Source organism: Trichoplusia ni, chromosome 14, assembly GCF_003590095.1.
Source record: "Trichoplusia ni isolate ovarian cell line Hi5 chromosome 14, tn1, whole genome shotgun sequence".
NCBI classification, from domain to species: domain Eukaryota; kingdom Metazoa; phylum Arthropoda; class Insecta; order Lepidoptera; family Noctuidae; genus Trichoplusia; species Trichoplusia ni.
Genome location: NC_039491.1, coordinates 1,620,063 through 1,673,974, shown reverse-complemented (window position 1 = coordinate 1,673,974; position 53,912 = coordinate 1,620,063). Strand labels below are relative to the sequence as shown.

Here is a 53,912-nt window from a genome sequence, read left to right as displayed (position 1 = left end):
TTTGTATTATCTCTTGAGACAGTAGCGAATACCTGGTCGGTTGTATTTGTGTAAGGTTCAGCTATCAAAGGCAATGTGTAGACCACTGATTTAGTCCATATTAATCAACACTGTAATTAATCAACATTGCGTTTCAAGTCAGTATCGTTCAAGTACCTGTCATCTCACAGAAGAAAGAAGTACAAAGAAGTGGCACTCAAATCACGTTCGTGTTACTATTCTGAGCTCACGATCAACATCACTAGTAGAAAAACATATCCAACCAATGTGTTTTGCTTAAGCCCATTTGTGACGAATTAATTTAAGGGCTACATACACATCTATGACCACTCCAACACCTAAACCTCCACCTCGTCACCCCCATCTTTATCATTTATTTTTATTATTATTTATTGGTTACAGTGGAAAAAAAGAATATGTTCTCTACAAAACAATCAGTGCATATACAGAGATATAACATCACCAACCATGCTTCAGTAATAAGTTTCTTTTTTTAACGTTGGGATCCGGCCGCGGCACCCTGAAACTAGCACCACTTCCCTTAACTTTTCTTTTCCACGATTAAACCGCAGACATTTTCCCACGACACATCTTGACATATCTGGTTCCGCGTCGCTTCTGCTAAGTACGCGCTTAGTCTATCAGCCCTGCGGTTGAGTGAATCACTTTGTAGATTACCATCTTGACGGAGTCTGCGGCCGCAGGTGACATTCCTGGCCTGTCGACCGCATATTGCGGTACGCCAATGACAGCTACAGAGGGTTTTCAATTTGGAAAACGTTTTTTTTGAGGATCACTAAGTTAATATAATACGCTAGAGTATTTAAATATGGACTTTGCAATTGAAGATGATTGAACGAATGACAATCATTTAGATTTTCGAGTGATTTTGTTTTGTTTCTATTTGTAGATGCATCCAGGAGCTCGTGGCTAAGCTATAACCGCAGAAGTGAAACGATCACAGTTTAAGCTATGCTTGACGCGGTTGGTCCGCAGATGGGTGACCGTCTTTGTCATAAGGAGTTCCTCCGTGTTTCAGAAGGCACGTTAAATTGTGGGTCCCGGCTGTTATTCTTACATCTTTGACAGTCGTTACAGGTAGTCAGAAGCTTGAAAAAGTCTGACAACCAGTCTAACCAAGGGGTACCGTGTCGCCCAGATAACTGGGTTGAGGAGGTCAGATAGGCAGTCGCTCCTTGTAAAACACTGGTACTTAGCTGAAACCGGTTAGACTGGTAGCCGACCCCAACATAGTTGGGAAAAGGCTAGGCCAATGAAATGATGGCATAATTAGTACAAGTTATTATTAGAAACGAATCTAAAGTTACATTTATTTTTAATTTGCTGCTGTTTGTATATATTTTGGATTGGCTTTATATTATTAGGACTTCAAAAATGTCAAACCGTTTTTAGGTGTAATTAATAAAGGTGATCTCCAAGGTGACCTTGTATCGTTTAATAAACTAATAAAAATGCTTAATGACATGAAATCATAAAATTAAATTAGTGTTATTGTTTAGATTCAAGCCACAACTCAAAATAATAATACCAGCTAATAAAAAAGTTTGTGGCGCCCGAACTGGGGCACAAATGTTTATCATAGCAATCTCAGAAAAATAACTATTCTAGAATAAATAATAATTAATAATTAAAGAATAATTTATTCTAGATTTCAAAATTCTCATACAATTACTATTAAACAAAGTAATATGACCAATTTTTTAATATTTCCGAGTACACTGAAATCTTTTGACTCACTTCCCAATTCACCTTAAATTTTTTCAACATTCACATTTACGAAACAATCAAAATTGAAATAACGCTGCACCTGCAATATCCCGAAGGAAAACCATTTTGGGATTCAGACATTATTGAATTGTTCATTCGCAATGCACTAATTACAGTATCACAATATGAGTGTGTGTAATCAAAGGTCGTATTTCCATTCAACGAAATTGGAATTCAACGATGGTCCTTATTCCATCAAAAGGATTTTATTTTTCAAAATTAAAGTGTTATTGGTCTTGTGAAGGGTGTTGACTGCGATCTGAGAGCTAAGACATGAAGGCATAAGAATTGGACCAGAAAACTTAAAATGTATAGTCCTGACTTTGAGGTGTAGTTTCAGTTCATTATATTGATTTAATAGCGCTCGGAGAGTGCAACTACAGGCTTTGGTATCTAATGAACGAAAGATTTTTCAAATCGTCGCGGATAGTTTAAATCCACGAATCTAACATACGTAAAGTCCGCGTATCTTCAATACATCTAGTTTTACAGGGGAAGTTTAAAACTATAAAAGCACAATAGAGAAAGTACAAAAATGCTATTTACGTGGATTTGCCCTTTTCCAGACGATATGTAGATATCTCTCGTGTATTGTGGAAACTCTTAGTATTGAAAACTTAATGAATTTTCTATTTCCTGTAATATACACTGTATAGCTGCTTTTAGCAGTACCAGACGTCATCGATAAAGTTTTGGTATTGCTAAAAAATTCATGCTCTCCAAAGTGACCAAAGATACAGTCTTCTATGTTTAGGTTGCAAATTGTGAGTACCTACCCGATAACAACAGAAAAAATAGTAAAAAAACAATCAAAAAGTATATTGTGAAAAAAATGTGTACCTACTTTGAAAAAAAAGACACTTCCCGACCCTGCAGCATCGTCAGCTCATGATAAGTTGTATTTCTTCCACATGAGATCTATTCCTTCAAGTCTACTTTTATCCTAACGAGTAATTTAAACCAAAAATACTATAAGAAATAAAGTTACAACTGACCTTTGTAACCGCCAGCCATTCAGCGCCACCAGGATGTATTGATATGAACTCAGTCAGATCGTACAAGCCGTCGTGTATTCTCCACAGGTTTTCGGCGCCGTCTTGGGATCGCTTGCCTTTAAGCCAGAGCTGTGCTGTCTTCGGCACTGTTTCTCTGTGTATCGGGTACTCCAGTCGGGGAAAGCTGATCTGGCGCTTATCAGCGTCGGGGGCCATTTTAAATCACTGAAAAGAAATTAATCTGCTTAGATTTCATTAAATAGTTACATACATACAGGTCGACCTAATAAAAGCTTGTTAAAAAAAGAAAAAATCAGAAATATGCAAATACTTTTTATTTAAAAGTTAACTTTGATTTCAAATTCAATTGTTTTTGTTTGTGGCCAGTAATGATTGTTTAAATATGTTTTTGTCCGTTTCACCTTATGCTTCAGGTAGGATTATTATAAGTGATTAGCTATCTATAATTTGTATTTGGCATGGATTTAAAAATAATTTACGTTTTGCTATCAAATAATAATGAATTAGGTATAATAAATATTATCAATATTTATCGTGATGTTTAGTCACACGTTGTACACTTACACACGCACGCACACCTCCTCATACACACAAACGCAAAAAAAACAACTGGAATAATATCTCTATCTATACTAATATATAAAGCTGAAGAGTTTGTTTGTTTGTTTGAATGCGCTTATCTCAGGAACTACTGGTTCAAAATTGAAAAATTCTTTTTGTGTTGAATAGACCATTCATTGAGGAAGGTTTTAAGCTATAAACCGACAGCTACGACTAATAGGAGCGAAGATACAATGGGAAATGTGAAAAAACAGGGCAGATATAAATCATAGCTTATATCTTCTAGCCACGCTGACGAAGTCGCGGGCAACAGCTAGTTTTAAATGTAGGGGAAGCGAAGTCTTCAACTACTGACAAGTCTTTTTCGAAACGGAGACCCCTCGATATGCAACGTAAGCCATAATGTATGAAATAAACTTATTGTTAAACAAATTACAACAAAGAATATATGTGCTATTATTTTTTCCTATTCTTTTATGTTGGTAATAGTTAACTCTTCTTATTTCCATGAGATATAATTATCCAGATTACCATTTACATCTTTTTATCTTTATTCATTATAATATTTTTTACATTATTATATTTTTACAGCATTGTATTTTCGTTGAAGAAATACACGTTATTCGTTAAGCAAAACATTGTACCTTATTTGCCTTCACGTACAGGGTGAGTGAAAAATGCGGTGTACCACTTTTGACATAATTTCCTAGTTAAACTTGGTAACAAAGGAACTTGCTGACGTTGGCAATAGTGATGGGACATGTGTTAATGTTTATCGATAAAATTATACGGTTTTTTTTTGTATTTTGATGAATAAATTACTTTTATAAGAAGAGTTTTATTAATATACTTTCTACGTTTTGGTATGGAAATTTATTTTCTGCCATTGTAATTATATATTCAACAGTAAGTGATTGCACAAGTCAAAGATCATAGGTTCAGATTCAGGCACGCAAAGTAATTATGACTTGCTATAAATTGTTGAAGGAAAATATCGTGGGGAGGCTAGCGCACCTGAATTTCCAAGGTTTGTTAAAATAACGTCAGAGTCCTTGTTCCAAGACTATGCATAAAAAAAGTATGGATAGCCAGGTAGACACCACGCTAAATCCATTAAGCGTCCAAGATGCTTATCCCTGTGTAGGACAAGCACTTTTGTACTCTACGAATGCTTGTTTTGAGACGGGATGTCTAGGTGAAAGTCACTTGAATGTTTATGATACAAGGATTCGTATTTTTAATGAAAATAGTGTGAAAATATCTACTTATTGTGTTAGTCTGTCCCCTATAAATATCCATTTTAAACTAAGTGGAATGCTAGTCATTTCTTTTGAAATACGCTTAATAAACTGAAAAATATAAAGGCTTAATTTTATTATTTGTTTTATGTACCACCACCGGTACATAAAATTACCATTTCAGTTAAATAAATAAAAAACGAATTTTGATGTGCAAACATCGTAAAGCCAAGTTCATTAAAAACTCATTGGATTTTTCCGTCACTTAAAATCTCGCTAATAAAAGAATTCTTTGCTGTTTCCTTCTTAAATAACATGACGCATTAGGTTTTTTCGGTCAACGAATCATGTTCCAGACAACTCTAGAAGTAGGTAGGTATTATAATTTAAAATTAAGTATGTAGATTTTATAATTATTTATATTTGCATATTGATAAGGTTTGTTTGTTTTAGTATTATTTTATTAATAACACAATAAATTTTCTGGTTGCAAAAAAAGAATTGTATAACAAAAAAAATATATCTAATAAGTGTTTTTTTTCTTCGATTCAAAATTTTAATCAAAAAATGAAATAAACGATTAATCAAATTTTTGAAGTTATAGACCTAATAATGCTAATCTATTGCAAAGCCTTACTATAAAAAAATCATATCAAGGTACAATGGTACAAGAAATACGATACTGTTTCTCTTGCACCATAATGTTATCTTTTTGTCAACCGATCTCCCTTTGATTCGCCTCATTGGTCTTAAGGTCGATACAGATATTTAGTCTTGAGACCTTGCAAATGATTTTTACTGAACTGACTTTGACTTCTCTACAAATTTCTTAAGTGACACGGTTCACAGATTTGGCTTTATTCATCATTGTATCTATACTTAGAGTCGTTTAATCTATACTCTATATACTAATATATAAAGCTGAAGAGTTTGTTTGTTTGTTTGTTTGAACGCGCTAATCTCAGGAACTACTGATCCAAATTGAAAAATTCTCTTTGTATTGAATAGACCATTCATCGAGGAAGGCTTTAGGCTATAAACCATCACGCTGCGACTAATAGGAGCGAAGATACAATGGAAAATGTGAAAAAGCAGGGCAGGTATAAATCATAACTTATATCTTCTACCCACGGGGACGAAGTCGCGGGCAACAGCTAGTAATTACTAAAAGGATGACTTTTTTTTAATGTCCATCTTATAGTTTGAAGAGTAATTAATATAATGAATACGGTTTTTTTTCTTATGTCCCATATACATGAATTGATCAAACTGCGCAGAGCTTACGCATGACGTCACTCCTGTGTTTAGATTTTGCAATGTCGATAATTTTGTCCAAATCCATTCATTGATTTTAGCATGAAAGCGTCACAAACATCCATTCATACATCCAAGTAAACTTTCAGGATTATAATATTAACCAGAAAAAAATCTATAAACGAATTGTCTAACTGTCAGCTAGTCATATATGCATAAGTAGGCACGTCTTATTGTATAAGAAACTAATAAATACAAAATATATGAAACAAATTTATAAATCTCTTCTAAAATAAGAATTAATTTATTGTGACTAACTTTTCAAGGGATTTTGAATATCAGCAAAAAAATATTCTTAAGCAAATTAACTTTGTAATTATTTACAGTAAAAATGAATGGAAATATCTTGACGAATCTCTGTAGAGGGCGTGAGAACGTGAGTTTTAAATGTACAGTCATCAACATAAGTCGTAACGTAATCAGATTTACTAAATGCCTGAGTTTTTCAGTAAAAGTAAAAATAAATGACTCATTAACAATCTCAGTAATTATTACACAGGAATCGCTTTTTAAGTATCTTATTACCAGTATAAGAAGGACCCAATCTTCATAGTAATAACAAATTGAACTTCGAACTCTTTTTTTTTTAAGAATGACGGTTTAAGTTTTCCGAGCAAGCTTTTTTTTCGACTGGCTGTTTATAAATAAATCAATGGACTTCGTCATACAAATGCTCGGTTTTTGTTTCATGTTAATCGCGAACTTTTTGTGGTCAATATACATTAATCTGTTATGTAGATACAACCACCTATTGTACCTCTTTGTGTTGTGTGAATAAAACCTTATTATTTTTATACGTAAGTTCTGTAATAAAATTATTAAGTTCTTCTTGAGGCGTCTTAAAGTATCTAGTATTGTTGTAATTGTTTAGGGCATGACTGTCTCTGCGATATGCTAGTGTTGTCTTGCTTCCACAAATGAGATGGAACTGGACTCCAAAAAGTTTAAATTATTCTAACTAGCCTAATAGCTTAGGTATATATTCACTTTTTTGGACACAGTTTGTCAAATATTGATCTAGTCCGGCCAATGAGGAAAAATTTAGCTTTTAAGTACTTAAATTCAAGCAAATACTTAGCCAGATTTAAGATTTTCTGTTTGCACTAAATGGCCTTGGATTGTGTGAAAATGCGCATATAATGCAGGAAAAAAAGGTGAGGTTACTGACAAATGTTAATAAGGATTTAAGGTCATCGTTTTTGTTAATGCTCAGATCCGTCAGAGATAACTGCAATAACATTACACGTTATTCTGTTGTTTAAGTTCTAAAGTGTGAGTTTTTGTGAAACCTCTTTAACTTCTGAGTGCCAAATCCTGTATTGGGTGTCGATAAAATTCTTACTGACTGTAAGTGGTTCAAATCATTTGAGATTAAAAAGGGCTGCTTAAGATTGAGTGATTGAATGATACATTAGTTACGTTATAACAAGTGTCAATTTTCTTAAATTGACTGGCATTGTCAGTACGATTATTTGTTCTGTATACATAATATGGTATATATTATGTATTTAGAATCATATAAATAATGTTTATCAGTTGTCTAGTGTCCATAATACAAGCTTTGTTTAGTTTGAGATTAGATGGTATAGTATGACTTTTTTTAATTAGCATTTCGTTATATTGTCATAAAGAATGACACTTTGCTGTGACGATCAAATGCATCTACATCTTTTTTGACTGTAACAAAAAAATGACAAATCATTACATCATCATCATCATCGGCCCATGTCAGTCTAGCTAGATATGAAAATTCACTGGATGACAAAATAGGTATTTTTTTTGTTTGGTATCGTTCTCAGATACCTTTATATTTTATTGGATATCTTACTTTTAGTAAACTGCTAACCAGTCTATCATATATTGTTGTAGTCATTATCGTGAAAATCATTCATTACAAAATGATGCTACGGTTTGTTGCGTATTTCCTTCTTCACGGTTAGACCACTTAGGAAGAGGTGAAGGGTGGGCAATACGGGGAGCTGTCTATGTAAAATTGACCTTCAATAAGCGCTAGTTTGTAGCCTTATTTGAACAAATTTATTTTGATTTAAAAATCACGCGTATTTATCGGGATTGCTCGACTAGTTTCGGACTCAACCGGAGTCCTTAATCATGAGCTGATTGAGGCGGGGTCGCGAGTCGAACTAGCGTTAACACATAGGGTAAATACGCATGACCGCTGCCTCAATTGATAGTTCTTTACATCATAAAAGTAAATCACCAATCATTAGCCTATGTAATCAAACGGTCTGGTTCCACAAACACGTTTAAATGGAATTACCGCAAACTACTTGCTTACAATAGATGGAAATTACTGTAATTACATATCTTGTTTCTTAGATCTCTACTTATGAGTGCAATCAAGGTTGCTTTGGTTTACTTTATAAGGAAAATTAACAACTAGTAATACAAGAAGAAGTATTAAAATAATGATAATATTTGACAAAACACTGTCTATGGTTGGAAGACAGGAATCGAAACTAATATAATAAAGCTGAAGACTTTGTTTGATTTAAAACATTCATCTCATAAACCGCAAGTTCAACTTGATAAAAAAAATAGTTTGAATATCTATTTATCGACTGTATTTGTAATGTAGGTTAAATTATAATATCGCGCTAAGACCAAGAGTCGCGAAAAAATCTGATTAAATTCACAGACATTGACAACTTTTCACTATAATCAAAATATAGAGCGGATATGAAAAACCACTGGTCATTACTCCAATAAAGAAAAAATAGTCCATTGAAATTCGTTAACGAATTATACCAAAAATAAGTACCATCACTATTTGCAAAAAAACGAATGAATACACAAACAATTACACAACAATAAATTACATTCTAAAATCAAACATTGTTTACATACCGAATAAGTAGAGCACAGATAAAATAATGATAAGCCAAAACAACGCAATTTCAAAAATATATAAAAATAAATATAACAAACCTTTTTTTAAATCCAAAAGTATCTTCTATGTCAACAAAAATGAACACTTAATTTAAACTATGTTTATATTAAAAAAAAATGTTTATATGTGCGACCGCCAGGCGGCTTCGTTTGGCCGTGACTGAGGGACGGCGCACACGCAGGCCTCTGATTGGTCGATACCATGATACCGTGTAATTCACTTTTACGATACTGTACTATTACTTGATATTGTTGAGCATCAGTTGTTTATTTGTAATTGGAGCACTTAGCACCGAACAGTGGAATGTCAAACATAAGTTGTTAAGTTATAACTGAACTAATTATATATCTGACGGTCCACGACAGCATATATGCTGTCGTTATTGAGCGATGTGGGAAGTAGAGACATTTAAGATTTTAAATTTAATTTATAATTGGAGTTCGGAACAAAGTGACATAATATGAATATTAGTCTATTTAGTGTATTTGAAATTTTGCTGGATTCTGGTCTTGAATTTGAATATTCGACTGTTTAACTTGAGTGTTCTGTATTCGGCGTAAGACTGCCAAAATCACTAATTAAATGATGAGCTCGATGACTAATCAATCAATACGAAATTAATTATGTTCTTATGCTTAACTTATTGATATTATGATTTTTAAAGGTTTACTTATTGGAACAGGTGTTCAACCGATGAAAAACCGGTTCACATCAGATATTACTTAAACTCTACTAACAAGATTTAAACAAAACTAACTCTAAAAATCACAATAGACAGTAACATGGCGATTTATAATGGATATCAACAATTATAATGCATGAATGAGGCCATCGTTCAATGCGTTTATAAGAGAAAGTAGTCCTCAAAAAGATTACAACCTCAAGATCATACTATCCCCAAAAACCCGGTCATACAACTGTCGAAAGTTATTCCCATGCAGACAATAGAGAAAAATGTTCAATAAGTCGGTGACAAACTACAAAATAAAGTTAAATGACTCTACATTTTTGTCTCGTAGTATACGTATGGTACGTTAATAATAAATACATCAAGGAAAGTCTTTTTTATTGTTAACTTCGGATTTATATCATTAACATAAAGAAGTCGTTTTATTAAGTACCCATTTTAATTATTAGATCGAGCGGTCATTTGCGACAATCGTCGGTGTGAGACAAAACGGTTTTGACCGTCTTCCTAAGATTTAACAATATATAATATAACAATTTTTGTTAGGTTACAGACAGATTTTTTAAAGATAGAAGAAGAAACAGAAGTTCTGTTTAAAATGTGTTAGTATGTATATATTTTGTAGAGTCAAAACTGAGATAAAGCCCTCTACCAAAATTAGCGCTCACATTTAAGTTAAATTGGAAGAAAAAACAATCAAGTAAAGTACTGACTGGACAAGTGCTGTAGACACCGTACAAATAGGCTTAACATAAACAAATCATCTGGGTGATAGTAAATTTTTAGGTCCTCCTACCGAACATTTATTTGTCACCCACTAATACGTAAAAACGTTTGACTCTTTTTTTCTAGGACTTTTTTTATAGCAGCAACAGAAATACATCATCTGTTTATATATCACGGTCCGTTAGATACAGCCTGGTGACATATACAGTGGAGCCTTAGTGATAGAGTTCCGTTTATACCTTTTCAGTACGAAACAATTTCACATTCAATTTCATCTCATTCGCCCAAAATTAATTACATTTTACAAATACTGAAACAAATTTGTTTGTAGTATAAATGTTACAGCTCTACAATTTCAAAAGAAATTCAAGAGTAAAGAGAGAACTTACAATTCCACTAATTTGTTTTATTTCCATGCTATACACTCACAGAAATGGAGGTGTACATTTGAAACGTGAAATGTTTCCATTAAAATTTATTCAAACAGTATTTAAAGTTTAAGAGAGCCTTACCATTACATCATAAAGAAATATTGTGGTGAATGTGGAAGCGTGACAGCGCATTAAAGGGTGTAGAGTGGCGTCTCTTTTACATACCTGCAATCATGTTACTGTAAAAGGTAGTGGGAGGCTCTCAGTATCCTTAATTAGTGGCAGAGAAATTAAATCGCCAGAGAACTACACATTTATACCACAAATTGACGAATGTTAAAGGAGTTACATTTTATGTAATAGAGTGTATGACGAGACGAATTCTATTTCAAGTTGCATACCCTATTTTGAACTTTACAAATACAACTCAGCATGTATATAGCCCAGTGTTGGGCAAAGACCCGAATCCGGGAAAGTGCTTACAAGATAGTGATGCCTATCAGATATTACCTAAAGCAAGTATACCTTGTGTCAAAGGATGAAACTAGCCATTTCTTTGACCACACATAAAAGGAAAAGGAATTGAACAAAATATGTATTTAATGCATAACTGTGATCGTATTTGGAAATATAAATGTTCCAGACGGGTTGGGAGCGTTTATTCATTTGTTTTTCGTTTTTACCACAGAACAGATTAAACAACGTTGGTAGATTCAATTTTGTTCGACAGAAATTTTAATTTCATGTTTCTACGAAAATTTTCAGCTCGTGAAACCAAAAATATCAAAGGGCTAAGCGCCAGTAATTTTACAAGTTTTATGAAAGTTTGTCAAAGACGTTAAATAAATTTTGGATTGTGGCCGGCGGGTCTAAACTTTAATATATTTGTTGGTTACCTAATTATTTTATCTTTAAGAAAAGGGCTATATTCCTTGTCATAATTGCTAACAAGGTCAACAATTTATGAATTATAATCTTAGACTCTTTGTTAAAGGAAAACAACAGTCAATCTTTTGAGAGTTACGTAAATGTATTAGGTAAACAATTAGCCGTTGAGACAAATAACTATTTTTAGAGTAAATGTAAGAATTATTATGACTTTAAGATAAGTCCGGTGAATCAGTCAAAACGCTCTTAGGCTAATTGCACAGACTACATCAAAAGGCGCTATAAATTGATATGGTCTATGTGTAGCACTAGAAAGTCCAAAAAGGTCTTAGTGAAATATATTTTCTATAATCTGTAAAACTTAGGATTTATTTTATTTGATACCAACTCGGTGCATTTGTTGAGAATAGAGCAGAAAATGTGGTTTGCAATTGTATTACTGTCGAGTTAGTAACTGGGCGATGTAGAGAATAATGTGATATTTGAGATTTTACCATAAATATAAGTGAAGTTATATTTGGATTTGCAGATATTCGTTTATTTACGATTTTTAATGTCCTTCAGGCACATAAATGAATGATGGTGCATATGGAAACCTTTTACTGCTTTGCTGAAGCCAGCTCGTCTATTTGTCTGTTTAGTTTTAGTTTGTGAAAATTCTGTAGAAGATTTATTACAACAAAATTAATTCGACACATCACCCCTAGTTAAGATTTTTTCCATGCAATTTCCTTCCCAACAATTGAACTTGAAACATTTTCTTTATATCTTTTGAATATTCAGATGCATATGTCTAGTACCTATTCTTTTATAATCTTACTAAATAGACGTCTATCTTCCTACTTGCTTCAGATCCTTCCTTTTAATTATTCAGTCTTAAACCGCTACCTATTATAAAGCCCTATTAACTATTCATAGTTTTCGGGTTTTTATTTCGACCCAACAAAATCCCCTTTCATAATCTTTCACGAAGTTTCTAAAGAGCCCGTCGGCCATTGAAAAATGTTTGAGCTTATAAATGTACAAGACATACGTTGCTTTTAGTGGTTAAGAAGCATGAAAATATACAAAGGAAAGAAAAAGGAAATTAAGGCTGAAGGAGCGTATAAAACAAATGAAGGGAGGAAAATTGGAATGGAAATGCAGTCGTAGTTATTTAAGTGAGAGACTAAATTTGTTTTTAGTCTCAGTAGAAGATTAGTTATATTTACACAGACAAGTCACTACTCAACTCGGATAACCGTGTTTTTGAGTTCACCACGCTTAACACACAGAGCGCGACATGTCGCGAGTACGATCCTCGCGTAGGACCAGTGTTTGTGCTATCCATAATGCTTATGCCTTGACTGTTCGCGAAAGTCCCGCGACGCAAGGGTTATATTTTTTCTTATTGCGGGAGTGGCTTTTTAAAAATAATTGTAACAGGCAATAATATTTACAAAATATGAATAATAAAAAAAATATTCATTTCACTGAACTATCGGTGTAAATACGAATACATAAATAAAAACAAGGGTTCTCGGAAATAATTCTATCAATTGGCCAGTAAACAAAAAAGGTATATTTTTTCAAAATAAACTTGCTAGAAAAAACCACACCAAAAAAAATCTCTTAAGCAACAAAATCCGGACTAAAAATCCGAAACAAGCGATCAAATTAGTTCTACAAGGATTCGACAAAAGGCTTCATTTCAGCTCTACTACAAGCAATCCGCTAGAGTTAAGTCCACACTATCTTGATAAACTCCGGATCAGAATTGAGATTTACACCGACTCACCTTATTGAATTTGTTTTCCCTTTAGTGAAAGCCGGGGCGAGGCGATTCATTCCGTTCTCTTTGAAATAGTGACGCTTATTTGATTCTGTTTGCCTTTAAATTGGATGCGTAGTGTTGGATCTTTGTGATCATTTACGTGTAGGTACTATGTTTCGTTGTTTGTAGAGTTAAGATTTGAGATTAGTGATAAGTGAGTGTGTTTGTGTAGAGTCAATGAGACCTTAGGTTGACGCCTGCTTTTCTAAGAATACACACATTCGAGTGGGTTGCTATTTGCTGCATTAAGGAGTGGGGACTTCACACTAAATATGATTTTGATAGATAAAGAAAATTGAGTAAAAAAATAATTAAATGTATTAATTAAAGATAATGTACATCTAAAAAATAATACATAGAATAGAAAGAACATTAACAATTTTACTGATAAAATATTATCTCAGGATAAATAATAAATAAGACAATACCCTATTAAGATAAGAATATTTCACATTTAAAGTTATTGTTTCTAAACTTATCGCAAGACACAAATCACATACACACGACAGTTAATTTCGATACATTGGCTCTACTTGTAATAAAAGTCGATTCTGTTCGTATTCTTCTTGGGGTACATCAAATAAGCTCCTTAGCTTATTTGATGTACCCCGAGAAGAATACGTAGACAACAAATAGAAACAAAAGAACAGCGCCAGCTCAGTGGCTTCATAACAGCTCGATGTGAGCTCTTCGAATGTTAAGGTGCCGTTCGGATATTGCGACCAAACGAAGTTGCATGTGACTAGTCTGACGAAAATTATTTGACAATGACCTCGTTCAAATTTAACGTATGTGTGGTTAGCTGAAATCTGTGAGCAAGAGTATCTTTTTATGTATTGTAGAAAAATTTCATCTTTTTCTTTTCATCCACCTGCCAGGGAAAAATGATTTTCACTATTGGTTTTAACGCAGCCTTAACCTGCATGGATTCTATTGTAAACCAGAAAAACGATGCCATACTTTCTCATATTTTACCTAAACATGCATCAAATGCAAAAGTTCTTTTTTCTATCCAAAGCGCACTTTTACGCTGACACACTCAACCTATTATTTATCACATCACCTGATAACGCACGCTAAACCCATAATACACGGAAATGTACCTTTAATGTGGATCGTACTGAAAATATAATAAAAGAAAGCAATTTTTCACTTAAGCGCCTTCCTCGTAAATCCGCTAGACTTGTTTGGAATTAAGTGCACTTTTGTTTTTCTCATCACCGCCTCAGGATATAAATGTGAAGACATTTTCGGCGGTAAATTAGTTTTAAATTCTTTTGTAAGTTGGCGATTGTGTTAATGGTTGTTTGTGCTGCTTGCGAGAGTAATCTTTGTTAATGGGATCAATGGCTTGGATTTTAGCTCTTATGGTCTATTGCTGAAATTACTCATCTGGTAAATCCGAGGTAATCGTAAGATGTACAATTAAACCTATTGTCCGAACACATGCAATTTTGTAATTCGTGTCCTGACAATTCACTTCGTAAATAGTATTTGGCAGCCAGGTACAAGGGTTTAAGTAAAAAGTTTTCTAAAACAAGATTTAATGTGTAATGTATCGCACTTCTGTGTATTTCTGAAGTTTCTTTGGCCAGCCAGCACATATTTTATTTAAAGTAATTTAAGTTTCTTGCCAGAAAATTCGTCTTCTCCTTTAATAAGCGGCATGAGATGGCAAAAATCGTGTAAAAAAGTTAGTCTCAGAAGGCTTTCATCTTAACTTCCTATGTTTCCAAGTTGCGGGAAAATGACAAAAAAAAAACTACCCGCTTTCAAAGGATTCTTAATAAATGTTTTTAAAAGTTACTAATTGATTGCCTTAAAACTTTGTATAAATCATATGCTTAAATACAGCATCCGTGGATTTAAAAGGTATTTAAAGCAAATAACTTAATTAACGAAAGCGTAAATCACTGGTAATTAAATAAAAATGTCACGCAGAAGAATTAAATTTAAGCAAAATAATGTCAATAGACCACAAAAAGCGGTCTGCGATATTTTAACATATAGCAAGCAACATATAGGCATATATATTTATTATTAATTTTGGAATTTTCTGTTCTAAATTACATCAGCTCGCAAAAATTAACTCACTTCTTTAATAACAATCCTAATTGTATTCGCCGGCGACGTTGATTTTTTTAAAAAGGGAAACAGACTGCCAGTTTGCGAGTATGCGTTCTGTGACATTGTGAAAGTAGCAAACCAAGTGGTGGGCAATATCTTAAAAAACCAACATCTTTTTACAAATTAACCATGAGACAAAAATCTGTTTAATATAAAAACAAAATCAAAATTAAATTGACCGGCCCTTAAAGCTTAGGGCTTTAAGGTAATGTTAAGTAGCGGCAATTCATTCAATTCCATTAACTGGGGCGGCTATTCTATAAACTTATTTGTAATAATCTACAATTCAAATTCAACACTTCCCGGTAGAGGGCTGGTGATAAATTTGCATTGCTCTACTTAAGGTTTTTGGCGACTCATCATTTTCATATGTAAACACTTTTGGGAGCCTCTGTACCTAGAGCCACTTAAAAGCCTTCTGAAAAAAGATTTTACCTAGATACAAAGAGAGATTAAGCATACATCGTTATGCTAAATATGAATTACTTAAATTAAAGTCGTTGCTATACTTATTTGGTCTGAAATCCGAAAGGCACTTGGTAATTTTTAAAACATTGGAGTCACTATAATTTACAGAATACAAATTGATCATTACTTTTTTGAAATTTAATTGAAATATTTGAATATTGGAATTATTTAGTGCCAGACAGAAATTTGTATCTGCAATAAAATTGCTCTTAAACTTACATAAGGCGCTTAATTTTTAGACCAGACAAATAAAATAAAACTTCGTGAATTTTACTATTTTAATAACTTTAGTCACGTAAATATGAACTAGCTGATGAGGGCACGTTTTTCATATCTCAATTATTATTTAGGTCTCTATTTTTCACTAATAAAAGCTTTCCAACTATAAACTAGTTTACATAATGAAATTGAGTAATTTAATATAACTAGTTCTTGAAAATTCGAACGCAAACAATTTAATAAATACCAATCTACATTAGAAGTTTCTCTGAGAATATAAAGCGGCTATTTAAAAACAAAAATTTGTTTGCGGTGAACACTATAAATATTATGTGTCTATTATGAAATTTAGTGTTACCTACACTTTTTGTTGACGACCTCCGTGGTCGAGTGGCGTACGCACCGGTTTCAAGGTGTCGCTAGCTCTGAGGTCCCGGGTTCGTTCCCGGTCGGGTCAATGTAAAAAATCTAATTTCTACATTGTCTCGGTGTTTGTGGTACCTTCGTTGTATCTGAATTCCATAACACAAGTGCTTTAGCAACTTACTTTGGGTTCAGAACAATGTATGTAATGATGTCCGCATTTATTTTACCAGCAAATAAGTGAAAAATGCCTAGTTCAGTGTGACCTAAAACACATTTTATTTATCTTTAAGTGTATTAGATCGAATTAACCGATTTTACGTAGTAATTACAGTAAAAGCTCACTCATTCTTACGTCCACCAGAATAATGGCAGCGGTAACATAAACCACTCATACGCCACCATTTACGATGGGCATTTCATTTTTATTTTCCATTCGCTCTACAGGATTCGTTAATTGAACTATAAGGGCACAAGAAGGGTATTTATTGACATTCAGTATCGGCTGTAAATCGTAAGGGTTGACGCCAAAGCCCTTGAGGTTAAGGGACTGTGTGATGGAGGGCTATTTGTCTTTATCTCCATGTTAGGGACACTGCACATTGTTGGTATGATAAATTGTCGTAAACCCACACATTTAGGCTTGTTATCTGTCTGTGTTTGTGTGATATCTTCATTTCTTCTGTATGCATGCTATTTATGTCTTTGAATAGTAATTTACCTCCCTTAGTTAACGATGGCTTCATAAATTATGATGTTACTCTCTTGAGTTGTTTTCCCTGAAAAAAAAAACATGATAATCAGTTTAGAAGTTTTAAAGTAGATAAGATTCTTCTCAGAGATTTCTGTCTACAAGAAATAAATAAGACTCGACGGATATTTCATCCATTTCCATTTTCCAATCGACTCTACAATAATTACACTACGATGAAAGCATCTTAACCTCGAATATCGTTGAGCTATTAAATTGACAATTTCCTTAATCTTCATAACTTCAACTTTTTCAATTTGTTCGCTAAATTAAATGCCATCGTTGTCCATATAAGAAGCCAAGAGAACGACAACACAAAGTAATATTAACGTTAAACGAATATTATACGATGGCCTGAGGACATACCACTGTTGCTTACAGTAATTATCTCGTTGGTGTGAAAAAGAGACAGCGCTCTATAACGAGTAATGGGCTGTCCCGCTTCCACAGCTGTTATAATATAACTTTGAGAGATTGTGGTAGGTGTCCTGAAACCTTATATTTATGTCATCATTAAAGTACTTTTTAAGGTGAAGTAAAAATATAATATTTAATGTTAGGACAACGTTATAAAAGTTCGTCGTCAAGAACTGATTGCTTCCTCTGTCGCGGTGCACGGCCTTTTGTATAGCAGAGCTGCTTACTACGTCCAGCAAAAAAAACGGTGAAAAATAATTTTCTTTACTTACAGCTTGTCTTGCTTTTGAAAAAGTATACTCGTAGAAGACTTTTACAAGTTGGCCTTTTAATGTAACTTTTGCAACATGGAGTTTTTATATTTTTCGCAAAGGTTTAACCAAAAAGATTCTGTTCATATAGGATATAATAATATAATTGAAAATATCTACGTGTACATGTTTAATTTGCTGTGACGCCATATTTTTCATTTCCTACGATCCGTGATCTACGTAAAAGGCTCTGTGATCGCTGAAACGTGTGCTTCGGATGAGTGGGTGACAGCTATTCACGCTAAGCTTACTTGCATCCTGCTTAAACTATTTCGCAGCTGTTTTTAGGTGTACAATTTTTATTTAGCGTTTACTAGTTCATAGTCAAACACGGGAAAAGAGAATTAACCGCATTCGTATGTTTCAGAATCGAAATCCACTTGCCATTTTGTGAACTGACTAGCCGTGTGAAGCGTATTGGTTTTTTATTATCATTGATACGAATGTTGGATTGTTTATAACTGAATCAGCTGGTTTTTTTGACATTTCTCACTCTCTATTGCATGGCATGTAACATACATGCATATAATATTAGATTACTCCATTTTTTCTGATGGAGAAACATCACATTAGTCCTCTCGCTTTGGGTTGAGTGGAACGGACGACTTTTTCCTACTGAAACTCACCCATGTTTCTTCTTTTCCTTTTGGTGTGATGAAGTCGAGAATATCCTTTCAGACAAACCTTTTGGCTCGCAGACGTTACCTTATGGTGGCCGGGAGTCATCACGTGACGCCGACACTATGAGACGAGAGGCCTCTGTGTGTTCAGCTGCCTCCTTGGCCACCATGATTTCTTCGCAGAAGTTACCGACGGCTTCCCACTCTCTCTAGCCCATGGACCGAACCACCGCATTCCGCGAATTTCTGCATATCCTATTTATTTATTCCTGTCCTTTTTGTTTATATGTCGTTCGGTAATCTCTTTGCTTACATGAAACAAAACACTTGATCATATACTGATACATTACTACGTAGATCTGATATCCCGTAATGTACTAACAATTCATCATCACGTAATCAAACTATCTAATTAATTAACGCGGTAATTGCATAGTCATTGTAATTAAGGCCCTAAATCAGAGGTCGTTTATAATAGGTGTGAAATTTAATAGTAACACATTTAATACATGTAGTACATGTTTCAATATGCCTCGTTATTTACATATGGGTATCTTGTCTGCGAATTTAAATAAACAACTTCCTTCAATATGTATAAACGAATGAAAAGAACATATTAAAGTGAAGAAGGAATTGGACATAGACCAAGAACTAAAACTGCTTTCAATTTAATCTGTTCAGGAGCTATGATGCCCCAGGTTGAAAGACAGATACGTCAAACTTAAAACACCCCTTTTTGCGTCGAGGGTTGAACACGCACAGACAAATCTTGCCATCTCAATATACCGTAATAGTACCTTTGAATATAAAATACCTATGTAGTATAAATATTTACGCCTCGGGGTATTCCTCGGTAGATTATGGATAAATAATTGCGATGAGCCAGCTAAAGCAACACGGTACGATGAACATCAAAGGTTGGAATAATCTTTACCGAAACACCTACTTTTCACCGATATTAATTCATCAAGGATAATTTAAGCTCATAAAATAGATTTTGATCACACCGTAAATATGATAAGGTTTAAATTTTGAGATATGTTAATAAATGTTCAGTTATATTTTATACCGTTATACTAAAATTAAAAACAAAAAGCAGCTTTCTTCAAGAACTCAATTCAGCCTAATCTGTATACATATATTAGTCTAAATTGACTACTCAAACTAAACTGGTTACCCAAGTACGTGACTGTAGACTCCATCAAAACTAATCGAGGGCATAAATAAACTCACAAAGTAATTATCAAAGACATTTAAATTGAATTCTAATAATACCGTAATAAGATTAGGTTAATGTCAATAGACGATTATTGGGTATCTATAACAATAAAATTATATAATTTTGTCTTTAAAGGGTTGACAGAATAGTAAGGGCTCTATTCTGTCAACCCGAAAGCGGCTTGTCTTAAGCCTCCTTCAGACGGCTTCAAACACATTTTGCGAGTAATAATACATTGCCGTCGATGACATATCAATTTTGATACTGAAACTGCGAGACTCCGCAGTATATTGTATCGCATAAAGACGTTCTTAAATTGTAGGTACGATATTCTTAATTGAGAGTGACCTATAGAGTTTTTCGCTGGGTCTTCTCTACAGGGTTGAAATTTTGGAATTGTACAATGCGAGAACGAATTATCGTTTTGTCATCGATTTGTATTTACTAACGCTTGTAAAGTGCTTGGGTTTTTTTTTGTTAGTATGGGACATGATCATGAACGCCTATAAGGTGATGAAGCGATTAGAGACTCAGACTTTTACTGCCTACACCTAACCGCCGTTTTACGTCATTCTCGTTTTAAAGGCAATGGATGACGATAAGTGGAAACTCTTCGAAAACTTGCGCGGCTTCAAATTAACATGAGACCTCCTTTTTTGTTTAAATCAAAACCACTATCGCATTAGGTATCCCTAGTGCCTTTACATTCGACATTAACCGATGGAACGTTTTGCGAAACCGATTTGTCATAATCATTTGCTTAACAGCCGGTAATTTATGTAATCACCCAAAATTCTCGAAACCGATTGTGATAATCGTACGAGTTTAGAATCGAAATTGCTAAGCCATTATGTATTCTATTGTGTAGGTTATAGGGCGTTTATAGTTAACTATCAATATTTATTTATTTCAATTGTAAGTGATGGAAATTCGCGTGATTTTAATAATAATAATATAATAATAATAATAATATTTATTTCAGACTTATTTTATAATAGTCCATAGTTATGTATAACATAAATTCTAAACAAAAAACTACTCTAGAATTAATTAAATATTATTTTATATAACTAAATGCTGGTCGATGTCTGGTCATGCAGCGCCACATTATGGGGCTATCTACATGACCAGCTACAATAGCAAACCGACTGTTAGAACTATCGCGTACTCTCCGCATCAGTGATGCTGAACGCTGTCTCACAAGTGAACCAAAGTCAGGAACACCTGCATCAGCGAACATCCCTGATGCGCTACAAAATCGCGGTAGTCCCAAAAGTACTCTGAAGGCATTATTGTATTGGATCCGCAGAGCATTGAAAGACCGTTTAGTGTAATTGACCCATAGGGCACACGTGTACAAAGATTGGCAATATGCCCTAAACAGAGTAACTTTAACATCCCTTGTACATCGTGCAAATCTACGAGCTAGCATGTTACACCTTACGGCCAACGCTCTGCGCTCTCTATCCAAATCCGTATCATCAGTAAGATCATCGGTGACCCAGTGACCCAGGTACTTAAACCGAGTGACTCTGTTGAGTGGACTACCTCCTAAAGTTACTGGTGGAATTGTCTTGTAACTTTTGTTACCGTCGGCCTTGAAAACCAACAGTTCACTCTTAGATGAGTTGTACCTGAGCCCATGGACCACCGCATAATCCTCACAGATACGGATTAGTCTCCTAAGGGCGTTAATCGAAGGGCTCAGCAATACCATATCGTCCGCGTAACTGATGTTATTAACACACTGCCCATCAACGGAGCATCCGATATTGGCATTGCTGAGTTCCTGTATTAACTCATTCATGTAGAGGTTGAAAAGGTTGGGCGAGCTAAGACCACCTTGCCTCACCCCACATTCCAATCTATACGCATCCGACAGTACACCTGCCCATTTAACATGATTGTACTGATTATTATACCAGTACTGTAATAGTTGAATGAGGTCGTTAGGAAGGTTGGTGTTTTGTCGAAGTTTCTTCCATAGACTATCATATGATACTAGATCAAATGCTTTTGAGAGATCCAGGAAACAAGCGTACACAGGTGTTTTCCTAGCCGTGTAGTATTGAACGGTATGCTTGAGACAGAGGATAGCAGTTTCTGTTGACAAGTGTCGTTTGAAGCCAAACTGAGCGTCATGCAATTTTAAATGCATACTCAACTGTCGATCAATCAAACCGTCCAATACTTTGGCTATTATAGTGGCTAAGGAAATAGGCCTATAGTTGTTCTTGTCGCTCGTATCACCAGTCTTATTCTTAATTATTGGAACAACTATCGTCTTGACCAAGTCTGCTGGGAGATAGGAATGACAGGCACATAAACTAAAAAACATGGCCAGAACTCTAGGCAAGTGCTTACCTGCATATTTTAAATGTTCCAATGAAAGACTATCATGACCGGGTGACTTTCCCTTTTTTAAAAATTTTATAACTGTAACTATTTCCTTAGCCGAAAACCTGGTAGGCTCACCTCCCGGTTCTCCCGTAACATTCGATCCAGAAAACGATGGACCGAGAGACGATTTTACTTGAAACAGTTTAGTAAATATATTTGCAATCTTACTGGGTTCATCTACTCCATCTACACTTGCGGGCAAACTTTGCTTAGGGTTCAATTGATTTGTTGATTTCCAAAAATTTCCAAAATGTTTACATTTATGATGATTAGCAATAGTATTCATATTTATTTGATCTTTATTATTCTGACACCATTTCAATTTCTTCTTAAATTTTTTTCTAGTTTCAACCATGTTGTTAAACCAAAATCCATTCCTTGGTTTATTAATCAAGGTCCACTTTTGAAAGGCAAGACGCGCTTGTTCATGTGCAGCTTTTACATATTTGTTCCAACCTGGTTTACACTGGTTGTGACCTTCTTTCTTCTTCTCATTATAAGTTGATATAGCACCTGAGCTAAGGATATCAATTATTTCCTTATATAAACTATCTAAAATTACTTGATGTTCCAAGTTATTACATGAATTATTACAACAATCAGTAAAGTCGATCGGAAAATCTATATTCTTCAACTTATTATTACAAAATAATGAGTATGATTTAATTTGCTCTAAATTTCTATACCCCCATATTACCTTATTACATTTTTTTACTTCAGGAGTGACTTTCGATCTCAATACATTGATATCGGACGTTATTAACAAAGGTAGGTGATCAGACCACGAGACGTCATACATTACACGAATTTTCTTAATTGTTTTCCAAGCTGCGTCTGTTACCACGCAATGGTCCAACCAGCTAGTAGATCCATGAGCATCACTTAGGAACGTAAACGTGTTGGAATTAATACCAAGTAGTTGGATGTCAGCGCACCGCCATTGCAATTCAGATGTAAAGTTTAGTAATTCTGTACCAAACAGACTCCTAGGTTGTGCGTTAAAGTCACCAAGGACGTAAACTGCATCAATACCACTGTTTTCTATGACAGCATTTATCTCACTTAAACATTCTACAAATTCATTGAGATTATCTATTGACTCAGTTGGCATATAAACTGAGAAAACTAAAAAGGCTCTGGTGCCTGCAATTATTTTAATGGCAATTAATCGCTCACTTTCACATTTTATGGAAGTCACATTGTCATAAGCATTTTTGCGCCATAATAATGCAACTCCACCGTATGGTCGTCCACGCAAAATATTCCGCGAAGTATCCACAGCAGATTTTCCCACAAAATCAAATCGTGCGTCTATGTTCCCAAGAAAAGGAATATCATGTGGTAGTAACCAAGTTTCTTGTAAAGCAATTATATCTGTTGTCCGACATAACATCCTTACAGAATCCACCGACCTAGCAATGGATTTGCAATTAAAACTAGCAAAGGTGCTTTCATGATTGTTAAATTTATTGTGATACATTTTGTAAATTATTATCAAACGTCCATCTTTTCTTGAAGTCAATATATCTCCGATAAATAATGCCCTCTGGCCATAAACTGTGATTCAAAAACGAATTTATCTTGTATCCCGGCACCAGAACTTTAAAGGCGTTGTAATCTTTATGCTTGCGCATAACAATTTTCTCAATGTTCATTTCTGTTGAGTGTGTTTTAGACGTTAAATACGAATTAATATCATCAACAGATACATTTTTATCGACATTTGAGATAAACAGAGGAATTTTTACGTCGGCAGCTTTAAATTTATTGTCTTTGCTAGCACTGCCATGATTTCCTTTGAATCTATCTTTTAGCTTTTTTCTTTTTTGTACTAAAGTCCAGCCCTCATCTGTCTTTTGTTTGTCATCATCAGATACTAACAATACTTCCCTCGGCGTTGATACTACAGTAGCGTAGGTTTCCCTAATGTTTGAACCAATATACGCACGTTCAACCGAATTCGCCCTGTTTGGCAATGAAAAGCAAGTTTTCTTATTTGTGACGTTAGCTCGAGCTTCAACAGAAGGCTCACGTGAGATAGCTTTATTCAGTGATGGTTGGCGCAGTGGAGATAAAAATATATCAACACTATTATCAACTGATGTTTCCGCTTGCGGTAGGTCCAATTGAAACTCATTTTCGTTCTGCTTTGAAATTATATTAGAACTACAGTTGGTACTTAAACATGAGGATTTAAGGTTTTGTAGGTCCTCCTTAACTGTGCGCAAATCTCCAATGGTAACATAATTGTCTTTAATTGTTTTAAGATCACTTTGTATTATAAGAATATCCTTTAAAAGGCGTGTGGCATCAATATGGTCGAAGGTAACAGGTGGAAGTTTCTGTAATTCACGCGCTACAAAAATTGGTACTATTTCTGGATCAGTTTCTTTAAGTAGTGTAATAATGTCATATAAATCTCTTTCCCTTTTCCCCGCTCCTCTTCTATTGATTTTACGTTTCGATGAAGGTGTCGATTCAAAAAGCAATTTCTTAGCATTTGAAACTTCTTCTACAGAAAAAGACGTATTGCAGATACGGACCAGGCTCTCCTCATCCATTACGTCTATTTTATTCTGTGTAAAAGCTAGTAATTCATTTATTATGATGTTACAAGTATTACATTTGATCATAGTTGATGTCATTTTATATTGGCAAATGAAATCACCAGCGTGAGGCTATCTGTGACTGCACTGACCGCACAGGTTTATGCAAATACACAAATTGTATATACAGGATATGTTAGAAAATGGAGTTGTTGAAAATTTAAATATAATAAAATAAATATAATTATGTGGATGAAAATTTTGACATCTGACGTGACATTTGACATCTAATGAAAACCGTTTTAATAAAATTCAGACGTGCTTTGTTTGTAAAAGAAATTTTCTGTAGCTAGTTGAAAAAAAATTATTTAAGAATCCTAGGTTTACCGTGTAAGCTAGTAACGTAGCAAATAAATGTTAAAATCTATTTACTAATTTATTCGATAATGAGTGAGAGCTTAAGCAATCAAATTATTTCGATCGAACTTTATTGATGAAATAAGAACATCCTCCCGTGGCAGTGTGTCAGTTAAAACCAATGTCTTTTCTGAAATGACAGTAACGATAAAAGCTATATGACCCGTAACGTTGATAGATCACCTGCGAATGTTTGTTTGCTTTCAAAACACGAGTGTCCAGTGTTTATGATACTTCTCTTCCATATAGTATAGATGGCCATTCGATGTAAAAAGAAATGGGTTGCATGTCGACGTGGCTAAGCTTCAACTGCACCAAGTTGATATGTCTGTTTGATACGGTAGATCTGTGGCTTGAAGATCATCATCATAACGAGATCCTCTTGTTTGGAATTCAGATTAAGTTATGGGTCCTCGATGTTATTTATACATCTTTGACAGTGTCTACTGGTAGTTAGAAGTAAAAAATCTGAAAACCCTTCGAAGCTATATAGAATTTTTTTATTTAGCCAGGATCTGGGTTGAGGAAGTCAGATAGGCAGCCGCTCCTTGTAAAAACACTGCTCCGTAGTTGATTCGTGCACTGTGAACAAAATGTACAAAGAGTCTACAAATTATTCATCGTTTACATATAGGTAGAAGAGAAAACCCAATGCTAATCCTAAAGAATGAAAAAGAAACAATTTAAATGGTGTAAAAAATTCTCATCAACCAAAAATATAAGTTTAAAAGGACAAGACTCTCTAATTTTTCAATAGAACTTTAGTAACACCATCATTCCTCATCTGTTTTCTATTTTATCTTCAGATTTAAGTTTCATCACGAAACTTGAATTACAAATTCTAAGGCTACCTTCATCAGAAAACAATTTCTTTATCATGCACAAATTTTCTTACCGAATTCCTAAAGAAGATTATTCAAATACCTTATGTAATGGAATATGATATTCATGAGTGAATACTTTTGCATTCACCCAACTTCACCGAACTCTAAGGTAATAAATTATCTTCACAGGAACTGTGTTCGGTGCAAGACATTTTCGAATGACGTTAATAAATCGAGCATTTGATTCTGGAAACGTCTGTTTACCTAACAATAGATTGGGTTCTTGCAGTCTAACTAGCGTATTTTGAAATTATAGCGTCTTATGTCCAAATTAACTTTGGGAATAAGTTATATCAGACAAATTTTACTCTTTTTAATACAGATGATTCAATTCCTGAAATACCTAGCTTATAATAATATGTTAGTAAAAAACCAACGCCCGATCGTCTAACCATAGGGCGTAGACATGTATTTCGGCAAAATGGCCGGTTCATATCAGCACATAAAACTTGTTATACACATATATGCAAAAACCGGGAATAAAGCTTTTTCGAGCCGCGGAAAAAACAAAGGATCGTGTCAAAAGCAGCATTTTAGTCAAATAAAACGCGCCACTATTCATCTCTGTGGGGTGACACTTCGCGGGCGCGACTTATTCATTGAAAATTGCGTTATAAAGGGACGTGACTAAAATTTATGTGTGTCGCATCGGTGTTGTCCAAATTTTCGATGTCATGGCTAAACTACTGGACTCCGTACTAGCTAAGTGGATTAGCCAGCCGACGTTGACGAACGGTCGATGTTACCTACCTTTGTTGAATTATTACCGTGGTATTTACCCTTAGAAACCGACTATTTCCTAAATGGGGATCACGGATCCAAATTTGCAAGTCCGCTTGAAGATTTTCTTTTGATCTTAACTTTGATTATGAATCAAGTTTTCCTTTACATAGTACGCAATATCTATATCAACAAACTAAATAAGTATCTTAGCTATCTCAATGGGAGTGTTTTTACAATTTTATTCGTTGAGAGTAGTCCGGCTTTGGATCGACGGTCCTGTAAGCCGCTTACTTGCTGCCTTCGTCGCTAAATATCCTTCAGAAATATCTCAATTTTAATACCTGATGGTTGTCGGCCTCTTACGGAATAATATGTTTTATATGGCGCATAAAAGTGCTTGTCCTATTAAATAATCTTTCAATTATAATGTAGAGTCATATCATATCATTACGATTAGTGTTAGTTTTTTTCTCTGGATTGGAAATGGCAAGAAAAAGTACTAACATTGATACTGTTGTGTTGGATTAGTTATCTTGATACGTGATGAATTGCAACGCATTGTAACTAGCCAAAACATAGGATACTGCACAGTGGTTCAGATTTAGACGGCAAGAGTCTAACACGACATGATGTCCAAGAGAAATCCCTCTGCCTTAAGAAAAAATATAGTGGTTATCTTGAGCAAGAATCTGCTATAACTTATAATGACTTGAATACGACAACTGCTTAGTGGCCAGCGCCATGTTTTTTTTTAAATATTCAATTTGTTTACAAAACAATATCTCACCATCATTTACAATTTGTAGAGTTGCATGTCAGTATAGCGATTGCTTTTACCGTCCCGGACCTTTTTATTTTCATTGACAGCGCCTCGTTTTTCTTTAGGAGCTAAAATCGGCCGAGGCATCACTTTCGCTTTAAAAACCACTCCGAGGAAACCTCGAGGGATGCCCACTTTGCACTGAGAATAAACAAACTCGAGTAAAAGAATTCGGCAGCGAGGTACATCTTGATTTAATGGAAATATTCAGTATTTTGAATGAGCAAAGTTTCTATTATATTTCATGGCATTTTATTTTTCGTATTTATTATTTGAGGAAAGGTGTCGGCTTTCAATGTTTTTACCACTCGCTTTGAATTTGCTTGCGGTACTTATTATTTGTAAATTAATATTGAAATAAGATTTCTTTTAAGGCGAAATTTCACGAATTTTTCCTTGAATATAAACTGAGGTATTTCAAAGTCTTTTGTGACCGAGAACTCGAATTTTATGTATCGAAACTTCTTCTTTTCTCTCTTAAAAATTATAACGTTACAATAGATATAGTTATGAGTATTAACTCTGAATTATGAGTCTTGCCTTGCCAAATCGATCCATTTTTTAAAAGTCCAAAACATTTCACCGCCTTCAAGGAATAGGAAATCTGTGAAAACTGAACACTAGTCTAAAGTAATCTACCTGATTAATAGAGAAAAAAATTATTACGAAAAAAACATGTACATCATGGAGTCTATAAAACCGCTTTGCAAGAAGATTATTGTTTCATCATTGTAACATTTGGGCAGGCGATAACACAGCAATGACATGTCAGTGTCAATTAGTGTATTCATGGACTAGCTAGCTTTCGACCTAGACTAATACAATTATGTAAATGCCTCAGACGTGCCGATTCACGAAGCCAGGCATTCACGGCGAAAGTGCAAAGTGTACTTCGCATATTTTACATTCCAATGCCGGCTTTTTAGTGTAAATGTAGAATTCTGTTTAAATTATTAATAGAAACTGCGCAATGTGTGTTGTATCATCTAAAAACGTTGTATGATTATTTGTTGAGGAATATTTAATATGTAGGTAATTAAGTAGGCTACCCAGTACCCAACCCAACTAAGCTATTAAACATTATTTTTGCATTAAAAATGTAGTACGTTTTATATTTATTTTTATTTAAAATGAAATTGTAACGTTTAATCCTACCTTTTTTGTCAAGAGATTATGGTTATGGCTTCGAAATGTACAGTATTGTACAGAGACAACTGTATTTCAATTAATGACAGAGAAACAAAAAATAGAAAAATGGGATACTAGAATTTGAGATATTATTTCTCTTATGAACGAGAGAGTAGATTTGATTTATTTTCCGTTGACAGTTTGGCTGCATGACCAGGGAATAAAGTTAGGTTATTTTAGTTGTGAAAGCGGGAGCACTATATATCGGTGTCTCTTTCAAACTTACACATTCTTACGTTTACAGTACTTGTCAGGCCTCTAGTTCCCAATTTCATCGATTACTCAAACAGCTACATCCTAAACCCACTTGAATACTCACTGAAAACCAATATCAGTTGATCTACAACCTCGTACACCTTGCAAGAGATGTTAAACCTTTCAACTCATGAATAAAGACGAAACTTAGATCTATTCTAGCACCAAATCATGCAACGAATAAAACGGTACTCCACTCCGCTTATTGCAAGGCAACGTAGTTCATAAGTTTCGAAATTGTCAAGCATCTAGAATGTTCTGGAAGCTTCCAGAAGCTCTTCAAGTGTTCGTGTTTGTTCACCGTCTAAGGTTATCTTGGACTGAGCTTCGTTCAAGGGTATGTTCACAATGCCCGCTACGTCCGTCTTCCGAGTGTTTGTGTATGCGGAACTCCTTGACGTAGCATCGGTCTCGGGTCGCCGATACGTTGATCAATCGGTTTGATGCTTCGATCCTTGTGTAGTGTCGTAAGCACTCGCTTTAATAGACGGTCTGTTGATACCTGTCAACTTGATTACCTAGTTTGGGTATTCTGAGACACGTTTAATGTCAGACTCTATTCAGTTATATGTCAAAATTCTTGTCTTATTCTATCTTCATGAAATTTTACACATAGGCTAGTAATTTTAAAATTGATCATTTGTTTATGGTTATCAATTGTAAACGTATTAATTGATTGCAACCGTACGTAATGATCTAAAATTGATTAAATGCGACTTATACTCACGACACTAAGGCTCTGTACAAATAGGCGGAAGAAAAACTTATTTGCAACAACTGTGGTTCACCCGTCGTTTCATTATTTGTTGTTATAGCGACAACATAATTTGTCAAAATTTCAAATATTTACTAAACAGAAGGATACACAGCAGACCCTCAGTAATAGGACCATATTTTTACCATTATTAAATGAGTTACATCATGCGGTTTACTCACGCGTATTTATCGGGGAAGCCCGACTAGTTTCGGACCCAACTGGAGTCCTTGATTCATTTAATAATGAATCATTCTCACGATAGTTACTAACAACATATTTTAACCTTTTATAATGGAACATATTGGAGCATTTCATAACTCCTTAAAAAATACAGCTGCTATTTTCATAAAATGAAATAGATATTCATATAAAAAGAAACTACAAAAGTGCGCCTTTGTAACAGATAGAGGCAACGCTGTATGCTCTACACAGTTATATTGCAAACACTGTCCGTGCATTGTTCGTTATAAATAGGTCGCGATGAAACGCCTACGTTGTTACTGACAATGCAATTAAAATGTTTTATTATTTTAATTAAGCACTCACATATCTATAAAACCTATTTTATTGCTCGGGAGTCTGTTGTACAGATTGTAGGGTAGTGATAAATAAAATTTTGTTAGAGGTATTAATGTTTTGAAAAGTTGGAGCCCGTTTTTTTTGTATACCATATTGTTAATAGTGCCAGAATTCGATTTTTAGGGTGTTTTTCTTAAAGTCCCAGACTACCCAGGCTAAGACACCCAAACGTGTTTAAGAAAGCTTAATTTACCATTACTGGAACTCAAAACTCTTGAAGGACAACATAAAACAAAATTAATATAATTCCCTTCACACGAACAACGACTTAATTCGAAACCAAGAATGATTAGAATAGAATACATTATCTACATAATTACATCCTGAAAAACTCGTATATCGCCGTTTATTACACCCAATTTTCTACCAAAAGTACGATCACATAAATTCATGGAAAATAAAAGCATTATAACACAGCAACAACAATAAGCCGACGTGGGTCGAATATTTATTAAGTGGAAGGTCTAATTGCAAGGTTATCTTGGTTCTGTACTAATATTAGGGAGTGTAAGTCATTTTTCGCGTCGAGTCGGCGTCGTTCGTAATACTAAGCAATTTGCTCCGCGCTCCCGACTGATTTTGTTGAGCAGGCGACTTAATTATCTGACTTAACTTTGTTTTTAATTTATTTTGCGGCTATTAAGCCGGTGAAGTTATTAGATGTGTTTAATTTAAGAGTTTATGAGGAATATGTCTCGGTTTTGTGGATTTATACTTCTTTTGTGACTGTCTCGTTATTTTATTCTTGAAAACCTTATCTTTTAAAAAGAAATCTTCAAAATCATATCTATTAAGAAGATTTCTTTTTTGACGTAACTAGCAGACTCAGCAAACATTCTTTTACCTATTTGATTGTGTAATATTAGATGGTAGCCTAGTCTAAGACCTACTGTGTTTTTTTTTATTGTGTTTTTTTTTGTATATAACCATTCTTATGGTTATATACAAAAAAAAAACACAAACATTGATCAAGCTGTTTTGGTGGTGTTCGAAAACTAACATTCTTATACGAGATTTTTATATTAAAAACAAAAATAATTTTGCTGCTGAGTTATGTTGAACTTTAAAACAGCGATATTATAAGTTATTTCCTGAAATTAAATGATGTAAAGGGTAACTTGATTGAAAATCAAATATTTGTAACGCTTAACGTATTTACTTTGATGGGGATTAACACCATTAATTGAACAATACACCAAATTCCAGTGAATAGGTAGATCCTATCTGACTGTTTCCAGAACTCATTAAAATATTTAGATGTGTCATAATCATCACTGCAATATTTGGTGTATAATATTAACCACGAGATACGAATGTATGAACTAATTCTGGCATCCAGCCAAACGTGGTTCAATCATAAAATAATACATCAAACTGAACGCAGCATGCACTTTAATTAGCACTATTAAAATTCGTCATTTATTAAATTTTGCGTGCGATAAATTTTGACTGGTAATAAATTAGTTGGCGGTATTAATAGCGATGTTATAATTAGTAGAAAACGCGTTAGTGAGCATCAATCTGAGGGATTGCCTGCGTCTGTCACACCGCGTGTTGACGCTCGCGTAATTATTATTTGCGTTTACCAAAATTGTCGCGTTATTGAATTAAAGGTAAATTGCGGACGATAATGCACGGAAATGTACTTTTATATAAACGTACGATAAATTAAAGTTTATGAAACAGAAATTGTGTGATATTCGAATTTGTATTTTAAGCGAATTCATGTAAAGTTAAAATTACAAAACAGCATAATGTTTTACGTTTCAAAGTCCAAATATTTATTTACCCTTACATCAAAAACAAATCTTCTCGTCCAGTAGGCCGCTTAGCATAAATTATTAAAACAATTTACTTAATGGTTTTAGGTCGTACAAAACAATATTTTCCAGTCTCTCATTAAACATTGAACTCAACGTTAAATCTTGTTTAATTTTTTAGCTGATACGTTTTCCGACCATCCGTTGACCGGAGGCGGGTTCAACAAATACGATTACGGGCCCGTAGTCCTCATTACTGCGGCGTGCAAATTAAAAATGTATATAAATTGCTATAGCGAAGCTTTTGCCTTAATGTCCTTTAAGTTAGAGAGGTTTATATAATATTTCTTAGCAATTACGTGGTTGGTTTCATTGGTTAAGGTTAGTTAAGCTTTATTTTTGCAAAAGAGTATAAATACCTTAAAATTTATTAGGTTTATGGGAAATATCATGCGATAACGACACTCATATCCATATTTACTTTCGTAAAACTGATAAAATAGAACTTCTCTGTTTAGGTAGTCGTCAGTGTTAGTTTGTATACTTCCTATTCTTGCTGGGCACATGCCTCTTCTCGCTTTCAGCTTTGATCACTACGCCAGCTCAATTTGAGTTGGCGATACCAATATTTGGAATCTAGGATTCCTTCACAGTTTATTAGTGGTGTTTTAGATTAATTAAGAAAGTACATGCAACTTTGAAAAAGTCACATTTTGCCTGCGTTGGGATCAAACCTGCACCTTGTGCATATTAACAAATCCATGCATAAAATCACGATCATAATATCTAAAATATGAATCCTTGTTTTTCCTTTTGCTTTAGTTTCACACCATAGTCCATAAATAAAAGCTTCATACCACACAATTCCCGCATTATTCTACAATAATGTCTTCGGACTCACAAATCTTGATTTCAATTGAACCGTCCCTCTGAAGGATAACAAGGTTACTCCCAGCGCCGATGTAAAAGCAAATCGAATATTAGGTTACAGCCTTTACGAGCTTCCTAATGGACACCATCGAGCATTTAACTTTCCTTACATAATTGGAATAAAAGGATTCTTCCTTCTTTATAGTATTTTTTTGTTATAGCAACCATAGTAAGTCTTATGCACTTGGTTGAATTTTACCTGTCTTTCGGTTCTTGTCATCAGACTGTTTCTCATTAATAATGATAGCTATTTTTTTTAAGGTAACACTTTCTTGTTGCCGCTATAGGTCATGCAAACCTCAGTCATGAACTGGATGGGTGGCCATAATTTTGTTTTTATAGCCTTTTTGTACGGAACCGAGAGTTGGGAGTCTGTACAGTTGTACTTGCTCGGTATTTTGATATTGCCATCGTTATCATCCTTCATGATTCAATTTTATGAACAGATTATGTGTTTTCGTAATTTGTCTTTTTGCACAAAAATATCTGTTACACGATTTTGTTATAAAAATAACAATAGCTACTTAGCTCAAAACATCAACTTAAAAAGAGATTATGAGGATAATAAAAATCATAATACTAGAAAGAAAGCTAACATTTTCCCTAATAGTGTCTGACTTTGTAAAAATGGTTGAAAGTATCAGTCAGCAACATTTTCTCATTAAGAGAGATTTTCGAATTTCAAATAATGACTTGTGCTTGTATTACGATATCTTTAAGAAATACTTTTGGTATGTGGAAGCGAGACAACGCAATATACTTAGCGTTTCGGGTCTCTTTTTCAATTGTACAGTTCGGCTTAAAGAGGTTATAGGTAGTTCCCGACCTCTTTTTCCTTGATTGCTCGTTAAAATATATTTTTCAAACATTAAGAGAATTATCCCTGATCCATTTTATTCATTACGGACGCAAACTATTAACATTTTAATCAGTTAATTTAATTGAGGAGGAAATCTAGACTGAATGATCAATTGTATTTAAATGTGTTATCAATTTCATTATTAAGTTTTTTTTACTGGAAATTAATATTTGTTTTAATTCTGTGATATTTTACTTAGTTTTTTTATGATCTGTTATTATTGGTTTTCATTCACTGGTATGCCACTTCGACTTGTTTATTCATGAAGTCGCCATCATTTTATAAACGGCTTGAATTCTGGATATTTTGAAAAAAATCAGCCACATGGCATCACTCTGTCATAATACGAGTATGTTATCTTATACAAGTAACAAAAGTCGTTCCAAAAATTATTTTTACAAAAAAAAAAAACGTTACAATTTCCCTTGTAAATGTTATTTAATACAATATAAACAAGCTATTTTATAAGTCGCACTGTTTTAATATAGACTGCATTAGTTTAAGACACCGTCGTTGACACTATAAGCTGGCATGTGCTAGACGTTAAGATTCTTCTCCCCTTTACAAATGCATCTCTGAAGTAGTATTTTATGGAGACTGACCATTATATCTTGATCCACGAGATATCTACTTATCAAATGTGTTTTTTGTTATTTTGACATGGTGAAAAGAGTCAATGAAGTTTTGCAAAACCCTGTGTTATTTTTGTAATATTGAAATTGTGTTAATACTGCCATCCAGATCGGTGGAGCGATTACCTAACAATGTTAGCTGATTAGGGCTAGATGCGAAAAACGAAGTAGTAGGTGCTGTGCAGGATTGCAACGCATTGCCGTAATCTGACACAAAAACGCGCACGTAGCACGGCGGTTCAGGTTTGGTCAGTAAGGAGTCTGACTCTGAATACCCGTCTCCAGGTGTCCATGAGGATTCCTCACTCTGCAAAGGCCTATGTCCAACAGTGAAATTATTTTTTCGAAAATCAAGAAATATATATTTAACTAAATTGTGCCTGAAAACAAATTGCTTTCGTTAAAAAGAATGCTAATCCTAAACGAAAATATGAACAGCAGATCAGATTTTTTAGGAAACACAAGTTTTTAAAAAGAAGTTTATGTTAGTAGGTATACGTTCTTGTTAAAGAAGCGGTAATCTGAAGGCTTTAATCAAACACGGTCCAAATTTCAGATTCCTGTTATAAAATTTTGGAGCCAAAATGTTTGGCGAACATGATTAAATTTTAACAAACGAAATTAAATGCTTAATTTTATTGCGGTTGCAAGTTAATTTACCAAAATATAATTAGTGCGTTAATTTTAACCGTTTTATTTACCACTCGAAATAAACATGTAATCAATGCTTTGATATTCTATCTTATAATAACTTGTTTTATTAATGTAAACCGTTTTGTGGTTCATATTTACAATGTCACCATAATTAAGCTCGTTTTTCATCACGATACTATAGAAAACATTACAATCAAATAAACAAAATCAAATACTTTAAAAGTGAATAAATATTAAATGGTATATTGAAAAACCTGATTACTTACTTATTATGATATTTTTTTACGAATAAATTGGAGAACCGCTGTTACCAAGGCGATAGTCAAAGTAACAATGTTTAATACCAACATGAAAAACCATCTAATACTCCCAAAACGAACAATTATTCAAAATCATTTCACTTTTACTAAACACCAAAAGATTCTATTCAGTTAACAAAAAGAAAACTTTCATAAAAGGTATAGAAAACAAAACTTTATATATCCCAACCACATTCAGTTGTCAGCAACAGTACCGCCTGACTTTATACCGAATAAAAATAATTCGTTTTTGCAAATTTATTTTTTTCGTTCAACTCAGTTGGCGTGAAAGGAAGTTTTATATTGTGAGGCAAACAATAAAGAGCAGTCGGGAACCACCCTTTGTCCTTTGTACAGCAGGTTTCACTTGCACCGGTTGCTTACCAAAAAACAAGGCCTCTCAATTATAACGACCTTTTTTGTGTTTTTAAGAAGACATTTTATTTAAATGGAGGCGTTGGATAATGTTTTAGAGGTCTGCCAGAACATCAGGTTCCAAATATATGGAGTAACAGTATATACCTACTATTCGCATACATGAATATACAAACTCCTATAACCAAGTCACCATCAGAAAAGCTAATTCGCCTGCTGCTTCAATCATCTCTCTTAGATGTTAGAGGCCACTGATGATGATGATAACCAGGTCATCATCATGACATGCAAAAGGCACCTAAATCGGACGCTGATGTGGAAGGTACAGGATCGGGAGAAAAGAAGCCTTAATCAGACAATATAGAGCTAAATGCAGCGATGAGTTGACTTGATTTACTATAGATACCTACTCCAGAAAAACAATAGCAGGTGTAAAGGTTAATCCATAAAATCTGGTAATCTGTTGATATGAAACGTCACGTAGTATGGACTTTGATTCCTTAAGATATCGATAAATAAGATTAGATTAAAGGTTTAGTGAATATGTACCATCATAATTACAGTGCAATATTACAACGGTCACGTTGCCAATCTATACTTACTAATATATAAAGCTGAAGAGTTTGTTTGTTTGAACGCGCTAATCTCAGAAACTACTTGTCCAAATTGAAAAATTCTTTTTGTGTTGAATAGACCATTCATCGAGGAAGGCTTTAGGCTATAAACCATCACGCTGCGACTAATAGGAGCGAAGATACAATGGAAAATTAAAAAAAAAAAACAGTGCGGGTATAAATCATAACTTATATTTTCTACCCACGGGGACGAAGTTGCGGGCTACAGCTAGTGTATAATACGGCTGAAGTAGACAATATTCTTGATTGTACACCACAGAATGACATCAGTAAATTTAACATACAGTGTAACTATAACGTTACAATGGTTCTACTATGCAACTAATATTTCTGGTAACATTAAAATTCATCGATTAGTTAAGTTTTGGACTTAACTTGGACTTAACTTTTGTCGATCAGGAATTTTAACTTTATTGTAAATATTTAAAAGTGTATCTATCATCATTGTTTTCAGGAAACTAAATCAAAACATCATTACTGTCCATGAGAAATGTCAATAAGGTATTATCCGTTTTAGAGAATTCATTTTTTTTCACAATTTCATTATAACGTCTGACTTTTGCTTGACTTAAAAAATATTTTTGATAATACACAAAATAATAAAAGAGGGTCAGAATATATATTTAATTTTTCTCATAGCGTTGCCCTCAAAAAATACCGAATAATGTTTACCCGTAAGACTGCGTACCTACAAACTGCAATAACTCACCCTCACTTCACGATAAATGGCCAATTTGCGTGGGATGAATCTTCAGATAAACAAATAATTTCAACCTGAACACATCCAAAATAAAATGGGAGTTACAGGTTTCGGAAATTGGATAATAAACTAACAAATATGTAGATTTTATGGAGGAAGTGCGATAGGCGAGAGAGAATTTATTCGTTCTTCAAATTAAGTCCGGTATCCTGACATTGATTGCATAATTTATAGAAAGGTAATGGTATTTTTTTGTGGAAAAAGCAAAAAAATCTTTATGCAGTAGGTACTATTATAAACGTCACAATGCTGGTATAGTTATACTAGGCCCATAAGTTCCATTGAATGTTATCGAAGTTAATCTTAATTTCATACGGAACAAAGTTCATTATTCCACAAACATTTATCAGAATATTATGTTCCATGCACATACGTACTTGGATCAAGCAGAAATGTAAGAATCTTTCCATTTGCAACTTTATACCTTCACTAATGCGGTAGCTATCGACATCTCATCCGATTTCCTTTTAAATTAGGGGTTCAACCCCGAATCTCTCGCATTGGGGTTTTTACAGTCCTGTCGTGGTTAATTCAAATTAAAGTGCAGTACCATCCGAAAGCCTTCCAAATTGTTGCGTGAATTTAAATTAGGGGCTGGCAAATTAAGTTTGTCATTGTCGTCCTATTTTCTTCGAAGTTTCTTCTAAAACTGCTTCGTTGTTGAGTGTTCTTTGTAAGACAATTAGTTAGTAATTACGAAATAAAAAAAAACATTTAGGGTAGTTTGGACTTATAACAGATGAGGTTTCGTATAATACTGAAGTAATATAAGTGTGCAACGAGAATTAGTAACCCATCAAAATGTCCGTACATGTCGTTGCTCAACCTTGATGTTTATTTCATTTATTTTTTGTTATATGGGCAATAGAATTTGTGGAATTTCAACTTTCTAGCTTTTATTTTTCAGCCTAGTCAGGAAATTAAAACTTGTATAGTGAAACTATTTGATGATGATTATCTGAAAATATAGTTTTTTGTCACACAGAATTCTAAGACACTAAAATTGTAACCAGTTTTATATTTGGACTGTTTAAAAATAATATTCGTACATCAAATAGTTTTGATACATACTCGTAGTTCGTAGCTTTACAGTCTGTAGCATCGTTTTGATGTTCAACCACTCAAACAAATGAAAGAGAGATTTATGAGAATACCAAAGTACTAACGCTGTAAAACAAAACACAAAGCTCAAATATGAAAAACGTGTTTAATAAGAAAATAAATATTAGGTTCCACGAATGTTATCAGCGCTCTCATCTAAACGTTACATTAACTGCGAATGTTTTGATAAGCTTGTTTCACGGCTCATTAATTTTATTTAAAATTACAACCTCATTTTTCTGTTAAATTAGGTGTGGATTTATTTTATGCTTTTGAACTCAGTACGCATTGTTTCTTTTATTTGTCCGACGACCATTTTGAATTGAGTGGAAACTCTGTAATTTGCCTGGAATTTTTCGCAGTGCTGGATGAATAGTGGATGCAAATATTTGAGTAATCCATGGTCGAGAGTTGGAAACAAGTGGTGGAGTGCGTGGTCGCCGAATAACGTCATGACTGCGAAAACGTTGCTGTTTACGTCCTTGCGATCGAAGACAGCTTCTATTTGATGCATTCCCCAGTCAGGAGTCTCACTTCTGAAATAAATAAAAAGAAACTAGTTGAACATAAATAAAATTTATTAGTTTCATAATGATGTTTTGAAATGTGTTGATGAGATCAAAAGAGCATTATTGTTAGAAGTAAAGAAAAACTAAATTACTAAAGTTGTAACCGTATTTCCCCGAATATAAAAGGGGCTTGTTGTGCATGCAAAAAATAATACGCAGAAACATCTTTAAAAAGAACTTACGCAGGCTGATCCCCATCTTTAATAGCATCGGGATGATGATGAGCGGCGCTAACAGCTATCGTGAAGAAAATCAGACTGCCGGTACAGTTAATCCACAGCCACATCGAAATCGCGTCGAGCATGGGGGCGCCACTGGCCACGCACATCCAAATCGGGAGCATCAGGCCTATGGCATCGTGCCAACGATAATGTCTCCCGAAAAACCCTTGACGAAGGAATACAGAGAGGAATCTGGAAAAGCAACCGTCATTCATTTGTTTCCTTGAACAGTTCCGTTTAATAGTTTTTTATTGGCAGCTTTAGGGACAATAAGATAACAAACATTACGGAGTGTTCTCATTTTTGCTTTGTATACAAGAAAACATTTCAAATATGTGTGCAAAACTTATGTAAAATTAGGATGTATATATATTTTTACTAAAACTGCACGGATTCTGGTCGTTCATAAAAAATAGACAAAATAAAACAAACAAAAATAGAGAAATGTACTGTTGATAGTTCAGAGAACAGACTATAATATTTGCATTTTAACATTTTATAGTCAACTTCATGGCGTACATCTTACTCACCTTTTAAAGAAACTCATGAAAAAGCCAAATGGAAATAAAAAAATCTCGGTGATGCATCCCAATTTGGCGTGCAGCGGTTTCTCCCTTCTAGGTGTGAAGTACAAAAACGGTTCTAAGGAGCTGATCTCCAAATCCATAAGAGTATTTGTATAAAGATGATGTGACAAGACGTGTGATACTCGGAAATCTCTGAAACATATTTAATAGGGATGGGCCGAAATTCGTTTTACATTCGGTTTAACCGAACTTCGTCAGCTTGAACCGAACTTCGTCATTCGGCCGAATTTCGGTTAAAATGCCGAATATTCTGCACTAAATATACTTGAACTATCATAATAGAAATTAAAGAAAAAACGTATGTGTAGTAACCATAGAATAGTAGTAAGAAAAAGTAATCATACGTGATAAACAAAAAACTATAATTAATTTTTTAATTACCTTTCTCAAAAATATTTGGTTACTTAATCAAACAAAACACAAAATTAAACCGCTCTTCTTACTAATCAAACCAGCCTTAGAAATCTTTATTTCTTTTAATCAAAAACAAAATTTTAATCAACAAAGTTTAGTCAATCAAACCAACAAAAATCACGTAAAAACAATTTAATTTATGAAATGTAAATAATAGCACGTGACAAGATGGTGACGTCTTTAAAAATGACTAGCTTGCTAACGGCCCCACGGGGAAGTGCGGAGTAAGGGCGAGGTACATCTAGCAATATTTGCAGCAAGTGCGTAAACAAGACACAACACGAAAAAGCTCGGCGAAATTGAACCGAAATTCGGCCGAAGTTCGGCCGAATTTTTCATTTTTACCGAATGTTCGGCCGAAGTTCGTATTCGGTTTAAACCACATTCGGCCCATCCCTAATATTTAATATTTTTTTTAAGTGAACTTGCCTTTGTTTAAATGATGGATTGGACTTCGTGACTCAAGATTTTCTTGTAAGGAGGTAGAATATCAAGTTTATACAGTTTAAGTTTGCGTAATATGCTTTTTTACCAGTGTTCCGCGTTCTTCTGTCGAAGATGATCCAAAACTATACTAAAAAAGTATCTCTTGTATTAATTTGGGTTATAAACTATCTAACTTTCGTCGATATCTATTCAGTGGTGTTTGTGTTACAGAGTACTTTTTTTCGCGTCTATCACAATTAATAGGTTGAGTAGACATTTAAGATTTTTTTTTGGTTATACTCCATTGTTTAATTAAATATTTTCCGCAAAGCTCTCCGTTGTAAATAGACTACCACATTTTCGGTAAAATCTTGCGTATAACCGATCTTTTCGTATAATCTGTTGTGGCAGTTTTATCCATTACGTCAAGGTTTATAAACATTGGGGCTATCGCTCTTTAAAGTGACACGCAGATCACGTGTATGAAAACAAAATACGTGCACTTTGAGGCATGGACAAAATCGTGATATTAAAACAAAAGGCGATAAACGTAGCCAACGTCAGTGAATAAAAATGTATTTTTTTTTGGAAAGTATGACAAAAACTATCTTTTTCAATAAAAACTTATGTGGAAACTTAACTGGCACACAAAGTTGTTCTCATTGTCCCATTTTATATTGATTGCTTTTCTACTTAAAGTTTTTGGTCAATGAAGACATTCTAAAAGCATCGATTGACCTAGACAATAAAACATTTCGACAAACTTTGGATCGACACGACAAATAAATAAGCATGTTCAAACGATTTCAAAGTCGTATCAAATTCTCAATTTTATTAATTGTACTTAAGATTTGAATTTTAGCCAACGTGTTATGAATATTGTTGCCATGCCCTTCATAATACTCAATTTGTGCTCCAAGTCCTGCTTGTCAGCGTACATCTAAATCTTAATTAACATATTGCGGATATGTGGCGTTGCCCAAATAGTTTGGATTAGACGCGTCCTGAGTCGTGACACTCGGAGTACGTGACGTAGCTACAGTATAAACATGTAACTATATCGGGAGATTACTTTACTACGGTCGGGGTTGCACGGGGTTGACGATTTCGAGGAAATAAAGCCGTACGAAAGAATTTTGGTGGCCACTACACGCGCATTTTTACAAGCTTTTAGTTACTAAATAAATCCATTCTCTGTCAAAAAAAAAAAGATTTTGACCCACTTCCCGATTATCGATGAAGCTGAAATTTTGATGACAAAGTGGATTTGATGCTGTAACTGGAAGCTGGCTATAGCAACACCGAATTTCTTTTCGAGATCCCAAAGAGAATGAAATGATTACGATCTAATTAAAAAAATATTCTTCAAATGTCATCTTTATTGTATGCCTCGCTGTCTACGCGTAGCCCCGGCCTAAGAGTTTTACTATAGGACGGTTAAAATCTTCCTTATAACAATGCCATAAGGTCCATTTTTTTTATTGTAGTCATTATTTGCATTTCCCTAAATAATTTCGCTTGTATTTGGATTAGTTTTACAAGGTTATTTTTAGCTGTCATAATGGATCTGCGCGTTATTTTTTTTTAGATATGCGCCTAAATCCTTTGAAAACTTTTTGGGGAAAAACGGTTCAACAATAGCATTTCCCATTTTATATTTAGAAAGGCCTTGGATTCATGTAATTTTGTTTTTTAATATAAAACTCAAAATCCTGTTGCTCATGTACATTGTTCCGAAAAACATTAATTTTAGATTCCGAAAATTATTTTTCCAGTTCCAGCTAATATCAGAACTCATTGTTGGAATTTAATTTGCTTGATTGTGAGAAAATAAAACCACGGAGACAAAGTAATTTTGTTTAAATGCAATGTAGCAGTGCAAAGTCAGGCTGACAAGAGACACTTCCAGGCACTTCCATCAAGAACTTTGTAAACTTAAACTCCTTCATCTCTGAGAACTGTCTAGCCTTGGTTGAAACCTCAGCAATTTTCTCATTTGGATAATTAAACTTGTTTCATCCAACAAAGGAAATCAACTGGCATAATCTGTTTGAGAATTTTAGTAAACATTTTATGCCCATTTTTGGAATTGAAATTGAAGTTTTAATCACCTTATTAACCATTTTAAACTTTCTGGGATTTTATAAATTATCGTTGTTTTATTTGTCCAAACTTACTTTTAACTAAGATAAAGACGTAGACACGTGTGTTTACAATAAATTACCAGTGTATACTTGTGATAATTATTTCTGACAATTCTTTTAAAACAAACAACGCACTTAGGGCAAGCAAATTTAAAATGGTAATTTTCGACAGTATACAGTCACAAAATGTAGGATAACAACTCACCTGTAAGACCACATGCTTAAATTAAACAAATACATTTTCCAGTTCGTTTTCCTGTGTATGTAGTTGTGGCAAGCTACCGTCAGGAAGGCCAAGTTGAAAGATGCGAAAGTGTACCATAATTTCACCGCAAAGCTTTTCTGGACCCAACAGGCTACCGCTGAACTAATTAGCAACGATATAAACAGACCGTCCGTTATAATGTCTGCTGTTTTCGATGCATCCTTAGGTATTTTCTTTAGCTCTTCATAAGCTGCTCTCTTTAGAGTTTTATAAAAACCATTTTCTTTGAACGTAAAAGGCGAATTACGGGGAGTCTTGGCGTCTCTTATATAATATTGTGCAAGAATTTTCTCTGTGGTTGGGTTCAAGTGATGAGATTCAAAAGCTTCAGTAATGTCGGTACCCTGGACAAATTATGGATTTTTATCATAGAATTTTCAACAACATTTAACTTACTATACTACATTTCTTTACTTACTGTATTCAGTGCAGTATTTAGTACGAAAAGTACTACAGTTCTAAATGAACACTTTGTTGATAAAAATATATCCACGCGAAATATTTCTTAGTAGTCCTTTGAAATTAAATTACTTTTGAGTAGATTAATTTTCAATCGCAGGCTTTGACATATTGTAATAATTCATTTTACAACAGTAAAGATTTATGATAACAAAAAAATATTAATCAGCTGACGTAAATATTGAGATATTTGATACAATATTTGTAATTGACATTTATATGTTCTTAAAACTCAGCTACAGCGTTAGCTGACATTGTCCGGTATGATAAACTCGATATAAAATGCAACTTACTTTGGTAAGTTCGAGCCATTCTTCTCCGCCGGGGTGGCGTTTTATAAAACTCGTCAAATCGTAAAGTTTGCCGTGAATCCGCCACAATCCTTCAGCACCATCGTCCATTACCTTCCCAGCAAGCCAATGCACCGGATCCCTAAGCCCATCATCCCTTAACGATGGGTATTTCAACTGAGGGAAACTGACATGAGTTTTTTTCTCTTTCACTCGCCTTTGGGCCTCCTCTGACCACGATGCAGCCTTCTCACTCATTTTTTAACAAACTATTATAAGTATTACTGCAAATCTAATACTAAGCATAACTTCTGACGCGACTTCCCCGTTATACTTATCACTTACAACTTGATCTTGAACCAATGGATAACGCATTAAAATGCGTAATCCATTAGTTTAATTAGTGATTTGCTTTGAACAAATAAGATGATAATTAGTTTATAACAATCTTGTTATAAGTGATGGAATATGTACATAGCTGGTAAATATTAATAATAAGATAGTAAGTATGTATATATTTATATGTTTTGGACTTCAACCACGTTCTTATCGTTACTGAAAGTAAGTACAAGTATTTTTTTTACTTCATTTTTTTTATTTATGTACACACAATGTTTTAGAAGAACTGAACAATAAGTTCCTGCTAATTTTTTGAAGAAATTTCTTCGAACTGACTTGTGCAAGGAATCATTAATAAGAAATTCAGTCAACAGGATGAAATGACAAACAAGAAACTCTTCACTCTTCCTTTAAGCCAGATGTTGTATGTGATTTACGGATACTGGGGGCAGCAATGTTTCGCATTCTAATGAAAGTAATGAAAAGAGTAAGAAAAGTAGTCAGTTTAATGGAGAAGAAATTTAAAGTGAGAAACCTGTCAATTCAAAATGTCTATAGAACTTGTCAATTTCGTAATTTAATTTAATTTTAAGACTTCAAGCCGGTGTATAAAGATGGTGTTGTTTAGCGCATAATAGCTGTCATATCACGATAACCTTTTAGTTATTATCGACATTTGCAATTTAGCATGACTATGTAATTTTATTGGTAAACTGAAAAAATGAACATTTGCCTGAAGGAAAATTTACTAAATCAGTAAAAAAAGATGGCAAAGTTCCCAATCAGTCTTCTAAAACTTGTGAGTGATGAAAGACAGACAGAAATGAAAGACAATGTAGGTACAGTTGTAAGAAAGATAAAAGTTGGCCTAGAACTTAACCCCTTTGTTTTTGAAAGAGCTAAATATTCTACTTGACTTTTTGAACATGTAATATGGCCGGTTGCCAGCTGACTCGCCTTTGAGGTTATAGTTCCCCTAAAAAAGGTCCGGAATCGTAAAAGTAAAAATTCAAGGCTTCATTTTATTTGCATCTGTTGCTGTAAAAGCAAAAGCTTACACGTATGTGTACGTAAGGTTGAAATTTTAAGGAAATACGTATAGTAGTTTAGTTCCAAGGATTTCTAAAATCAACTATTACATGGGCTTGAAGAGAATTAACATTTCTTCGATGACTAACGACGCCTGAATGACTTCAATGTATTGAATTGACAAAAAAAGGAATGTCACTCCCATCAATTTGATTTCCGATCTAATATCTAGACCCTGTACAGAATAGGGCAATCCAAATATCAAAAAACCCATATGAGTTCCCCATAATTTAAGAGTCCTTTACCGAAAGCACGAGGGTTTAAGGATCGTGTACAATGGTTAAGGAAAAGCCATGGATGATAACGCAAAAGTTTTATTCGGAATACACGATGAGATTTATGATTTCACTGACTTTCGAGATAAGTATCCCGGCACCGAGTATTCGGAACTTTCTAAGGTAAGTAATCTAATTACCGTTAAAATGCCTTTTGTGTATGAAGTACGGTCAAGTGTTCTCATGATAAAGTACGAAAAAATAAATTATACGAACAAAAGTATAATCGTTTTATCTCATACCATCATTTTCGTATCTAATCTGTTTTATTTTTAAAAATGCATGGTCATTTATAAAAGTAGAATTTTGTTTGATTTTATTTACTTAGTAGGTGCTGCGACTTTGTCTGCTTCAATTTTTGTTATAATCAGGCAACGATAGTAACAAATTATTTTGATATATTTAGATATGTAAAAACAGTGATACCTCCTTAAAATAGATATTCACAGCAATTTAATTTTTTATAGGGCAGCACTCTAAAAATTAAATATTTGTTGCAATTAACGTATTAATTTTGATAAGGATGAACACCATATAAAAAATATCTTTTTTTTCTTTTTGAACGTAGTTTATTACCATAAAAAAGGTTACAGTGAGTAAGTAGCCTCAAAAGGTACCTATATATTGTCGAGGAACTCGCGAAGAAGAACAACTTTTTAAAGCAACAACTCCATCATACATGACTTTTAAGGAACTTTTACCGTTAACGGAGCGCATCCAATTGCGTGCGCTTTTGTTGCATTATTTATTTGTTGTCTTGATTCTGTGAATGTGAAATGCTATATTACTTTGAATCTTCCTAGATAAAGGAGTAAAAAAAAAACAATCCGAATCAGTAGTTCCTGAGATAAGCACTCACAAACAAAAATTCTTTTTTACAATAATTATAAGTATATTATAATAATTTAGTTATGGAAATTTATTACTAAAAAAATATTGACAAGATAAATTTAAACAGTTATAACAAAAGTTGTTTGAAAAAAGATTCTTGAGGAAATCCATCTTATTAAAATGCTTTCACTAAATCATTGGACTCAATTAGAGAAACAAAATTGAAACTACAAAAAAGTGATAACGGGAATCAAAGGTACTTAGTTAGCTATATAAATAGATAGCTGTGGTTTAGACTTGTTCGATAACTATCACTTTTATATCATAATACTTTACAGTATCAGTAAATTTTAAATACAGATATATAATCAAACGTTATTTACAAATTGCAATACATTCTATCCAGAGTTTGACCAGTGTAGATGGATATCAAGTGCTAAATATTGTGGTATAAGTTTAAAATATTTTTAAAATGGCCCCAAAAGAATTAGACTATATTGAGTGGGCCAATCAAAAGGCAGCTGAGAAAAAAACTCATATTAGTTTTCCACAGCTGAAGTATCCTTCTTTAAGGGATGGAGGGTTCAGAGATGCCATACAATGGTTGGAAGGAAAAGCCTTGGATGATGGAGCTGAAGGCTTATGGAGGGTGTACGATGGGATTTATGATTTTACCGACTTTCAAAATAAACATCCCGGTGGCGAAGAATGGTTCGAGCTTTCTAAGGTATGTCTTTGTCAGTAGTCTTATAACAATTTCTGTTTTATGTTTGTTAGTCTCCCGCGACCCAAGGCCGTTTAGAAAAAAAAATCATATGCCGAAACTGAATCAAGGCTCGTTATTTATTTTGATACGCATAATAATTTTCTTTTTCAGGGTACAGACATAACAGAGGCATTTGAAAGCCATCATTTGAATCCTGTTGTAGAAAAAATGCTGGACAAATACTTCATCAAGAAGGCAAAAACTCCACGAAATTCACCATTCACTTTTAAAGAGGATGGTTTCTATAAAACAATAAAACGCGCAGTATGGGAAGAACTTAAGAAAATTCCTAAAAGTGATGCAAAGAAAACAAATATGATTATTGATGGCCTTCTTATAACACTATTGATCGCCTCAGCTGTAGCATGTTGGAGTACTAATTACTGGGTTGTGATGGTATCTTACTTGATAGCTGGCCTGAGTTTAGGATGGATCACAATCGCCGCCCACAATTATGTGCACATGAAAACAAATTGGAGGATGTACCTTTTTAATTTGAGTTTATGGTCTTATAGGTAACGGATTTTTTGGTATAATTCTTGTAGATTTTATAATGAAAGGAGAGTGAAGAGGCCTTTGCTCAGCAGAAGGAAATTTAAGTCTAGTTATATTTGTGTTGTGTTGTTAGATTGTCTAAATGGAAAACAAGTAATTTCAGACTAACCCAAGCCTTTCAAATTAGATGTAAATATTTGATAACACTTCTCGTGTCAGTTTTAAGAGTCAATTTTTTCTGAATTTTTCATTTATAATGTGATAATTTTATTTTGCAGAGACTTCAGAGTATCTCATGCTCTTTCGCATCACCTCTTCACAAATACATTAATGGACTTAGAAATTAGTGCTGCGGAACCTTTTTTGTTGTGGAATCCACGAAAGAAACCTTTTTACACAAACCTCTCACTTATCATTGAGATTGTAGTCTTTCCTCTATATTTTATTATGAATTTCATGAAAAGGTAAATTTATGATTTATTATTTCTATGAGGTTATCTAAATATTCAAGGACTTTTTACCTTAGTTTTGCTTATACTTCTTCCGTTTTATGTTCAGATTCATCAGCAATTTCGTTCGCAAAGATTTCTTCATCCGTCATTACAAGTGGCACGATGGAATTGGTTTCCTCCTTCCTCTTTGGATGTACATCGTCAGCGGCGCAACTCTCTATCAAGTCGTTGTAATGTGGCTTTGGATCGTTTGCACTGGCAGCCTTATCTTCAGCGTTATTGGTACCAATGCTGCTCATCATCATCCTAATATCTTTAAAGATGGAGATCAACTAAGGTAAGGAATTAGAATTGTTTTAGTCAGACAAAATTGTAACAAAAAACTAAAATCTGGGCTCAAAAGAATCAGTATAAATTAATAGAATTTATTTTCGTATGTTTTCAATTTAGAATCTAGTTCTTCTTCAATAGATCAATGCGCATCTATTATCTATCTTATGATCATAATAATTTGCGATATTTGTTTAGTTAGTTGTATTGCTGGCTGGAAACTATGAAAAAACAAAGTGTCTTCTTGTTCTCAGAGAAAAGACGATCGACTGGGGGATGCATGAACTCGAAGCTGTGATGGATCGGACCGACATCACTGGCAGCCACTTCAAAGTGTTGACGTTCTTCGGTGACCACGCTTTACACCATCTATTCCCAACTTTGGATCATGGTATCCTAAAACATCTGTATCCTGTATTTTTAGAACACTGCGAAAAATTCAAAGCTAATTTCCGAATGACGTCATCGTTTGATCTCTTCATTGGTCAATTAAAAATGACAGTGAAAGAAACTCCTAATGTTTTGAAGGACTCAAAATAAATCATGTAAAATTAAACAACTTTAACACATTTTCGTTCGAAATTGTATTATTTCTGGTCAAAATCTGGATAATACTACAGTTAAATATAAGACTATACAAAATCAAGTCTTTTTTATAATGTTATACCTACTATTTGTACAACGAAACGTAATCTTAGAGCTTGTAAATGGCACCCAACATTGAAAAAGTTTGTAAGAGCAAAACTTATATGATTTCCACAATTTAAGGAGCTGAGTTCTTTGACTCACGGCTTCAAGGGTCTCATACAGTGTTTAGAAAAAATAAGACGTAAACCTCTAATTAAGTAAAAACTTATTCAATTAAACATCAACGAGCCAGCAAGGTTTTTTTCTATTTGGACTTTGAAAATAACACAGCTTTTTAAGATTTATTTTATCTTAAGTACATAATTAAATAACAAAACAATTTGAAGATTGAACACAAATATTTTGGGTATAGTAATGATAAAGTAACTATATTCATTCGTATTTACATAACATTGTAGTATCAGTAAATTTAAATAGGTTCCGATATAAAGACCAAAGTACGGGGCTCTTCAATTCATATTATCTTGACAGTTTAGACAGTGCAGATGGAAATAATTAAGTGAACAATAATTGTGAATTAAAATTTAAATATTTGACAATGGCTCCAAAAGAAGTGGATTATATTGAATGGGCCAATCAAAAAGCGGCTGATAAAAAAACTCATGTAAGTTTCCCGCAGTTGAAGTACCCTTCGCTAAGGGATGGAGGGTTTAGAGATCCCATACAATGGTTGGAAGGAAAAGCCCTAGACGATGGGGCTGAAGGCTTATGGAGAGTATATGATGGGATTTATGATTTTACCGAATTTCAAGACAAACATCCCGGTGGCGTGGAATGGTTCGAGCTTTCTAAGGTACGTTATATTAATTATTATTTTAAAGTAAAGTAAAGTAAAGAGTATAGTTTGTATAGATTTATTCGAGAAAAAAAAACATGACATTGTCGAATAACGACTGCATGGATGGCCGAATGGTTGAGATCACCACGCCAAGCTCATGTGTCGCGGGTTCGATCCCCGCGTAGGACAAGCATTTGTGCGATCCACGAATGCTTGTTCTGAGTCTGGGTGTATTTGTGCATGTTATTTGTATGTTTGTAAAACCCTCGTGACACAAGGATACTTACTGCGGGAGTCGTTATAAAAAAAGTGAGATGTTTAGGATACTTTTGACTTAGTTTGTCAAACAACGAAGAAGACCAAATTTTCATTTATTATTCTTATTTAACATTTTAGGGTACTGATATTACTGAAGCTTTCGAAAGCCACCACTTAAATCCCGTCGTAGAAAAAATGATAGAAAAATATTACATCAGAGACGCGAAAACACCAAGAAACTCACCGTTTACTTTTAAAGAAGACGGCTTTTACAAAACTTTGAAACGCGCCGTAAGAGAAGAGCTTAAGAAAATTCCTCCAACTGAATCAAAACGAACAAATTTGATTATGGATGGACTTCTAGCAACACTTTTGACGGCATCAGTTGTTGCTTGTTGGAGTACTAATTACTGGGTTTCTATGGTGTCTTATTTGATAGCTGCCTTGAGTTTGGCCTGGTGCACTGTTGCTTCTCATAACTACATTCATATGAAGTCTAACTGGAGGATGTATTTGTTCAATCTTAGCATGTGGTCTTACAGGTAAGGAAAAAGCGTTTAAAAGAAGTACATATATTAAGCAAATAAGAATTATATCGATATGAACTGCACCGAGTGGTGTAGTAGGTTCGATTACCGCCTATGATAATTATTTGGGCGATCCAAGAATGCTTTAGCACGTAACTTGAATGTTTTGTGAAACTGCCTGCGAGACGATTTTTTTAATTATGTTTATAACCTTTTACTGTTGTTTACAGAGATTTCAGAGTATCTCACGCTCTTTCTCATCACCTGTATCCGAACACGTTGATGGATTTAGAAGTTAGCGCTGTGGAGCCAATGCTTTTGTGGAATCCGAGAAAGAAGCCTTTTTACACAAACTTGACGATCGTCATTGAAATCGCTATCTTCCCTTTCATGTTCTTCATCAACTTTGCCAAGAGGTAAATATTATCCATTTTTTTGCCTACTTTATTTATATGGAGTTTAAACTTTCTTGCAAGCTCAATACTCAATATTTTTACTGCACTCCATATGTTCAACAGGTGTTACATAATATAAGTATAGTACACTATGGACCCTGTAGGGCACGGCAATGTAGGAGAGAGGAGGATGCTAACTTTATTTAGATTATGTATCACAGATTATTTTTATTTATTAAGTGGTTGTTTTATTCTATTTATTTTGCAATAGTGGTTTCTTAGGTTTACGCGAATGTTAGACATTGAAATGAAACTACTTTTACGGATTTTATCGCGGTTTAATTTTAGATTTTAGTTCCCAACGTTTCGAAACCTTTGCAGGTATCATGGTCACGGGCAGACTGAGATGGCGTTCGTCTTGACAGAAGATGTTGCTCGTTCTACCTTCATATTTTAATTAATTATTTGTGGTCCGACCTACGCAGTATGAGCTCACTGTATTTTGCAATGTTATTATTTTTATCTATGAGAATGTTACTATATATATTGTAGGTATATAAGCTCTGAACCAATTATGAATATTGTCATTTCTTTTAGGTTCATCAGCAACTTTGTTCGCAAGGACTTCTTTACTCGCCACTACAAATGGCACGACGGTGTTGGTTTCCTCCTACCTCTTTGGATGTTCATCATCAGTGGGACAACTTTCTACCACGCTGTGTACACGTGGCTTTGGATCGTCTGTACTGCCAGTCTTATCTTCTATACTATTGGATCTAACGCAGCCCATCACCATCCTAACATTTTCAAAGATGGGGATCAAGTTAGGTGAGAAACGTTTTGACAACTAATATAACAATTTTATTATTTCTTGAATACACTAAATACGTTATCTTTTTAGTGTAGATTTTATACAGTAATAATCTTAAACTTATCTGTGCTTCATCTATGAGTCTTACCTACTCATTCGATTTTTTCTAAATTTATTCTAAAATTCTTTAAAACTACTGTGTTGTGTCCGTGACCTTTTACTGTTCGATCATGTACACAACTGTCTCCTTGACATCTTTATAGCCCGATCGTAAAACTTGGGGTTTGTTGTAAAGTAGGTAAATATTATATATGCTTGCATTGTGGATTCGTTTTGGCTTGCTCGAAACTTTTAGATAGCGTTATTTATTCTTCCTCAGGGAATCGACTGTCGACTGGGGCATGCATGAACTGGAGGCTGTTATGGATAGAACCGACATAAACGGGAACCTCTTTAAAGTAATGACGTTCTTTGGTGACCACGCTTTGCATCATTTGTTCCCGACGTTGGACCATGCTCTGTTAGAACATTTGTATCCAGTTTTCCTCGAGCATTGTGAAAAGTTCAAGGCCAATTTCCGAATGACGTCATCGTTTGACCTTTTCGTTGGTCAGTTGAAAATGGCAATAAAACAAAATCCTAACGTTCTGAAAGACTCGAAGTAAATTTTAAAATGAACTGTTACATTTGGGAATAAATGACTTTTATTTTATGTTAAAAGGTATCAAACTTGCATTGTTACTTAATAAATAATTCCGTCTGTAACTGAAGACTTATTTTTTACGTTGTGTGGCTCAATAATGTACTCTATTACCCGCTTTTTTAATATTTAAAAAAATAATCCATACTACCTAAAATATGTTTTTGAAAATTGTTTTTTTTTCTTCTGCTATCGGAACTTTTGACCAAACATTAACTTATCTTAATGTGCTCACAAAATTTAAAAAGTAATCTTGCAGATAACCTTTACTTGCGTGAAAGAAATAATTATTGACACCAATCTTAATAATATTTAATAACAGATATGATTTATAAAACATTTTGTGATTGACGTACCTACATAAAAAAGCCTTTAAAACTGAAACTTTTTTTGGTTCAGTTATCTAGGTATCTCAGATTGATGAGATACAAACTTATACCTACCGGACAGGCTGACAGAAGGACAGTCTGACAACGGTGTTAAGTAAAGAGAACCAGCATCGAATCCGGTCACCAAACCGTCAGTCAATAATTACATTGGTACCTTTAATTGGAAGTTGTGAGTCGAAAATTAACAATTCGTTATATTTTAACATTTAGTTACAAATTCACAAAGAACTCTCCCTGTTTACTTTATTTTATTATCTAGGCTTCTGCCAGGCTATAAAGTGGAGCAAAAAAATGTTTGAATCAAAAAGTTGAGAAAGGACTAAAAACTCTAATTCCTGGTGCAAAAAAAATATGACTTTTGGATATTTTTCCTCAAGATATCTTTTTATTTAGATCTCTTGAGTTATTAGTAATATTAATATTGGTTCGGTATCAGCAAAGTGACCTTAGGCCGCTCTGTGACATGAGATAATAGTATCAGAAGTCAATAAATAAAGAAATAATTATCGCAATCAAGTTTTCCTTACAATAATATGGATTGTTATGTTGGAATATACCTAAATATTAATAACTATCGACCTGCCCCGGCTTCGCACGGGTGGACATTTATTTTTTTAGCTTATTTTCCGGGACGAAATATAGCCTATACGGATTCGAAAGAATAAATAAAGTCATGGTAAAATCCATTTCGAAATCGGTCTAGTAGTTTTTGAGCCTATTCAATACAAACGTACAAAAATACAAAGGTTTCCTCTTTATAATATTAGTATAGAAGATATAGATTTAAGAGCAGAACATTTAATTTTAGGTATATATATTTTGTGCGGGTTCAACGACCTTTACTTGCACGTGTTTGATTGCCCGAAACATAGGCACATCATTACCTATCCTACTAATATTATAAACGTGATAGTTTGTATGTATAGATGTTTGATCCTCTTTCAAAAACCACTGTGCGGATTCCGATGAAACTTGGTACGTAGGTAGTTTATAACAAGGATTAACCTATAGAATTGTTTTTATGTTCCAGTAAGATCATTTTCGATTTGTAGCGCAACGTCTAGTGTATGA

At 34.0% G+C, this 53,912-nt stretch overlaps 4 protein-coding genes across 4 annotated transcripts in view; 2 read left to right on the top strand and 2 right to left on the bottom strand.

The window, feature by feature from the left end:
* The window catches only part of LOC113500547 (cytochrome b5-related protein-like), a 14,242-nt gene extending 11,243 nt beyond the window's left edge, over positions 1-2,999 (bottom strand). Inside the window, exon 1 of the mRNA XM_026881378.1 lies at positions 2,784-2,999. Within this exon, the coding sequence (XP_026737179.1) occupies positions 2,784-2,999 (216 nt within the window). The remainder of the gene's footprint in view (positions 1-2,783) is intronic.
* Positions 3,000-38,377: 35,378 nt separating this feature from the next.
* Positions 38,378-44,065, bottom strand: LOC113500734 (cytochrome b5-related protein-like). Its single transcript, XM_026881618.1, has 5 exons — positions 43,762-44,065; positions 42,950-43,353; positions 39,704-39,892; positions 39,135-39,365; positions 38,378-38,919 (listed from the first exon to the last, which is right to left on the bottom strand). Exons 1-5 carry the CDS (start codon positions 44,014-44,016, stop codon positions 38,643-38,645), a joined length of 1,356 nt encoding a protein of 451 aa, XP_026737419.1. The 5' UTR covers positions 44,017-44,065; the 3' UTR covers positions 38,378-38,642.
* Positions 44,066-46,542: 2,477 nt separating this feature from the next.
* Positions 46,543-48,894, top strand: LOC113500593 (cytochrome b5-related protein-like). Its single transcript, XM_026881447.1, has 5 exons — positions 46,543-47,019; positions 47,170-47,573; positions 47,832-48,017; positions 48,112-48,342; positions 48,590-48,894. The coding sequence occupies exons 1-5, from the start codon at positions 46,765-46,767 to the stop codon at positions 48,873-48,875; spliced, it is 1,362 nt and encodes a 453-aa protein (XP_026737248.1). The 5' UTR covers positions 46,543-46,764; the 3' UTR covers positions 48,876-48,894.
* A 447-nt stretch (positions 48,895-49,341) lies between these two features.
* Positions 49,342-52,481, top strand: LOC113500592 (cytochrome b5-related protein-like). The gene is made up of 5 exons (XM_026881446.1): positions 49,342-49,776; positions 50,158-50,561; positions 50,777-50,962; positions 51,539-51,769; positions 52,132-52,481. Exons 1-5 carry the CDS (start codon positions 49,522-49,524, stop codon positions 52,415-52,417), a joined length of 1,362 nt encoding a protein of 453 aa, XP_026737247.1. The 5' UTR covers positions 49,342-49,521; the 3' UTR covers positions 52,418-52,481.
* The last annotated feature ends 1,431 nt before the right edge of the window (positions 52,482-53,912 follow it).

What these genes read in the sequence shown, in the direction of transcription:
- LOC113500592 (XM_026881446.1), top strand. Translation starts at nt 49,522, where the DNA reads ATGGCTCCAAAAGAAGTGGATTATATTGAATGGGCCAATCAAAAAGCG. An exon ending in CTTAGCATGTGGTCTTACAG is followed by an intron (nt 50,562 to 50,776) that starts GTAAGGAAAAAG and finishes TGTTGTTTACAG; the next exon opens with AGATTTCAGAGTATCTCACG. An exon ending in TTCATCAACTTTGCCAAGAG is followed by an intron (nt 50,963 to 51,538) that starts GTAAATATTATC and finishes CATTTCTTTTAG; the next exon opens with GTTCATCAGCAACTTTGTTC.
- LOC113500593 (XM_026881447.1), top strand. Translation starts at nt 46,765, where the DNA reads ATGGCCCCAAAAGAATTAGACTATATTGAGTGGGCCAATCAAAAGGCA. An exon ending in AATGGTTCGAGCTTTCTAAG is followed by an intron (nt 47,020 to 47,169) that starts GTATGTCTTTGT and finishes TTTCTTTTTCAG; the next exon opens with GGTACAGACATAACAGAGGC. An exon ending in AAAGATGGAGATCAACTAAG is followed by an intron (nt 48,343 to 48,589) that starts GTAAGGAATTAG and finishes TCTTGTTCTCAG; the next exon opens with AGAAAAGACGATCGACTGGG.
- LOC113500734 (XM_026881618.1), bottom strand. Translation starts at nt 44,016, where the DNA reads ATGAGTGAGAAGGCTGCATCGTGGTCAGAGGAGGCCCAAAGGCGAGTG. An exon ending in TTAAGCATGTGGTCTTACAG is followed by an intron (nt 39,893 to 42,949) that starts GTGAGTTGTTAT and finishes AATATGTTTCAG; the next exon opens with AGATTTCCGAGTATCACACG. An exon ending in AAAGATGGGGATCAGCCTGC is followed by an intron (nt 38,920 to 39,134) that starts GTAAGTTCTTTT and finishes TATTTATTTCAG; the next exon opens with AAGTGAGACTCCTGACTGGG.